Genomic DNA, 71,811 nt, shown 5'->3' on the forward strand with positions numbered 1-71,811 from the left:
CCGCCTGACTATTTATTTAATTGATGGCGGCTGTCTTCATTCAAATGATGTCCTCCCCATAAGCAATGAATGCCCCGAATCTGTCACCGTGACAAAGTGCACCTGTGTGTATCCTTCTGCCACCAAGCTGAGAGTTTAAGATTTTGTACATTAATATTTAACACCTTTTTTAAAATGGATCTTCAGCAAGGGAATCCAGGGGACATCACATAGGGTCTCCTCACTTCTTCCCTCTCCCAGGATTCAGCTGGAGGCGGTAGAGACACACTGAGGGGCCCTGCTGTTGGAACAAAGGTCATGTTCCCACCAAGCTGTGGGCAGTGGGCAGAGAGAGGCAGGAGACTTTCCAACAGTGAGAGGCCACCCTGGCTTGTGCCCAGATGCGTGTGCCGCCAGTATGAACATCCCACTGTCCTTGGAAAATGCCCAAACCTTGCTGAGGCCCCTGGGCTGCCTTCTCCCCTCACTCAGCCTGCACTGGCCACATGAGCACCATCCCTACTCCTGGTCTTAGCCCCTCAACAAATGTTCACCAGGCAAACTAATTTATTCTGTTTCTATGAGGCTCTGACACATTCTATTTTGTTCAGTCACTCAGTCATGTCTGACTCTTTGCGACCCCATGGACTGCAGCATACCAGACTTCCCTGTCCTTCACTATCTCCCAGAGTTTGCACAGACTCATGTCCATTGAGTCGGTGATGCCATCCAACCCTCTCATCTATAGGGAAGGACAGAGTGATCCTGCTGTGTAAGCTCATTAACTCATTCTCAGCCTGTATGAAGCTCCTGCTGTGGTCCAAGTACCACGTTGGGTCTGGGGACCTGGTGATGAACCATCACACAGGAAAGCCCATCCACAGGAAAGAGGCAGTCTTCCCAGGTCTGGTGGGTACTCAGTAATGGATGCCCCCTCCACTACTGCCCCCGTGGTGCTGGAAACCAAACGGTGCTCAGGACGTGTGAATGGGTAAGATTTGAAGGTGAGGGGAGACAGCCAAGGTGTCTTTCCGGGGTTTTTCTGGTTTCTAGGGGCTGGGGCTACACCGACCTCGGTGGTGTGTTTCTGTTGCTGTGTCCCGTGCACCTTGGCTCACACTGAGTGGAGTTCATCCTTAGACCCTTCCCCACCCACTGCCTGCACAGGCTCCCTTCAGCCCTTGAACTCCCTGCTGCCTCGCTACCTGATTCCCCCAGCGGGGATGGAACAGCTCCTGCATTCGAGCATGGCTGGCTGCCCCCGAGCCCTGTTTATGCTGTGTCCCTGCCAGTAAGCCCAGCAACCAATGCAGCCAGTTCCAGCTCTGCCTTCGTGACCCCGAGAAGGAAACCAAGACTCAAAGAGGCCGAGGAACAGCCAAGGCCACGTGGCCACTGAACAGCACAGCTGGGATTTGAACAGTCACGTCCAACCTGAGCGCCGATGGCCTTGACCACCCTGCCTCCCCCGTGGATGGGGGTGGGGATGTGCTGGGCTGCTGCATTTGGAGGCCAGGGCTTCATACAACCAGGCTCCCTTTCAGCTTCCTTCCTTCTGTCTGAGGTCCAGCCCTCATCCGGTCAGCATGAAATACACCACAGATGACCTCGTCCCCGTATCCGGCCAGGATGCGGCCTTGGGGCAGTGCCCAGAGGGGGTCCAAGGCTGGGCCACAGTGAAACCCCCAACAGCAAGTTTCCCAGGTTTTCCCAGAGCTGCAGCTCAAGCCCACTTGGGAGCCCACCAGGTGGAGGCAGGGGCCCCCTCCATGTCTGGAGAGAACTCCTGGTGTTTCATCTCAGTCTTTTGTTTCTCAGAGGGCGAGTGCTGTGAGCAGGTGGGGACAGGGAGACAGACATGGAGAAAGAGGGGGTAGCTGTCCTGGGGACAATGGTGAGCACAGCAGAGAAGCCTGGCCCCAATTTCCATGCAGCTGAGTGGGGCGGGGGAGATGTGCAGAGGTCAGGAAGGCCAGGCAGCACTTCCCTTCTGCTGTCCTGAACTCCAGGAGCCCCTTGGCACATGTCCCTGTGGTTCCCTTGGGGCTGTGCCCGAGCCCCTGCATCCCAGTGATAGATCCATGATAATGGGGGCTCCCCTGAGGCCCACTTTCTCCTTCCCCATGTGCACTGTTAATAATAACACTGAGGATATTCAAAATAGCCACTTCCTGAGCCCTGGCCATGATTCCAGCAGACACTCTGGGAGAGGCGCTGTAGTCACAACCATTTTTCAGGTGCATAAACTGAGGCTCCAGGAGTCCAGCAGCCCGCTGTCCAAGGTCATCCAGCTGGGACAGCAAGACTGAGCCTGTGACCCTGCCTATTGTTTGCTTCACCAGTCAACTCAGTGATTAGACCCCCTGTGGAAGAGTCTCTCCACTTAGAAAGGATCCCCAGATAGGCCTGCCTCCCCAGTGAGAGCAGACTCACCCAAAACAAAGACTCCAGGCCGGTGACGTGGGGCAGTTTGTTGTTGTTCAGTCGCTCAGTCATGTCTGACTCTTTGCGACCCCATGGACTGCAGCACGCCAGACTTCCCTGTCCTTCACCATTTCCTGGAGCTTGCTCAAACTCATGTCCATTGAGTCGGTGATGCCTTCCAACCATCTCATCCTCTGTCATTCCCTTCTCCCCCTGCCCTCAATCTTTCCCAGCATCAGGGTCTTTTCCAGTGAGTTGGCTATTCGCATCAGGTAGCCAAAGTATTGGAGCTTCAGCTTCAGCCTGGCAGTTACAGAAGCCCAAACTTGAACTGTTTATATCCAGTCTCAGCCTTATTAGGTAATACCATACATTTGTATAATTATACTTCATTGAAAAGGATCAGAACAAACTGTGGAAAATTCTTCTAGAGGTGGGAATACCAGACCACCCGACCTGCCTCCTGAGAAATCTGTATGCAGGTCAAGAAGCAACAGTTAGAACTGGACATGCAACAACAGACTGGTTCCAAATTGAGAAAGGAGTACGTCAAGGCTGTATATTGTCACCCTGCATATTTAACTTACATGCAGAGTACATTATGAGAAATGCTGGACTTGCTGAATCACAAGTTGGAATCAAGATGGCCAGGAGAAATATCAATAACTTCAGATATGCAGATGACACCACCCTTATGGTAGAAAGTGAAGAAGGACTAAAGAGCCTCTTGATGGAAGTGAAAGAGGACAGAGAAAAAGTTGGCTTAAAGCTCAACATTCAGAAAACGAAGATCATGGCATCTGGTCCCATTGCTTCATGGCAAATACATGGGGAAACAATACAAACAGTGACAGACTTTATTTTGGGGGAGCTCCAAAATCACTGCAGATGGCGACTGCAGCCATGAAATTAAAAGATGCTTGCTCCTTGGAAGAAAAGTTATGACCAACCTAGACAGCATATTAAAAAGCAGAGACATTACTTTGCCAACAAAGGTCTGTCTAGTCAAGGCTATGGTTTTTCCAGTAGTCATGTATGGATGTGAGTTGGACTATAAAGAAACCTGAGCGCCGAAGAATTGATGCTTTTAAACTGTGGTGTTGGAGAAGACTCTTGAGAGTCCCTTGGACTGCAAGGAGATCCAACCAGTCCATCCTAAAGGAAATCAATCTTGAATATTCATTGGAAGGACTGATGCTGAAGCTGAAACTCCAATACTTTGGCCACCTGATATGAAGAACTGACTCATTTGAAAAGACCCTGATTCTGGGAATGATTGAAGGCTGGAGAAGGAGACAACAGAGGATGAGATGGTTGGATGGCAACATTGACTCAATGGACATCAGTTTGAGTAAGCTCTGGGAGATGGTGACGGACGGGGAAGCCTGGCGTGCTGCATTCCATGGGGTCGCAAAGAGTTAGACATGACTGAGCAACTGAACTGAAGGGGAAGTGGCTTTTATCACAAAAGGCATACTCCTGACTTTGCTTTTTCATTTAAAAAGTTCCATTCATTTAAAAAACAAAATTAAAGGCCTAAGGGGATAGCGAAAGGGGTACTTTGGCTGAGGCAGGAAGAGCCAGCCAGGTGAGTGTGTTGGGAAGAGCACGTCAGCAGAGGGCACAGCTGTGACTCTCATGTGGGCCAGCAGGGCTCTGGCTAAGGAGACAGGGACCACCAGTCTCTGCTCTGTGCAGATAGAATGAAACAAATGGTCGTAGCAGTGGCCAACTGGGGGTCAGCGAAATCTATCATGGATGACTATTTTAAGAAATGACTGACTAACACTATCTGGGGAGGCCAAACGCTGTGAGGAGCAGAGAACAGGGTTACCCAAGGAGACCCCCAGAACCATCACTGAAAAAATAGAACCAGCCAGAATCCAGCAGGCCAGAGTGAAGGGCAGAGGGCAACGTGCTCCGCAAGAAGGAAAGGAGCCCCGCCATCCCCTGGGAACAAATTACTAATGACCCAGATCATTCCGGTGGCACCAGTCCTGGATTCCTTGAACAATTCAGTGCTGAGTCGGGTTGAGGCTCAGGTGGATGAACACCACCCGCCCGCCCTGGGAGGAGGCGCACAGCATCCGCCCATCCTCAGGTGAAGGGTTTCAAGACAAGAGTGGCACAGTTGCCACCACACTCCACCAGGGAAAGCAAGTTTCAACCACTCCAAGGCCTCCAAGGGATTATGAAACGCCACCGCGGTTCCAGAGGGAGAGAAAGCCATTTTTCTGTTTGTTTCTTTTTCGCTCCTCAAACTTCGCTTCACTTGCTAAGGCTTGCACAAGTCTCCTGCTGGCAGGTGGGGTACCAACTCAGCAAGCTGGCACACATGCCTCACCCACCCCTACATGCTTCTCCCACCTGCCTCGCTCTGCCCCTGCACTGCCCTGCCCGCAGGAGAATGGGCCCTCCCTCCCCTGCGTCCCCACGACCTGTTACCACCCTTCATACGACTGAGCTGAAAAAGAGGTATTGATTTGATTGTCCTTTCCCACCATGATTAGCGACGGACCTCTCGAAGGATCACCACTGTATTCCTAAGGGCTTCGTGCGAAGATCACATCATGGAGGTACTTGGTGGTACTGGATGGGTAGATCAAAGGAAGGAAGCAAGGAAGACTTGCTGATAATTAAAGCAATGTCATCAAATTTTAGTGTGCAGATGCCTCATCTCCAACATGGGAATAGTGGGATGTCCCTGGAGGTCCAAGGGCCACGACTCCACTCTTCCAATGCAGCAGATTCAGGTTCAATCCCTCTAAGATCTCACATGCCGTAGGGCAAGGCCAACAAATAAATAAAATGAAAATAGTAATCCTGCCTCTGCGTCAGGGGTATTGTTGCCTCCAGTTTACTGATGAGAGTGCTGAGGCTTCAAGAACCCAGGATCTATCAAGCGAGAGCGCACAGCCCCAGCCTACCTGGTGATGAGACACACTCAGTTCCTGTGCCCTGACACTCAAGTCTAGGTGGGGAGGGAGGTGGGCTTCTGGCTAATTTGTTCTCTGGCTGCCACTGGGTAAGGATGTGGGAGAAGCAGAGCAGAAGGCAAGGAAAGGGTTAAGGAGGCACTGCTACTGCTAAGTCACTTCAGGTGTGTCCGACTCTGTGCGACCCCATAGACGGCAGCCACCAGGCTTCCCCGTCCCTGGGATTGTCTAGGCAAGAACACTGGAGTGGGTTGCCATTTCCTTCTCCAATGCATGAAAGTGAAAAGGAGGCACTAGTAACTGGCAAAGTAAAGAACCCACCTGCCAATGCAGGAGACGTAACAGACTCAGATTGGCTCTCCGGGTCAGAAAGATCCCCTAAAGAAGGGAATGGCAACCACACCAGTATTCTTACCTGGAGAATCCCATAGACAGAGGAGACTGGTGGCTACAGTCCTTGGGGTTGCAAGAGTCAAACATGACTGAAGTGACTTAGCATCCATGCACAGGTTACTCAGAGAGCTGTAGAATGGTGACCTGGCCCAGTCAATCTGTCAACACCATCACCCCTTGGAAGGGCAAGTGGTGAGGAGGAATTCCTATAAAAGAGCTGAGGGCTACTCTGAACTTGCCCCAGGCCTTCTTGTCTTAACTGACATCTTTAAGAGCCAGATTGTCTTCTGGGTGGCCTGCTGAAGCACAGACTCATAGCTTTTCTGATACATTAAATGGTCCCCCCATAAAAGAGGTCTGTTTGGCTGTATATCTTCAGGGGAGAAAAGGAGAGGTGCATGATGCCATCTGTGCAGAGAGTGACAAGCAGCCCAGCGCCTTGGGCAGGCCACATTAAATGTTCATGTCATCATGCCTACTTTTTGTTCCTTATGTATTTGTTTAGATTACAACATAATCCCTGGAAAAGGTAAAAGGCCGTTACAGAATACATGTTTAAGATCCATTAGGAAAACCCTGCCGTATTCAAATGCAAAAACAGAACCTCAGTGAGTGACCTGCTTACCTGTGTTTATTTTATCTTGGTGTCCTAGGGTGTCAGTGTTGGTAGCAACCTGGATGGCCCTTTCCTTGTGTTTTACAGAGGAGGAAGCTGATGCTTTCTGGACAGTAGATTTGTCACTGTTAGATGGCATAAGCAAAGAGGGGAGGTGAAAGTGATCCATCAAGTAGTGGGTTATACTTGGAGATACAATAGGAAATTTCAGTAAACAGCTACCCTAGGTTTTCTAGCAGCTCAGCCACTGTCCATCAAGAGCCTGACACATAACAGGTATGTGCTAGGTGCTTGGAGGAGGGAGGTTTGGTGTTTGAAAGGCCTAATGTAGCCTCTGTCCATAATCTGTCCTTTGGTTTTCAAGGTCAAGTGTTACTATCTTCCCTTTTACCACAAGGAAAATGAGGCTCTGAAAACTTAAGTGACAACTGCCAAGAGGCAGGAGAAAGCCTGACCTGACCTGAAGGCCATGCTCGTGACCTTGATGCCACACTTTTTTACAGGCCTGTCCATCTTTCTGGACACCATTCTCTCACTTCTCTGCCTCGTGGGTAAGCAGAGTTATTATCCCACATTACAATGGCAAAGTCAGGACTCACGAAGTCCTGAGGGTGGCAGTGGGTCCAGGCCAGGATTCAGGACTCACCTGCCCACACTCCCCTGAACTCCCCTTTGCTTGGCAGAGCTTTGATTTCCAGGGGCCATGTGGACACAGAAGAGCATTCACGTCCATTGCCCTCAGTTGCACTTTCTAGAACTGTGAGCTCCTCCCAGCTGCGTGCTTCACCAAATGAGTTTTGCTGTTACTCCAATTAGTGCTGCTTTTGGAATCATTGTCTGTGTTGTGTTTCTCTCGCCTTAGTGCAGCCCAATATGTTCATTTCTATGAGCCAGAAGCCCCCACGCAGTGCTAAGAAACAGAGTCTGAGCTACAAACATGCCTGATGTTCTCTCACTGCTCAGCCTGGGAGACAAGGGCCACTGCAGAGACTCCGGGCCATGAGCAGTCAAGACGTGATGCTGCTTCTTTCTCTGGTAAGTTTTTTTTTTTAGGTTATTGAAACAAACCTCCTATTGACTCTGGTTCTGTTATTACAGGGATTGGCTCTACTGGAGCTGGAGTCTACACTCAGGACCCAGCATCCACCAGTTGTGTGATTCTGGGTTGTCACACAGTGACAGGTGTCTCCTCTGTCTCCTGTACATCAGATAGCATTTGCTGCATAACAAACCAGCCCCAGACTTGCTCCCTCTGTGTCTACTTCCTCTCATCTTCCAGGAACACCATGTCCCTAAATATGAATATGCATCTGGGCCTAAAGGTGGCCAGTGCCAGGAGGTCCCGGGGTTTGCCTTTACCTGATTGGTGGGCTACCAGCGGGCACTGAATTGCTCTCAACTTTCCATTGTTCACCGGGCCTGGGATGGACAACCTTGGGCTTATATGCCTGCACTACTGAGGGGTTTCTTCCTGGAGGTGAACCACCGAATCCAAGAATACACCAACTCCACGTCTTGGCCCCAGCCACTGATGACCCTCCAGAAAGGAGGCCATCACTCCGGCTTCTCCCAGCTGTGTATCAAGGTGTCTACCTCCTCACACTCTTTCCTACAGCATGCAGGCAACTTTCAAGACCCCTGGGATTTCGCCCCATGCCTGACCTTTTGAACAGCCTAACCTGAATGCAACCAGTGCCTTGATAATGTGGAACAGGAAGGGGCTGAAGGTGTATGGAAATCCCCCAAGACTAACTCAGGCTCTGAGGCAGTGCCAGTGAAACAAAATATGAATCAGAAAGGCACATGCAAGTCTCAACCCTTGGGAGACCTTTGCCCACAGCCTGACCATGTCAGGCATGTCACAGCCCAGCAGGTCAGACCCACAGGGAGGGTGGGTGCTGGGGATGGGTCGGAAGAAAGGGGGCAGTGGGAGGCACTCTGCGGTCACCTTAGCCTCCCTAAGGCATGAGTTCTCAGCCAGATTGATTTTGCCCCCAGGGCACATCTGGCAGATCTGCAGACATTTTGGTTGTCACAAGTGTTGGGGGGTGCTACTGGCATCTCGTGGGTAGAGGCCAGGGATGCTGCTAAACACCCTGCATACACAGACAGCCCTACGACAGGGAAGGACCCAAAACAAAACATCAGCTGCAGCGGAGCTGAGAAACCCTGGTCTACAGAAGTGGCTCAAGGTCCACAGTTCAATATTAGCCCCTACCCGTTCTCCTGAATCCCTCTCCTTTCCTGTTTCCTTGCCTATGAGACATAGATGGGCTTCCCAGGTGGCGCTAGTGGTAAAGAATCCACCTACCAATGCAGGAGACATAAGAGACGAGTTCGATCTGATGAAACAGGCAGCTGGGACCTTAGCCCAGAGCAAATGACGAGGACCCCCATCACCAAGACCCATGTCTCTGAGCAGATGCCCAAGTGGCTGTTCCTGGACAAGTGTGCAGCTCACGCGGCAAAGTGAGAACAAGGCAGACTCAAAGCAGATGCCACTGCCCTGTGACCTCCCCAGGACACCTCGTCCCCATCTTTGGGGACAAGCATCTTGAGGCCACACTAAAGGCTGCCTTCTCCAGGAAGCTCTCCGGATGCCTTCCCCCAATCCCAGGGCAGAACAATAACAGGGAGCTTGTGCAAGTTTTCCAAACGCTAAGATTATGATCTCATTTAACCTTCACAAAAATCCCAGATGAGGACACTAGCACAGAGAAGCTGAGTAACTTGCCCCAAGTCACGGAGCCAGTAAGTGGGGAGCCAGCCGCCCATCAGATGGCGGTCACCATGCTGCCAGGCGGCACTTTCTTTGACAAAGGAACTCGGGGCTCTGGAGTTTTCTGGGAAAGAATCTGTGTTCCACGTGCACCTGAGTTCAGCAGCAGCCAAGCTCCCTCCACATGGGACAGGCCAGGAGAGAGACACATCGCATTGTGACCCATGGACCTCTCTTGAGCAGACTTGGGAGCTTGCCAGCAGCCCCCAGCCTTTGTCACCTTGTACCCAGCTGGACTGTTGTCGCAGCGCCCTAGGGTCTCTGGGGCTCTGTCTAAACCCACCACCACTGGTGAGGAATCCCAAAACCGCCCCTTCTAGAGTGAACCTAACTTCTCTCCTCCCGCCTCCACTTTATGGCTGCCCAAGGAGGCTCATCCTTTGAGGCCTCACTACAGGCTGCCTTCCCACAATCCCAGGGCAAAAAAAAATAACAGGGAGCTTGTGCCAGGTTTCCAAACACTTAGATGTAGTACCTCATCTAACGCTCACAAAAACCACCAGCACAGAGATGCCGAGTAACTTGCCCTAAGTCAGAGAACCAGTAAGTGGGGAGCCCAAATTTACGCCCTGGCCATTAGGCTTTGGGCTTAGAGGCTTAACAACTGCCCTATACTGTAGTCTCCAGAATGCTTATCACCCTGCCCCCAAGTCCGTTGCTGTCTCTTAAACTTTGATCACGCTCCCAATGGCTCCTGGATACTGCTGTGGGATTCTAGTAGGCAAGGCCCAGCCCCAGAGCCCCAGGGCCAAGCCCAGAGCCTGGCGCCCAGTCAGTTCTGAACTGTTTCCACCAGGCGCTTTGGTTTATGTGTGATTCTGAGTTGTTTGAAGGACAAGCTGGAAGACTCCCCTTTCATCCGCATCCATCTCCCCAGCTGCTCCCAGGCAGGCACCCCAGCCTCACCACAAGGCTGAAGCAGCACACTGCCCTTTATGAGCGAACCCCAGCATCCCTCGAGTGAGCACCCTGCCTTCTGCTGGTCTTTCAACACATGACTCTTTGCAGAGATGACCAGTCAGGGATTCCTGGTCTGCCACGGTACACGTTGTTCCGATAATCCAGATCAGGCTGGGGCTTACCGCGGCCAGAGGGAACTTCTCAGGCCACACAAGGTGGGCCACCAGATGATGGAGGGCTGCATGGCAGACACATAGAATGCTACGGGCACAGACCCCGGCACAGACCCTGCAAAGTGCTTACAAGCACCAGCTCCCATAGCCCTCATAACCATCTTACAAGGAAGTATCCTTACTGACTCCACTTTACAGATGGGGAAACTGAGGTAGAGAGCGATCGAGGAGCTTGCAGTGGGCACCCAGAGATATGAGGAGACCAGGTTTCCAGTTCCGAGCCCTTGGACCTCCTGGGGTGCTGCTGATTAAGGTGATGCTTGGATGTTTGGGCTGCACCCCAGCCCAGCTTTTGACGGCAGGGCATCAATGCTGCCTCCTGGCTTCTGCCCCCACCTGCACAGGTAGAATTTCTTGGAGTCCCCACGGTCCTCTCAAGTTTTACAGACACAAGGCCATGCACAGCCTCTAGCAGGACACCGGCCCTGCCTTCCTTTTCCTGAACTTCCAGGAGAAAATCCATCCTCAGAGAAAGACCTTGCTGAGCAGATGTTGAAGGTGCCCAGAACCACGTGATGGTTTTAGTGGCTCCCAGGCACTTTCTCCTTACTGGTCCCCTTCTTCTATAAAAAAGTATGGAATAGTGTATTTTACAACTGCGTTGGTGTAAGGATGAATGTAACCCAGGCGGGATGTGTTATTAGATACTTATTTTCCTAATGTTCATTTTTCTTCTGACTTGAAATGTCAGCATTGTCAAAGGGACCTGGAAGCCTTACATGCCCCTGCGCTCTGCTCACTGTGTCTAGTGGGGGTGCTGGCCCTGAACTCTGGGCTTGCAGCACAAATGGGGTAGAAGCCCTATCCTGAACCCTGGCCCCCGGGGCTGATTCCACAGTCTTGTGAAACTGCAGCTCGAGTCCACAGGGCAAGAGAAAGAGAGATCAGGGAGACCCCACAGAACCCTCCTGCCTTGTCTCTGCCCTACAGGAAAGCCTCTGTTGCCCCAAACTCTTTCACACACATCAACGTTATAGGGAACCCACAGCCCATCAACTCCCCAAACGTGAGGCAATGCTTTAGATTCCAGCCTCAGCTTGGCCAGACCACCGTTTACCGACCCCCCTTCCCCCGTCCCCCAGCATTCCAGGATCTGGCAAGCCTGTGACTGCCTTGGCAACAGGGAGCCTCACCCCACGCTGGAATTGAAACCACAAGAGCACCCTCCCGGTGCACTGCTGCCAGCCTGACCTGAGCCTGTCTGGAGCCCTTATACCACCTCAGACGTTGTCATTAGGCAAAACTGTTGTTCCTGATGGGTTATTCGTGAAAGGAATTTTCAATGCATTTTATATGTTTCCTAAGACACCAATCCAATACTCTGATTTCATTTCTATGAGCGTAAGTCGCTGGGTCAAGGAATCAGCTGATGGTGTGTGAGTGAACTCTGAATGGTAAAGGGGCCAGTGCATCTGCAGGAGGAACCCCTCTGAACATGGACAGTCACCTCCAAATGTCCATCCCCAAGATGACAACAGCCCAACCAGAAGACTACATCATGGTTTTTTTTCTAACCCCACCGAAATCTTTGATAGCCATCATCAGATTCCTTGCTTCTTGCTAGAAAATTTTGGGGAATATTTCAAATTATGCAACAGGTTTTTTTCCCCCGGGTTTTTTGCTATTTTGAGTAACATAGTGATGAATACCTTTGTGATCAAAGTTCAGGGTATGAACATTTGCAAGTTTTCCTATCATTTCGACAGACTGTTTACAGATGGATCGTTCCAGTTTGCACTTCTGCCAGGATGCGATGCAAATGGTAATTCCTCTGTATTCCTGTCAGGTTTGGTAATTGCCCAAGTCAGTTCTATATTCAGAAAACTGCTGTTTTGTTTTGTTTTCCAATTAGGGAGTAAAGGGGCTGAACCAGGCCAGAGACAGACATCTGTTGGAAAGTGTAGAACGAAATCCCCTAGATCTTGGGTTACCAGAAGAAATACAGGACACACAGTTCAGTTTGAATTTCAGATAAACAACCAGTAATTTTTCAGCATAGTGTGTCCCAACGATTGTATGGAATAGACTTCTACTAAAAATGTATTGTTTATCTGAAATTCAAATTGCACTGGGTTTCCCACACTTTAGTTTGCTAAATCTAGCAACTCAATCCCCCATTTATCTGCTCTTTTCCTTCACACATCAGAGTGAAGCTCACTACCTCTAACATTTACACGCTCTTACACTATGCTAAGACCATCCTAAGCACTTCTCCAACATTGACTCATTTCATCCTCAGACTAACCCTATTGGTCAGTATTACTATTAGCAGTATTTTTTGGCTTACAGTAATTAAGCAGTTTATTATCTTAAAAGTTTCTGGTTAAGAATCCACATTCTAATGCAGGAAACACAGGTTCCATCCCTGGTCAAGCCCCACATGGCTTGGACCAACTAAGCCTGAGAAATGCAAGTAAGGCCCAATGCAGTCAAATGAATTAAAACTTTTTAGAAAAGCTTCTGGGAGTCAGGCATGTAGGAGGGCTTAGTTGAGTGGTTCCTGCTTGGGGGTCTTTCCTGAGGCTGCCATTAGGACTGGCCCTTGGCTGCAGGCTTCTGACTCGATGCTGGAGGATCCACCCCCAAAGTGGTCCTTCTGGCCAACCTGGCACATTGCTTATGACTGTTGGCAGGAGGCTCTATTACCCCCATTTTACAGGTGGAAAAGTTGAGGCTCAGAAAAGGTAAGGACTCAACCAGGGCAGCAGGTAGCAGAACTGAGGCTGGAACCCAGGCCACCTGACTCTGGACATGAGCCCTAAATTCCTTATCAGCTTCACTGTGGATTTACTATTCCCAGTGCATCAAAAAGGAAACAGTTGTAATGAGCTACATCAAGTGCTTCTGTGTGTGACTCAAGGCACAACCAAAACCAAGAGCATGTCGCCCACCAGAATCCTGATCAACTTGGAAAAGACTCATCAGTAATTACCCTATTAATTTACGACACAGTAACAGATGTGCAGAAAGGGCATGGACTTTCTTTCTATAGGCACGTCCCATGCCATCAGGATTATGCTCTTAATTTGCTTTTTCACAGATAATTGGAAAATCCAATCCGTTCCCTACTAGAACAATTATAAACTCGAAATTTATGGAGCCCACATTACCCAGTGCGGGCCACACAATTCTGCAGGTGCAGAAAATCTGACATCAGGGGATGATTTAATTCAAACCTGAGTGCGAAATAGTGCAAATTCTCCTGTTCCGGACCTTATTGCTAATTAACCCTGAGGCTCTGGGAGGCTTGCAGGCTGAACACCCATCTCCCTAATCCTTTCAACATACAGTTGCTTTCCAGCTTCCTCCGTATTCCCCCACAACTCCCCAGTGGGAGATGGCAGGCCACTCCTCCCCAATGAGGTTGGGGTAAATGTGAGAACCAGAGCAGGTGGGCACCACTTGTGGTTGGCTCCAATTCCAGGCACACAGCTGCTGCCCAGCTGCAGGGAGCCAAGTCCCAAAGTTTTCTGAGGATTTTCCCAGCATCTGCGTTCAGGAACTCCCAGGCCTAGAAGCTTTCTCGTGAGCCAAAAGGGTCCAAGTGTCCCATTTCGGATGTAACCAGTGCCTTTCCCAGCCCATTCCTGACCCCATGAACATTTTAATCCTCTCCCACTAAAGCCCCCGGCCCCCGCCACCTCCCGTAGCAATGAGGCCCCATCTGTCTTTCAGCAAGGACTGTCCATCAGAAGACAGGCTTCTGCCCAGACCTTCATCCGTGCCTGGTTCAGAAAGAGCTTGGAACCTCTCCAGCAGTATTAGGTTACCCTTTGCTGTCACTGTGGTTTTACGTTCTATCAGAGAAAAGAAGAGCTGACTCATTGGAAAAGACCCTCTTGCTGGGAAAGATTGAGGGCAGGAGGAGAACAGGGTGACAAAGGTTGGATGGCATCATTGATTCAATGGATGTGAATTTAAACAAACTCTGGGAGATGGTGAAGGACCGGGAAGCCTGGTGCGCTGAAGTCCATGGGGTCATCAAGAGTCAGACATGACTGAGCGACTGAACAACAACAAGAGAAAAGCATCATCTCAGATTTCTCAGAAAAAGCCCTTTTCCCATCCTTCAGAAGCCTCGGGTTATTCACCCATTAGCTTTGTAGCAGTCCAGACATTCGACACACAACAGGGTACCAGGGTTCTGTGTCGTTCCTCAAGAGACCCCTGGAGCCTGGCCAACCGTCCTTGCCTTCTTTTTCTGGCCTGCACTCTATTGCTCTGCTCTTGAGGAGCAGGTCTCAAATCATTTGCTCATTCATGCAACAGACCTCCCCAGCCACAGACATGGTGCTGGGCTCCAGAGGGGGCCAGCAAAACAGCAAGAACAGTTATATTTATTGAAGATGTTAATGAGCATGTCAAGCCCTCAGCATATATCACCCAAGTCCACATGGCAGCCCTCTGAGGGAGACAACACTGCCACTCCATCTTGAAAACAACCGGAATTCAGAAGATCGACTCATTGGCTCAAAGGCAGATGGCTAGTGAACAGCAGAGGTACAAACCTCAGAGCCCAAGTCCTCTGCTAAGACTTCGGAACCAACATGAACGCTTGACCACCACGCCACTCGGTGCTGGTGAATGCACAGGTTGCATCTTTGCCACTTGACATAAGGTCCAGGCAACATAAATTGCATCATATGGGACAGACAGAATTGGGATAGAGTGAGGTTCCATTTCTTGCCAGAGCTAAAGGTTTTGGTGAAATATGAAACATGAATGAGGGATTTGCTGTCCATCTCTGATAAATACACAACTGTAACTCCAATTTCCCACCTCTCTCCATATCCACGCCCTTTGCAATAGGATTTTAGGGCCCCTAATATCCAGAAAGAGAGTTCGTTTCTGGACTCCTCGAATACAAGCCATCTTGTGCTTTGCTTTCAGAAGCTGATGCACCCCCAGACACCCAGCATCACCCCTCTCTTTCACACTCCTGCCTCCAGCAGGAGGCCAGCCTGTGGAAAGACGAGTGACCACATGGAGAGGAGCCAGGTCAGCTCAGCCAAGGGCATGCTGGCTCAGACAGCCCTGAGCCAGGCCACCAGCTGATGGCACATTATAAGCCAACCTGCGGACAGCAGCCAAGCCTGGTCAATAGAACCACACAGATGGTTCACAGACTTGTGAGGAAAATAACAAATGACTATTTTTTTAATCCACTAAATTTTAGGATGATCTGCTACAAAGTAGGCTTTCCTGGTTGCTCAGACAGTAAAGAATATGCCTGCAAGGTGGAAGACCCGGGTTTGATCCCTAGGTTGGGAAGATCTCCTGGAAAAGGGAATGGCAACCCATTCCAGTATTCTTGCCTGGAAAATTCCATGGACAGAGAAGTCTGGTGGGCTACAGTCCATGGGGGTTGCAAAGTAATGGCTAACTGAACTGTTCACAGAAGCTAACCCCCAACTTGAAGCATGTTGCTTTATTTCCAAAGACTGATCATTTGAATGTAGGCAGTTCTTGGAGCCGTAATAATTAAGAACCCAAGTAGCAAAAAGATAAAGAAAAAAAGAACCCAAATGGCAATCTGGAGCCATTTTACCCTGAAGCACTTCCTTATAGGAACAAGGTTTTGGGTGAGAAAACTTCCAAGGGACCGCATTTCAAGGCTGGAAAAAAAAAAAATCTACTGGCTCAAAAATACAAACAAACCTTGCAAAACAGAATTGATAAATGCTTCATTACATGCCTTCAAAACATAGCATTGTGTCAACTAGTAAGTACAACTCTACCATATCCGCACGTAACTGTGTGAATTAATTCAAATTCAACACGCCCAACCCAAATGAATAATTGCTTCTTAATAAAACACCCAAATGTTGAAAATCATGAGAGTTTGCATTGTGATCTTTTCCACCTTCACTGAACCTAATTCCAGATACCTGTCCAAAGAAAAACAAAGCTTTTGGGGAATTTTGCAGCCCCCGTAAAGTCATCCTGTGCGGCTGCCGGTGCACTTCCTGTAGTCGGTACATAGTAACCCGAGTCTGCTGACCATGACCGTGACCGAGGCCTGTGGAAGCCTATGAACAGCTCTGGGAAAGCATCCTCACTTCTCAGATGAAAAAAGTGAGAACTTGAGAGGCTAACTGCTCCTAAGGGGACATTAGCACTGATCTGAATCAATAAACACGCCAGAATGTGGGGACTCTTGGTGAGAGAGTGGAAGAGCCCTGCGGTTGGCAGGTACCTGTTAGGTGCCCCGGAGAAGAGGTCTGCTTGGCCCTTGCTCCTGTAGCATCCTACAGGTCACCGAGCTCCCAGGCTGATCATGCTCAGTCTGTTGGCTTGCTTTCTGCTGGATGGTGCACCCTGCAGGCAGGAACCAGGCAGTGCTTCCTGTGAGCGCTAAGTGGTGGGCTGAGTGCTGTGATCACGCCGTGAACATGGCAGACTTCAGCTCTACCTGATGAAGGCGACAATAAGCAAAGTGACAAAGGAAGTGTGTGCAGGGCAAAGTCCTCATGAATGAACAAGGAGGCCTGCACCCTCAACTTTACCTCTCCCTCTGGCTCCTTGACCGACCTGCCCCAAAGGGTGAACCCTTCATAGGCCAGCTCTCTGGGCCCTCTGCGAGGTGACCCTGGGGAGGGGCTCTCAGCTCACTGGAGATATGGAGAAGGTGCGAGCAGGGGCAGGTGTGCGGGGAGATGCTCACAGGCATCCATCTGCTCAGTCTCCCTTCCCCACATCTGGGATATTCAAGTAAAGGACTCAAGTCTTTCTGGTCACTGAGTTGTGCCTCTTTGTGGCTCCCTCCTGAGACAGGACCATGTGGATGAGGACTTGGTGTGCATAGTGAAGGTCACTAGGAGGAGAGGAATTCAGGAAGCTGCAAGGAGTCTTGGGTGGCTGGAGCATCAGGAGTAACTGGGCAAGATGAGGTTGTTATATTAATAGATAAATACCAGGTATTTGACTATAGGTCCCCAGGTATTGCACGGGGACCTATAGTCAATATCTTGTAATACCTATAATGGAAAACGATCTGAGATTGTAACACCTGAAACTAAGACCATGTATGTTGTCCATCAACGATAGTTAACTTTTAAAAATAATTAAAAAGATGAGATTGTGGATGAAGAAGGACCAGATCAAATATGGGCTCACAGCCACATGAAGGATCTGCACTCACTTTACCTTAAGAGTATCTGGTAAATAGTGCATTCTTAGGAACTGACTTTTTCCCCCCCAAATACTGACTTAATGTTTATAGAAACCAAGTCAAAAGTGAAACTGTTAGCTGTTCAGTCGTGTCCAACTCTTTGCAGCTTCATGAACTGTAGCCTGCCAGACTCCTCTAGTCCATAGAATTCTCCAGGCAAGGATACTGGAATGGATTGCCATTCCCTTCTCCAGGGGATCTTCCCGACCCCAGGATCGAACCCAGGTCTCCTCCATTGCAGGCAGATTCTTTACCATCTGAGCCACCAGGGAAGACCAAGAGAAAAGGTAAAAACCTCTAGAACTCATCCTATCCCAGTTCTAAGCTGGGATCACAATTAAACTTCCTGAGCCAGTTGGAAGTCCCTCTGTTACCAAATAACTTTGAAGAAGATTCAAGAGTAATTCTGATTCATACTGCTGCTTTCTTATCTCTAACCTCTACCTGCATTTAGGACTCCTTGATCCCAAGTAAATCTATTAGTTACTAGGAAAATGTTTCCCCTGATTTTTGATTCAAGCAACTGAGTACACAAGTACTTAAAATATGAAAGGTTTGACTTTGAAACTTGACACTCTGACCCTGGGTATGACTTGGGTATGGCTGTAGGTGATAGTTTTTTGGGCGACCCTGTAAAGTTTCACACACACACACACACACACACTCATTGATCTCATTGCTGTTTGAGAGGCAGTCTCCTCTAATATACTTTTCTTAAAAAGAAGGCATATTTTCCCTTTGAGTTTTCTCTTTCCCCCAATTAAAGTCTAAGGGTCTTTCTTGGGTCACAGGGCATGGAGAGAAATAAAGATGGCACCAAGTCTCTTCTGATGAGAATTGCTAGAAGATGTGCCTAGAAAGAAGTCCCTGAATAGGATGGGGAACACATGTACACCCATGGCTGATGGATGTCAATGTATGGCAAAAACCACGACAATATTGTAAAGTAACTAGCCTCCAATTAAAATAAATAAATTTTAAAAAATAATAAAAAAAAAAGTTCCTGAATATGTCCGTCAAGATGCATTTCACATGGGCAGGCTGGAAATTGATGAAAACCATAGTTTCTCTTGCAAGCACTTAGTTCCCTTAATTCAAGGCAGACATGATGTCTTAATCAACACCCTTGAGTTACAGCCCCCTGGAATAGAGCCCTATGCATTTAGCTGCCCATATCTCATTTCCCTCACTTTCTGAGAAGAGCATCTACACTTCCTTTGGTCCATGAGCAGAGAGAGTATCAGAGCCCAGGCCAATTCTTATACTGTATCCTCTTGACCCAGTAACTGGTTCAGCTATAGACCAATGACCCAATTTGGTCCAGTCCCAATGAATGCAAGACTTTATAGGAGCAATGGACTCAAACCTCTCTCTTTTCCCTTGGACTTGAAGCCATAAGAACTGGTAATTACTGGATCCTCTTTGGTAAGTTAGAGGAGGATGCCCACATTTGAACTTGTATCCCATTACATGAGCTTCAGGAACTGGAGGGATTTTTCTAAGAGAAGAACATGCTATTTTATGAAATCCAAGTGTAAAATACAGCCAACCAGCAATCACAACAAGTAGAGCCAGAGACAAAGCATCACCAAGAACCAGGCTTCATGCTCTCATGTCTCCTGGTAAGGACTTCATCTGAGGGAAAAAAAGGGGAGCACCTCTCGAGAATATCATAATTCAAGAAAATAAATGCACCAAAGAACTGATGCTTTTGAACTTTGGTGCTGGAAAAGACTCTTGAGAGTCCCTTGAACTGCAAGGAGATCAAACCAGTCAATCCTAAAGGAAATCAACCCTGAATATTCATTGGTAGGACTGGTGCTGAAGCTCCAATACTTTCACCACCTGATTTGAAGAGCTGACTCATTGGAAAACGCCCTGATGCTGGGAAAGATTGAGGGCAGGAGGACCAAAGAGGATGAGATGGTTAGATAGCATCACAGACTCAGTGGACATGAGTTTGAGCAAACTCCAGAGATAGTGAAGGCAAGAGAAGCTTGGCATGCTGCCATCCGTGGGGTCACAAAGTATCAGATTCAACTTAGCAATTGAACAAAAGCAACAACAATGGTCATAGCAGCACTATTTACAACAGCCAAGACATGCTGCTGCTGCTAAGTCGCTTCAGTCGTGTCCGACTCTGTGCGGCCCCATAGACGGCAGCCCACCAGGCTCCCCCGTCCATGGGATTTTCCAGGCAGGAGTATCGGAGTGGGGTGCCATTGCCCTTCTCCGAGCCAAGACATGAAAGCAACCTAAATGTCCATCGACAGAGGAATGGATAAAGGAGATGTGGTACGTATATACAATGGAATATTACTCAGCCATAAAAAAAGAATGAAATAGTGCCATTTGCAGCAACATGGATGGATCTGGAAATTATCACACTAAGTCAGACAAAAACAAATATAGTATATATTTGTCTTACAGTATCATTTACATGTGGAATCTAAAAATCATGATACAAATGAACTAATATCCAAAACAGAAACAGACTCCCAGACTCTCTGAAAAAAAAACTTGTGGTTACCAAAGGAGAAAGGGAGGGAAAGGGTAAATTAGGAGTTCTGGATTAATGTATACACACTACTATATATAAAATAGATAGCCAACAAGGATCTGCTGTATAGTACAAGGAACTATACTCAGTGTTTTGTAATAACCTATAAGGGAAAGGAATCTGAAAAAGAAAATATCTATATCTATATATATAGATATGTGTATATAATGGACAACTCAATCATTTTACTATATACCTGAAACTGTACAACGCTGTAAATCAAACTATACTTTAATAAGAAATATACCTTAAAAGTGAAATTCAATTCATAGGCACTCCTGAGAAACAGAATGGCAAAGCAGCAGTATTGGGGGCAGAGCAAAAAGCCTTCCAGAAACTTTTAAAATAGGAGATGGGTGGGAGAGATCCTCAGATTGAAAATAGATACCAAGTACTAATTGATACACACTGGAGGGAAAAAAAAAAATCCCCAGCTAGACCCTTGCTACTGAAACTGCAAACCATCAAGGATAAGGAGAAAATTCCTAAATCAACAGAGAGAAGAGACAAATTATGCACATAAGAAAGGCACTGTTAGAAATTTTCCACCATTAATAACTGACACCAGGAGAGAATGAAATAACATTTTCAAGCAACTGAGGGAATACAGCTGTCAACCTAAAATTCTATCCCCAGCCAAACTATAATCTATAAATTCCAAAGTAAAGACATTTCAGATGGACAAGAACATAGAAAACTCACTCCTCATGGAGTACTCCAGTGCAAGCGTTGGCAAACTGCAGCTCACTGACTGTTTTGGCAAATGAAGCTTTATGGAACACAGCCAAACCATCTCATCCACTCACATACGTATTATCGAGGGTTGTTTTTCCAGTTAAAACAGCAGAGTAGCTGCAACAGATGTATATGGCCCAGATGGCCAAAGGTATTTACTATCTGGTCCTTTTCAGGAAAGTTTTGCTAATCCCTGCTCTGTAGGACTCATTATTTGCATGTGTATTTATTCATCCAACACGTTAGATAAGCACCCGCCACGTGTGCCAGACCCAAACACGGTGAGATGAAGGATGGCAGGTTCGTGGTCCAGACAGACAAGCTTAGCAAGGGCTGTGCTCAACAGCCACCCCTCTTTTCTGGGCGATGGTGCCAGGGAGCACCTGGGGAGGTGGAGCCCACAGAGGTGTCTGAAAACAGCAAAATAGAAACCTGTCTTGACCTAGACAACTCAGTCCCCTTTGAAGCTCATGTTTCAGACAGGGAGCTGGCACTCTGAGATAGCTCATGGGTCATGGAGGTGGTCATGAATTCCTCATCTCTCTCTCTTTCCAGCAACGTCTGCTCTCTCCCACCTCTCCCCAGTGCACAACTGGTGCTGGAACAGCCCAAGTTCCCTGGCCTTTTCCCAGCACAGTGCCCCACATGGACCTTCCCCAAACCTCTGCTGAGGCTCTACCCATCACTTGGGGCGCCCGTACTCCATCGCCTGGCCTGGCTTATTCTTACTTATGTCCTCCCCAAGGAAGTTTTCCTCACCTGCAGACTGTCAATACCCACTTCTTCATCCCATTATATATTACATTATAAGCATCTCTGGTGGAGAAGGCAACGGCACCCCACTCCAGTACTCTTGCCTGGAAAATCCCATGGACGGAGGAGCCTGGAAGGTTGGACATGACTGAGCAACTTCACTTTCACTTTTCACTTTGATGCATTGGAGAAGGAAATGGCAACCCACTCCAGCGTTCTTGCCTGGAGAATCCCAGGGACGGGGGAGCCTGGTGGGCTGCCGTCTATGGGGTCGCACAGAGTCGGACACGACTGAAGTGACGTAGTAGTACTAGTAGTAAGCATCTCTGGAGTGCCTCTATTGCTTATCTCTGTGTCCAGGTGGGCTTTCTCTCCACCCACTTTCTGAGACTGATACATATCTAACACCACGATAGCCAAAGGGGACATTCACACTATGCAATCTACCATGGAGGAAGACGCGGAAAGCCTTTGCTGTGAGTACCTTACATGAGATGAACAGAAGTGTGCTAGAGAAAGTTCTAATGCTTCTGCAGATGGTACGAAATACACCCCCCACCACCATGCCAGCTCCCTCAGGTGGTGTTGAAGGGGAGCTGATACTGGGCACCAGACTTGACCTTGGTGGTTCTTGCCAATTGTATAGATATATAGGAATTGACATACTCCATAATGGAGGTCTGTTCAAAGATGAGAGAGGAGAAGGGAGGAAGGAAGAGAGGGGAGGTGATGAGCTCGTGTTCGATACACGACCTCCCCGATCCCATGGGGCTCTTTCCCCCTGTCACGAATTCTTGATCCCTCTGCCTCTTCCGTTTCTCGCCCACCTCTTGTCACTTAGAGCATCATTCTGGAATGCTGCAAGGATTAATGACACACGCCTGGCAGAAAGTTGCTTGCATTCATTCATTCCAGCCCCCCGCAGTTATTAATTCTTACAATTTCCCCGCACTCAATACCACTCAGATCTCAACAATTCTGAGCATTCCTGCCAGCGAAGAGAAAAGAAATCACATCTTCAGTGACAGAAGGACCCAAGTGGATTCATAATGGTGTGAATAACAGGTAACTTGATTTGCTTCAGCTTTGAGATACTTAAGAATTCATATAAAAGGATTTGGGGCTTTAGAGAATACATGTCTTCCGGGGGTGGGGTGGGATGATTGACTATCCTGACAATTTCTATAAGTCCAATTCCATTACTTTGAAGAACATTCAAAGATACGCTTCCGTAAGAAACTTTTAAGTAAAAATAGGAGTGACTAAAGTTCAGGGCAAACTTTGAAGACTGTATCTTTTCCTTGTGTGAGATTAGGATTAAAAAAATAATTGTCTATGTACATCATTTCTTTCCATTCGGCCTCCTAATAAGGCTGATAGATAAGTGGTAGCCAGTAATCACATCCATTTATAAATGAGGAAACTGAGACTCAGTGTAAAGTTTGTTCCCTGCGGGGATTTAGCAGGCAGCAAAGGCAGGTCTCCAGCTCGAAAAGCCCCTTATGCTGGATTTCCCAGGCCTGCAACCTGGCCAGGTGATGGACCCCATGCTCAGAAGGGCTCCTAGCTTGGTTCCACCATCGCCATCTTGAAATTCTCAGTAATTTTCAACTGTGTTTGTTCAGTGTTGCTGAACCAGTGTCCAACCCACAAGCCAAAATGCTAAGATGCAAAGATGTGCAGCAAAGAAAGGGTTTACTCACATGGCAGCCAGGTGAGGAGATGAGAGACCGACTCCCAGGCGACCCTTCCTGGAGGCAAGGGGTTTGGGCGTTTTCATGGGATAAAAAAAAAGGGCAGTCTTAGGCGAGGGGAAAGCTGGTTGGAAAAAGGTGCAGTAACTGTCACCTACACAGTGTAACCAAGCCCCAGGCCGCTGCATGTTAACAAGCGGAGGTGGGCTTTTCAGCTTCCTGACATCACAAGGTCACCGGGCAGACACTCACACATGGCCAGTTGGAGGGGTGGTTGTCCCATCCAGTCTTAACCGACTTAGCTTGAACTAGACACAGCTGACTCCAAGTTCTTGGGACATATGCAAATATCTTGTTGTTTAGGTGCCCCTTGGAGGACAAGCAATGATTTAAATGACCTTGATGTGTGAAGGCAGGTTACAGGTGTAATGGATTTAACTAATGCGTACCCATGGTTTCACAAGGAGTCCTGCATGGGTGTTCTGCACTGGATCCTGCAAGCCTTGTAGCCCATCTCACACACAACTCCATGGACTCTCCTTCTAGACCTCCACACAGATCCCAGGAGCACTGGGACTCTCTGTCTCCCAGCTCCTGGCACTCCTTGACCCTTCTCCTCCTCTCTGGGTCTGCAGCAGCTATGAGGGCTCGAGCCCAGGAGGAGTGCTTCCCATGAACACTGGCAGCTCCTCCCGTGCTGCCGAACAGCCTGAAGGGTAAATCAGTACCCAATTCTATCAGTTCATCAAAGTCGAAACTCTCTAAAGTTTGTTTAATTAAAACAAGAAGTTCTTGGGCTTTCTCAGGTTAGATGTGCTCAAAACCCCAGAATACTAGATTTCTCCTGGCTCTCTGGCTGAGTCTCTTAGTCCCATTCCCTGATGGTCTCCAATGCTTGACTCAAAAGAAAGAAGGAAGGGAGAAGAGCCTGGCACTCCCACCCCCCCAGATGTCTTGTAAGTCTCAGAGGCTTAAAAACATTGTAATTGATAGAGAAGATCAAGCAAACATGGTCACTTCTGGCTTTTAATTCTCAAGAATCGTGAGTAGCAGGGCAAAATAAAATGCTACTCAAGGATCATGAGTAGCAAGGCAAAATAAAATGCGAAGGTCCACTGTTGGCTACGACTGTCTTCTCCCTGGGATCCTGCTCAATACCTCTGTGCCTGTGGGGCCAGAAGACAAAGGTGTGCATCGCTACGAAGCCGACAAGGGTGGCACCAGGGGAAGGAGCCATCGTTCCCCCAAATATATCTCTTCCCAACCACCTTGAATGTTTTATCTTCCTCAGACAGTCCCCCAGATCTGCTCCTTCCTTACAATTCAAGCAGCCCCCTTGCTCATCTTGCTCCATAACTGACTTTAGATGAATCTGCTTCTGGAACTGGAACTGTTTTCCGTCCTCTCCCAGGGCCCACAGAAAGCTGATGTGAAACAATGTGTATCACACCAGCCAGAAAAACCCACAAATCAGAGCAAACTTTGAGATTTTTTTATTTTGCATTTGACAGTATTTTCTGAGTGTTAGCACAATGAATGCGTTTCCGAGATACCATCCTGCCACAGAGCCAAACGGTGCTTAGGCGTTTAACAAAAATATAATTCAAGCCCTAAGGAACACAAGCTGGGATTCAGAACAGAATTTAACATCTCTATGTACAGAGATTCTGCTGCGAACACATCCACCGAAAGGAGTTGATGTAGAGACCAGTTTCACAATAAATAATCGCTTCTCGAAACTGTATACCATCTCGCTGGCACATCAGTCCTTTCCATTTCCGTATGATGAATATTCACATTCGTACCTTATACTACTCATTGAGAATTTAGCATTTGGCCAAGGCTAACACCCCAGCATCCACCATTGCATTAGCACCTTGGCAGGGGAAGGGAGAGGGGATGGGCGGCCTCTCCCCCTCCCTGCGGTTGAAAAACACCGTCTTCTTCAGCTGCTCAGTAATCTCAGCGTAGCCACTAGAGCGCAGCTGAAAGAGATTGCGAACTGTCAGGCGTTACAATTCCCAGTTATTGCCAATTATATAGATAAATAGAAATTTACATAATTTACAAAGCGCTTGTGTCTGTAGCTTATTTTGAAGCCATTCCCCAAAGATCCACATTTCTTCCTGAAAACAAATATCACTCTAAATAGCCTTGTGCTGGGGCTGCCTTCACAGCGGCTTCCAGGGAACCAGGTCTATGGTTCATCAGTGTGCCTGTTGGCAAAGGGCACAGAAGTCCCTCTGCTGCACGGCCTGGGGTTCAACACCTGAGGGTGTTCATTTCCTCCTTTTCTTATCACAAACATCAAGAATCCTTTCTTTCTTCCTTTCCTTTTCTTTTTTAGATGTATTCTTTTAGTGGGTACCAAACACAGCTGAAAATGTCTGTCTAAATCCCATAAGCTTCAAACTCATCAACTCCTGTAGAGCTGTGATCTGCTAGCTCACCCCTGGTGCCTGCCCCCTGTGATGGGTCGGACGTCGACATGCTCCGACGGAGCCTGCATCTGTTCCCAGATGGACATGGGTTTACATTTGCAAAGAGTTAGCTTGGGGTCCACTCACTCCCAGAGAGAAGTGGCTTTGCGACATGCCATACCTCTCCAAAAACAATTTCCTGAGTGAAACCGGAGCCTTGGGCTGCGGGCCCTGAGGCACAGCTGGGATCGTTTTACCCATTAGGGAAGCTGGGGTCTTTGGATGGGGCATTCTTGGGAAAGGGCTGTATTGTTAAGTGAGGACCCTTTGAGTGGGTTTTCTCCCCCAGGCAAAACTCATTTCTTTTCCTCAAAGAAGTGGAAATGTGAACCAAGGAGGAGCCATAACTGAGGTCTTCCTGCTGCAGGCCCTTCTCCCCAGGGAGCTCCCGAAAGGGCCAGTGGAGGGGCAGGCAGACCACGGGGCGGGGACGTCCACTTTGATGGAGGTCTAAAGCCTACTTGCTTTGTCTGGCCTTGACTTCAGCCTACCTCAGAAAAGGCGGAAGGGATATGCAAAAGAGAAGAAAGAAGCCTATAACAAAAGCCAAGCTCTCCACTACCTGAAAGGGAGCCACCCCATCCTTCTTCAGCCTATTCCTTGTTTTGAACAAGCTCCTTGGCAGAGCTTCTTGGCAATTTCAGAGCCTGCCATTCGCCTGAAGGTGTACACCCAGTCATCGCTGCCAACAGAGCCTTGGGAGCTCTCTCTCTATTGCAGCCTGGTCCCATCTTTGAGGATCACAAACTCAGGACCGTGGCAAGTCCCACTCTGAAAATGTCAAACTAGGGATGACTAACTCCAGTCTTGCAAGAAAGTCAGGACCATGCTTATAAGGAAAGACTTTTTCTTTCCAAGTAAAGCTTCTTACAGGAGCTTGACAAGCAACGTTGTAAAGCCTAGAAGCAGATCCTTTCCGGGCCCGGGTGGGACATCTGTGCCAATGTCCTCACCTCCTGAACATCAAGCCAGGACAATGACAACAGCACTGGCCTCCCCTGCCTTCCCAGAACGTGCCCAGCACAGTACGTTCCTACTGCACTGCCTATGCGCTTACCCTCCTGTCTGAAAGCCTCCCTTCCTCATCACTCTGGCTCACCCTGCCCCATTTCCTCTAGGTCTTTATGCCACTGTCACCTGGCCAGTGAGACCACCCCACCTGCAACCACCCCCAGTCCTCCCTACCCGCAGCCTGCTCCTGCTCTCCTTCACATGCCCTGCTCTGTTTTATGTACTGGTTTGCTATCTGCTCCTCCCACTATTTAAGTGCCAGGAAGGCTGAACTTTTGCCGTATTCTCAGTAGTGTCCCCAGCATTTAGGATGGTGCCCTGTACCTCACAGGTGCTCAATGAATCCTTGCTGAATTGAGTAAATGACATAATAGGTGGATGGTTTAATCACACTACTCCCTCACTGAGACTGGTTTGGGTTTGGGGTGAGGAAAAAGAGGCAAAGTGGGGACTGGTGGGGGCCTAACTCATCCTCTCCAGGGTCTGCCTCTGCCACTTCTCTGCGTTTTTATTGTGGATGCTGACAGAGTCCTCTCCAGATGACTCGAAGCAATCTGCTACCAATTTGGAATGTCTTGTATATATCCAGAAGGGTTTAACCCTCCCTTGATCAAACCATGTAGGAACCCAAACCCCCTCCAGGCCACTGCTATGAACATAAATTACCATCCCATTGCAGATATGTAGACAACTCATTAATAATAATTTCTGATTGATAGAATGACAAATAAACCCAGTTGGGCTGCTAGAAGCCCTTGGGATCATACAAAAACCACAAACAGGTTAAAAAATTTTATAAAATGAACTGGAGGACTTGGAGGACCTGGTGCCCAGCTGCTGTAATTCATCTCTGTCCAGAATCAGCTGCTGAAAAGAAGAAATGATTCTTTTTCTAAAGATCACATTTTGCTATGGGAGCAGAAGCATAATGTGGGCCCCAGCAGATGAGCCTGCAGGGACTCCAAGAAGCAGTGGTTGGTGAGCTTGATCCAGACCTGGTGAAATCCAGGGCTGGACATCACTGCTCAAAAGCTACAGAGAATGCAGAGGTCAGCTCCTAAGACAGAGAGCAGGCTGTCCACAGCTTTTGGCTGCTCTGATCCCAGGGGACAAAGCAACACCCCCACATGCAGTGGGGTTCCCGCTAGCCGCCTGCACAGACCAAATGTACCCCACATGTCCTCCATGCCACCCAAGGGGCAGCAACTCAGAAAGCAACTTCACCTCCTCGGACGCACGCCCGCCAGGGCACCACCAGTCTGCTTTCCCACTTCTTTGTCAGATGTTTCTGCCGACCTTGAATTCCTGTGGGGAGAGAGCCAGTTCAAATGAGTCAACCTACTTTCCATGTGGCTGGTTTTCCAGCATCCAGTAAGGCTTGTCTTTCCACCAGTATAAGCATGGTCCCGCAGGACTGCCTCTCGGGTAGTTTCCGAAGGCTGAGCACACGGGGGTGGAGTCCCACTAAAATCCAGCCTCCACCCACACTCCTCAGTTATCCACTGGACATTAAGGAGCCAAGAAGAAAACTGTGGTTGTGCTGGGGGTTCCAGACAGCAGGCCCTGGGTGCCTGGTTGGGGTGGCACCTGCTGCATAAAGAGCCCCCCTGCTGGTGCTTACTTGCCCAGGAAGCACCTGGAGGTGCCATCCCACCAGCGACGGCTCTCAGAAGAGGCTCAGCAGGGTAGCTCTGCCTGGCGGGGTCTTGGCCCAAATTAATGAAAAACAGGAGCGAGGAGCATTAATAGGAATGGCTATTAGGTAAAACCCAACTTAAATGGCCACGACAGGGCAGACCTAGGGCCTGCTGATTTATCTGAGTCCACACTGACCCACAAGCTCCTCCAGTTGCTTGTAGGAGACTACAGGGTCTCCAACTCAGGGACGGGGGAGGCAGCCACAAAGTAAGACGATGAGGAACACAGGTGAATGGACGTTGCACATCTCACCTGTGGCCTTCACTCGGTACCAGCCTATCTGGCCGCGAGGGCATGTGGGCTGGTGAGACCAGATGCTCCCATTTGTTACTTTTGAAGAAGCTAAAAATGTGCATTTGTAGGGGTGGTAGTGGTATTCTTTAATTTTTAAGAGTTAGCAACTTATTCAGATTTTGGCAAATTGCTATGCAATCCAGAAGAAATACCTCTGGAGACCAGACAAGGCCGCGGCTCTGCTCTGAAAGGCAGCAAGGGGATGGGATACCATGCCCACGGCCCTCCAGGAGCCGGGGCTCCACATCCCCTCTGCACGGTCCCCACCCTCACCGCACGTCAAATGGTATCCCCCAGGACAAGCCAAGCCCTCCTGTACCCACACTGCCTAGGGCAAGGATCTCTGGAAGTGCGGAAAGCAGGGGAAGGGGTCATACCCGCGGGCAGCCAGGGACCAGGTGCAGAACTGCAAGCAGGCGTCGTCATCGCTCTCCGTGCAGGCGCAGCGCAGCGTCCCCTTCACCGGCTGTGGGCTCTGTGGGAACTGCCCAGCCGACCTCCTGCCCCTGCTTCCGCTGCCTCTGTAGCTGGACAGTCCATAGGGCGCAGTCCGTCTGCAAAGGAAAGAGCAACGTCAGGGCCACTCCTGGGCCTCCTCGCTCTTGGGCGCTGGCAGGTGTGGAGCTGGCGAAGGGATGGGAGATGGTGGGCACAGGATGGGTGAGGCATGCGCTGCAGCCACGTCCCAGGATCTGGGATCCACACCCTCCCCAGGCTTTGAGCCTTGGAAAGCTTCTGGAGTGAACCCTTCACCCCTACTACCCCGACTCCCTGTCTCCTGCTCTCCCCTAAGCCCCAGGCAGTGCGCTGGAGCCTCAGGGTTGGAAAGATGGGAAGTCCCGGTGGAGGATGGAGGATGGCCTGTCTGCACCCTCCCAGCAGCCAGCCCTCTCTGGGCAGGAGCCAGCAATGCCAGGTGTGTGCGTGTGTGCATTTTCAGTCTTTTCAAGACCTAACCTCAGCAAGCACGCCTCCCATCCCGGATCCTTGCAGGGCAGTTCTGGTTTCCCCTTCCTGCATCCAAACCCCTGACATGGATATTCCTGCTGGCCCAAATGCTGATCCCAGTCTTCATCCTTCAGCCAGCAGCACCTGAGCCTGGTCATCCATACCAGTACGATGCCTTCCTACCCCGCAGCCCAAAGCCTGGTTTGTCCCTGCCCCGCCAGGCACTGAATTTCTTCTGTGCATACACCAAATGTGTAGTCTGTGCTAACTGGAATACAAATTCAATTCTGGCCGCTGAAACACACTGTGGCCTTGGAACAAGGCTTCCTTAGAGACGCAGACATGGACGCCTCTGTGCCCTGAGAGATACATAGCCAAAGACAGAAGTGGCTTTGGGAAAAGTCTTCTTATGAAGAAATAAATGCCTGAAACTATTTACCCATTTCATTTATGGTTGGAGCTGGCATGAGGGTGGCGGTGTCACTTGAAACAATAAATGTTTAATCTGTTTCTTATGCTCATGTCCATCCAAACCAGTGCTCTCCGGGGATGGGAGGACACTACCAAGCAATTCAGTGGGAAAAAGTTAAAAGCGGCTGCTTAATTCATTAGCACTACTGAATAGGATTTGGGGCAGATTAATAATAGCTAGAGGAAACACACGTGGCCAAAAGTTACTTTTCCAATAAATTCTGGCTTTCCTTCCAGTCCCCAGGATTAACCACCTTGGTTTCTGTGAGCCCCATGAAGTATCACCAATCAGCCACCTCAAAGGGGGTTCTGACATCCTCTGCATGCTTTCAAAATAACATCAAATTGAATTTCCTTTAATTTAAAACACATGCCATGGTGCCTTTTGGGGGTGGTGAGGACAAAGTGGGGGGTGCCTCATCCTGACCTGATGCTTGGGAGAAACCTGCTCCCTGCTGGACTGGAGACTGGAGCTGAGAACATAACCACCCCCACCCTCTTTCTCTTCCCCTCTCCCCACTCGCTCCTACCCGAGTTAGTTATGAAATGGTTCCTGGATCCAGGCAGGCCCAGTACGGAGCAGTCTGTGCTCACAGGATGGAGAAAGCAAGCAGGGGCCCTTCCCGTCCTGAGCTGTGCACGTGTTTTCAATCACTCAGTCGTGTATGACTCTTTGCGACCCCATGGACTAGCCCACCAGGCTCCTCTGTCCATGGGATTCTCCAGGCAAGAATACGGTAGTGGGTTGCCATTTCCTTCTCCAGAGGATCTTCCCAACCCAGGGATTGAACCCTAGTTTCCTGTGTCTCCTGGATTGGCAGGCAGATTCTTTACCACTGAGCTGCCTGGGAAGGCCCTATTCTGAGTGGAACCTTTGCTAAAACCTCATCTTTTCTCAGGAATGGGAAATGGTAGGGGTAGGGTAGCAAGACAATACCGACATTGTGAGGAGGCAGGATTTGGCTAAAGGTATAGATTTCTAGTAATAGGGCCACATTAAATCTCTAGGTGTTGACATTAAACCCAGGCCCCCATTTCTTGGTGAAAATTACACACAAGGATTAACAACCACGGCTCCCATTTTTCCATCAACAGCAAGACCTGCAATTTTGAAGTTGCTGTCAGCTGATTAGGCATGTGTGTGCTCAGAGCCAGTCAACTTCACAAACGAAGTGTTTTAAGTGAGGAAACAGGGCGACCCGGTATTCATTAACAGAACTGCTAAGCACGTTCCCAGCAGCCTAGTGGGAGGAGCTAGTATGCAAATGAGCCCTTGAAACTTTCCAGGAATGTTCATGGAGGGAGAAAACCCTGCTCCAAGCCTGGGTGTTCTAGGTGTGCACTCTGCTGGCTGACCTAGGAGCCGGTAGCAGGTGATGCAAGCTGAGAACCAAAGGACTTGGGAGATGGTCCTGCCCACCTTAGGCCCACCCTCCGCTCCGCACCGCACAATAGCAATTCCAGCTCCAATGAAGGCGCACTTCGAATAGGTTGAAAATTTAAAGGTTTTTAAAATCTGATAAGCGCTTAAATAAGAGTTTGGCTTCAGAATACCTTGGAAATCAGAACTTGATTTTAGGATTCTGGGGCTCCCTGGAGTCCTGTGTTGCCACATGGCAGCACTGGGAGATTCGGCACTTCAGCTTCCCATCCTGCTCGATCCCAAGTGCACCCCAAGCTCCACCCACCCCCACCCCCATCCTGCAAGCAGCTGCGCCTTGGCTGCCCTGTAGGCCTTGGGAGATGTGCCCTAAGCCCTGTTCTGTCCATGGACGTCAGACCCTGAAGTGGGCTCGGAGACACCTGAGGAGGGGGGATTCCAGGGTTATAAATACTCCGTACATGGTCTAGAAGAAGGGGCATATGGCTTTCAGTCCCATAGACTCCTTGCAGTGGGTAGGAGATAGGGCCAGAGGAGGGTCAGAGACGCCCTCTACCCCACAGAACCAAGGCAGGGGTCTTTCTTGTCCAGCTCTGAGAGTGGACACCAGCTCCAAGAGAGTAGGAGACAGGGCTCCGTCTTTTGCACCTGCTGTGGACCCAGCACAAAGCTGAGAAAATGAAGACTATTAATTAAGTAACTGGTTGTTGAGCGTGAGATAAACTAGACCAGTAAGACTGGATTCTCTCCAACCTACAATGTTCAACAACCACAAAATTCCTTACAAGGAATTTCTAACATTTGCCAAGCATCCACTATATCTGGGAATACCTTATTTTACTGCACTTCACAGATAATATGAATTTTACAAATTGAGGTTTTGTGGCCACATGCATTAGATGATGATTGGAATTTTTAGCAATAAAGTAGTTTTAAGGGATGTACATTTTTTAGATATGCTATTGCATACCTAATAGATGGCAGTATGGAATAAACAAAAGTTTCATAAGTGTTAAGAAACCAAAAAATTCGTGTGACTTGCTTTTTCACTTTGTTGAGGTAGCCTGGAACCACATGTGCAGTATTTCCAAGGTCTGCCTGTATCTCCCTGGGATTATGCCAAGTGTGATGAGGACGCAGAAAGGCCTTAGGGCATTCACATACTACTGGTGTATTAAAACAGTACAGGATAAAGAAACCTCACCAGCCAATATGCACAGGTATGTACAAGGTACACAGAGCACAGAGAAAGGTTACCTGGATCCCGCTGTGTAGCACTTACATGATGATCACTCCACCCGCTCCAGTTTCCTGATTTACAAAAGTTGTTGGACTGAATGATACACTGCACTGCATGAAGAGTACTTAGCAAAGAGCTCCTAGCAGTGAATGAATGTGGCTACTGCTGTTGCTTTTTTAGTCTGGGAATTCAAGTGAGTTTTGTACCGGGCATAAAAAACCCTATCTACCAGCCCTGCATTTAAGATGTGTGACTAAGTAAGAAAGACAAGTAAGAAGGAACCAGAATGCCACCTGGCACAGCAGTGCCATTCTTTGTCAGGCTTCCTTTGGCTGGGCCATCTTTCTACATTGTCTGCCCAATAAGCACTCATGTTTTAGCTGTTGTCTTGGTACCTTTGTCATTTCTTGAATGATAAAGAAACGAATGTCTCTTGAACGGTGAATTGGAAGGAACTAATGAAAGAACTCTGAAAATGAAGTTAAATTGGCTGAGAACTTTGACCAGCACACCGTCTGACCTGTGGTTTAGCCTCCTGTTCTACAGTGGGGCTTAAAGAACACAGTTCTTTATAAAAGTAGGCAGCATTTCAACCTGCTCATGTTCCAGTTATAATACAGAACTCCAAACAAAAGAGAAGCAGGTAAGATCAGTCCAAATGCTCTTAGACAAAAGAAAACACCCCAAAACAATCACATTGGCAATGTCTAGTGTTGTGTGTCTTTGATATTAAATTGTCCTCAGCGTATGCTCAGAACATTCATTATTTGATCAGTGATGGTGATGCCAAGATCATACTTATCACAGTGTTCCTTATTTCCCATTTATAAACGTTAGTAAATACTAAACTTTCAAATCTCCTGTATTCATTCTCCATCTGCATCATCACCCAGCCAGACTCTAAATTCTCAGCAAAGTCGATCGAATTGTCCTAGAAAGCCCAGTTTTCATAACCCCACCTACCCACCCCAAACTGAATAGTACTCAACAAATATTTGCAGAGTGGTTTCCAATGTACGGGCCTGGACTAGACTTCTGATGATTCATGACGGGCCCATGGCCCTGTACACACACAGTTTAATCTAGTGCAGAGGTTAGAAAATTGGCATTCCTGTAGGCTTCATCCAATCACAAGAGGGTGGTGTTTTTGTTGTTTTTTTTTAACTTGAAAATTTCACACAAATATCCCAATTTCCATCTTCTCTCAGTTATACTCACTCCAGTCCCACACTCCAACATAGCAGCAGCTGTCTGCCGCTGAGTGGTACCATCAGAGCCTGGCTCAAACACTCTTGTTTGGTCCCAGTCCCTACTCCTGTGCTTTTCTTACCTGTCTGGCCTTCATGGGCATCTCAGGGTACAATCCCTGCTCTAGTGGCTTGTTCCATAAAGCAAAGCCAGACAGATCATGTGACATGGTGATAAAATTAGCACCAGCTACTATTTTTACAAACTGTTGTCATTTTCAACTCTAAAAAGCCCAGGTTCTGGTGTCTCCTCAACAATCAACATTTTCACTTCACACTCAGATGCCAAGATGATGCTGTCTCCTCCACTTCACGTTTTCCTTCTGAAACGGAAGAGCAAGGTCAGGACCGTCTTTGGGACACATCGTACAGGAGGCACGACGCTGCTGACCGGTCCTGCAGCCGAAAGGAAGAGGAACAACTGTTTGCCAATGGCAGGCAGACGGTGGGGGCCCCCCAGCTGCCAGGCACCAGCGGTCATCAGATACTGCCCCTCACAGCTCCCCGGAGAATCAACTTCCAGACTCCAACAGGCTTTCTAACTAAGGCTCAATTTCAGATTTTATTAAATTTCTTCCTTAGAAGGTACCACTCAGTTGCTCTCTCAAGTTTTGAAACACCTTCTTGGGCAAGGAAGAAAACATGGATCAGCTTCATTGACTGTCTTTGTAAAACTTAATCAGGAAAAAGTGTGAACTAGGAACTCTGTTAGAAGAATAAGACAGAATGAAGTAACTACAGAAAGTGACTGAATATTCAAAGACCTGTAAAAGCATCCATTAACTGCAAGAAACATCTAGTGGACTGCCCCTCCCCACTTCCACTTTGCACATAGTCATAGAGACAAGGAGGAAACAATAGCTCAGAGACAGAATCACCCGCCTTGAAAAACTTAAAAGCCCAGGATTCTCTAGAGCCTGAATTCAATGCTGGCTGTTTTCGTCTCCTGGAATCCAATCTCTTGTCTTTCCCCTGGGGAATGGTCCCTCTCTCCCTGTGTGAGGTCTTGATGAGACTGTCAATCACTGTATCTCGCCTTCCCACACCTCAAGACTCATCAGGTGACCCAAGCTGCTCATGGCACCCTCTCCTTCCCAAGACACCTGAGCAAACCAATTCGAGGTCAGAAAATAGTTTGGATGGGAATTCCCTGGTGGTCCAGCAGTTGGGACTCTGAGCTTCCCCTGTAGTGGACACAGGTTCGATCCCTGGTCGGGGAACTAAGATCCCTCGTGCCACATAGTGCAACCAAGAATTAAAAAAAAAGAAAATAGTCTGGAGCTGCTACTAAGCATCCTGCATTGTCTGTCTGTGCCCTGGGACCCCCAGTCTTGTCCTGGTTTCTCTCTCTTTCTAAGCCTGGTCCTGCTTCTCCCTCCCTTCCAGGTGGTAGATCACACCATGTCCTTCCAATAAACTCCTGTGCTGTGTGAGCTACATTTAAGTTTCTGTTGCTTGCAACCAGTGACCTCAAGCTGACCCTGGAACTCACTCTCTCAAGATGGATGCAACCATGATCTCTTGGGTTTCATAGAAAGACCAGGAGTCTCTGCAGCTGCCAAGGACAAGTAGAGATTTTCTTCATTGCAACAAAATACAAAAGAATGTGTTCCAATTCAGGACAAAACACAGCCAACAAAGCTAGCTGGAGTCCTTTCTTCCCAGGTGTGCCCACTGTGAAATGTTTGGTTTGGATCACACTGTCCTTTGGACAGGTGGGAGCAAGCATACGACCTCATGATGCTCAGAGATACTTGGCTAACCACCTCAGGAGGCTTGTCCTCCAGTGAATTTACTCCTTGTCCACTCATCAAATGCCTGTGAAAGTTGGCTTGGGACAGGCCTCATGCCAGACAACCACTGGGTGCCCTTCCAACCTCTAGGAAAGAAAATAACCAGGAAATACATCTCCTCAGTGACCTCATTGTACAAGCAGAAACACATGCTTTCTGGTTCTAAAGAACACGACATGATCTTCCTGCTCACAAACAACATAAAGGGAACTGGCAATCTGCAGCTTTGCTTCTGCAGAAAATTGCCGCATCTCTAAGTGGGAGGCCCCCAAGGCAGACTGTTCCTCCACCACCCACGAAAGGAGGAAGTCCTCCTGCAGCCTCAGGAATAGCCAATGACCAGAATATTTAGAAATATCAAAACAGTGAGCAACATGCTGTGGGTTGGTAGTTAACTTTTTTTTAAAGATATCCCCCCCATCCCCCACTCAAAGAAAGCAACCCACAACTCATGAGTTTATCCAGGACTTGGTTGTTGGGGAATTTTACCAGAATTACATGTATTTTCAAAGAGATCATTGACCCCCATCAGTCGGACCCAAGAAGAAGGGGTGTTTCCTCACCTGGGCTGCAGGTGTGGCTTCCTTCCTGTCCCCTGGGGTACGTAACAGCTGACCTCTGCCTGTCCACCTCAGCATCCAGGGCAGCCCAGGCAGTGCCTGGCTCAGAGCAGGTGCATAATAATACTGCTGCTGCTGCTAAGTCGCTTCAGTTGTATCTGACTCTGTGTGACCCCATAGACGGCAGCCCACCAGGCTCCCCCGTCCCTGGGACTCTCCAGGCAAGAACACTGGAGTGCGTTGCCATTTCCTTCTCCAATGCATGAAAGTAAAAAGTGAAAGTGGAGTCACTCAGTCATGTCCGACTCTTAACGACCCCATGGACTGCAGCGCACCAGGCTCCTCCGTCCATGGGATTTTCTAGGCAAGAGTACTGGAGTGGGTTGCATTGCCTTCTCCGATAATAATACTACAGCATCTCAATAGCAAGGGTCTGTTACGTGAAGAAAGGAGGGGAGGAAAGTGAAGTGAAAATTGCTCAGTTGTGTCCGACTCTTTGCGACTCCACGGACTAAACAGTCCATGGAATTCTCCAGGCCAGGATACTGGAGAGGGTAGCCTTTCTCTTCTCTAAGAGATCTTCCCAAACCAGAGACTGAACCCAGATCTCCCGCATTGCAGGCAGATTTTTTACCAGCTGAGCCACAAGGGAAGCCCAAGAATACTGGAGTGGATAGCCTATCCCTTCTCCAGGGGGTCTTCCCGACCCAGGAATTGAACAGGACTTCCCTGGTGGCTCAGAGGGTAAAGCGTCTGCCTGCAATGTGGGAGACCCAGGTTTGACCCCTGGGTTGGGAAGATCCCCTGGAGAAGGAAATGGCAACCCACTCCAGTACTCTTGCCTGGAAAATCCCATGGGTGGAGGGAATCTGGTAGGCTACAGTCCATGGGGTCGCAAAGAGTCAGAGACGATTGAGCATCTTCACTTTCACTTTCTCCTGCATTGCAGGTGGAAGGTATCAGGGAAGCTATCAGGGAAGGAGAGAGGGAAGGAGGTCTTAATTGGCCATTACTTCTCATTCCAAACCCAATCTCCCAAATGTTTAGAATTCTTAGCTGATGTATTGGATTTCTACTATCATTGTCCTGGAGGGAATATGGTCTCTAGATCACTTAAAATGGAAATACCACATCTTGATAGTAACTTCTGCAGACACATGAGGAAAAACCAGGCTGCCTGGAAGGATGAAGTCTCAGAGACAAAACCAGAGGCCTCCCTAGGCTGACAGACCTAGGATATTGGTCCAAATTGAAGACTAGCTCCCAGAGAGGCCCTGGCTGAGTGGTTTCTTTCTGGGGCTGAGAAATGAAAGGGCTGGATTTCTGAAGGCTCCGTCCAACTCCAAATTCCATGGAGAGATTCCCATATGCCCTCACTGTTACACCTGAGCATCTCCGAATAGCACAGATGCTAGAGTAGGGCTTCTCTCCAGCAATGAAACCACAATGAAATGTGGGGTCCCTACCTACCCCTAAGTGGAGAGAGTCCCAGGATCTTACCCACTGTTTTCAGAAAGCTTCATCCAAAGAGTAGGACTCTTCCACATCCTACCGCCATATAACTGAGCTTAGAAATAATCCCAAAGCCAAAGATTGAATCGTGCCATCAGGTCCCTCAACACAGTAGCCTCCTCCCCTCACACAGGCACACGGGCTCTGAATGAAGTCTATTTAGAGGAAGCACAAGTGGTCAAAGCCACAGAGAGTAACAGAAACATCCTTCTGTGTGTGCTGTGTGTGGGGTGGGATTTCCAAGAGTGACAGCTCAAAAAATAATCAAGAAGTTAGGGCAACAAATGCCTGCAATATTCGCAACTGAAGCCATTTAGGGAATCCAACAGGTTAGCTGGTTTCCCCCCTGTCTGCTATAACCCAAATGCATCCATGTGAGTGAGGTTAGTTTCCCTCCCCAACCCCCAGTGACCCTAACACATTCCAGGTCAAATGTGGGCATGAGCAATCCACGTCTGTCTGGCACAGGCTCATTATAACTTTATGCAAAGCTGCAGACAGATGTGGCTCAAAATAGTTACCAGCAGTGGAAACAGAAGGAGTAAAATAAGGAGCAGGTATTTTTTTAAGGATGGGGGTATGTGTAGGGGGATTAAAAAAAAAAGTCCAGACGCCATCACACATCCCTTTAAACAACCCTCAGAAAGAAGAGCCTGGAGAAGGCAATGGCAACCCACTCCAGTACTCTTGCCTGGAAAATCCCATGGACAGAGGAGCCTGGTAGGCTGCAGTCCATGGGGTCGCTAAGAGTCAGGCACAACTGAGCGACTTCACTTTCACTTTTCACTTTCATGCATTGGAGAAGGAAATGGCAACCCACTCCAGTGTTCTTGCCTTTAGAATCCCAGGGACGGGGGAGCCTGGTAGGCTGCCGTCTCTGGGGTCGCACAGAGTCGGACACGACTGAAGCGACTTAGCAGCAGCAGCAGCAGAAAGAAGACACCCTCGCTAAGTTTCATAAGATTTCATCTTTAGAATGGAAAAACCTTACTGAATGAAGACATACTTGCCATGGCAACAAAAATAAAGACACCCATTTTCTTCCTAATCTAATTTTTTGCATTGTTGTGGTCACTCTGATCACTTGATTGCTTACCTCGAGCTAAGAAAACTTAAGTCCCTCTAGAGACACAGGCTCTATCCCAAAACAAGAACCAAGCAGAGTCAGATCCTGTCTTTATTAGAAATGTTGGTATTTGGTTGATTATGAAACTTCTGCACTCATTATCATTTTTAAAAAACATCGCATTCCCTTTCATTTAACTTATGGCATCCCCTTCAAGTTTGCTCCTGAAAGAGTATGTCACGAGCCTCACCCTATCTTGCCACCCTACAAGAAATCTGTGGAAATCAGATGTAGAAAAACCCAGAAAAGCTACAGACACCTCTGCTCTCTCACCGACCTGCTTCTGGCTTTTGGCAAAGCTGTTCACTGCTCCCCAAGTTGTGGGTCATTCATGCCATCACCAAGCAGCACAGGACCGCAACACCTTGGCCACATCTGAGAGCCTCTGAGCCTTTCTCATGGGTGCATGAATCTGTTTCTGTTTTTTAAATTACTGAGCCAGGCACAGGGCTCGCTGGCTGCCGCATTCTAGAGTTACTGTTTATTAAGGCCTCCTGCTCAGTTGGCCCTAAGAGGTCATAAAATAAGGGAAGACCTGTGCCTCCAGGACTCTGAACATCGCTAGGTTCTCCAAATGCTCTTGGCTCTCCCGAGACTCCAAACTGGGGCAGACGAGAAAGGGTGGGGATGCCCTGTTCTGCTGTCCGTTCCTGGGGGCTTGGTGGGGCAGCAGGACTCTAGAAGCCCCTGGAACCTTGTCTGGACCAGTAGCTTATCTACATTGTGGCCGTTGCCTAGATTTATTTTCCTTCTAAATAAAATTGGTTCCTGTCCTAAATAGAGGGAAATTGTGTGTGCGCACGTGTGTGTCCCGTTTTAAGGAATTCTGTTTCCACCGAAACATGGCTTAGACTGAGAGGGTTATTTCCTTCTGTTAAACAGTAAATCTACTTCTAATGTACTCCAAAGCTGAGCGATGCTTACAGGGGACTACCTGGAGGGAGGAAGTGGAGCACAGGCAGCCCCCATCAAACTTGCTGAGATGCTGTGGATCCAAGACGGGATTGCGATCTGGCGCTACAAAGCCTGTGAGTTCCAACCGGCTGTGGGGCCCCCCTAAGGAAAGCACTGTTTGCTTCCCAGCTTCCTTTGTTTTAAATTCTTGCAGGAACAAACCACACCAGAGATGTCACAGCCTTTCATCTGCCTTCAAATTTAAGGCCAAGTTCCTAGTTGCAACATCCTCTTCGTCTAGCAAAAATCCAAGTTCTCCCTTCAGGGGCACACAGGGTCATGATCTCCTCGATGCAAATCAACCTGCTTTCCAGCCTCAAGTCTCTTTCTTATCCAGTCGGGATCAGCAGCATTTCAATGAACCCATCTTTGCCCCCAGACATCTCACCTCCTCACATCTATTCTGGGGTAGAAAAGAAGACGTTAGGTCCAACTGAACCCAACCAGGAGGTCACCTTGCGTGAGCTGACCTTGCCAATAAACTCTGAAATTTAGCCTCACGGCTATCAAACTTTAAAAATGCATCTTGCCGTGAAATGTTCTGAGCTGCTGCTACCCAAACTCAAAACTGGAATGTAAACATGTATAGATTTCTAAGCAGGAGAGGGTTACGTGGGAGGGAAATGACTCAGAGAGTAAAAACATGATCAGTCAGAAAACTGAGTTCAAGATCATTTCTAGTCTGGCTGATACTGTCTTCTCTTTTTATTATTTTGGCTGCACCCCACGATGTATAGGATCTTAGTTCCCTGACCAGGGATCAAATCTGCAACGCCTGAATTGAAAGCGGGAGTCTTAACCACTGGACCACCAGGCAAGTCCCAATACCATCTTTTTTTATGTGTTCTTATGTATTTACCATTTTTGGTAAACAGATTCTGTAGTTATTCCCTGGGATCCCTTCCTGGTGGCCCACACTCAGGTCTTGGGTCCTGAGACCCAGGTGCTGTGTACAATGAGAAATGACTGCAAGGCATTGTGTTTGCTCTGTTGGGACTCAGCCTTACTAAGATTTCATCATTTAACAAAGGGGTTCCAAGCAGATCATTCAAATTATCCTGACATGCCCGGTGGCTCAGACTGTAAAGAATCCACCTGCAATGCAGGAGACCTGGGTTCAATCCCTGGGTTGGGAAGATCCCCTGAAGGAGGGCATGGCAACCTATTCGAATATTCTGGCCTGGAGAAAAGGAAGAGGAACCAGCGATCAAATTGCCAACATCTGCTGGATCATCGAAAAAGCAAGAGCGGTCCAGAAAAACATCTATTTCTGCTTTATTGACTATGCCAAAGCCTTTGACTGTGTGGATCACAATAAACTGTGGAAAATTCTGAAAGTGATGGGAATACCAGACCACCTGACCTGCCTCTTGAGAAACCTGTATGCAGGTCAGCAAGCAACAGTTAGAACTGGATGTGGAACAACAGACTGGTTCCAAATAGGAAAAGGAGTTCGTCAAGGCTGTATATTGTCACCCTGTTTATTTAACTTATATGCAGAGTACATCATGAGAAATGCTAGGCTGGAAGAAGCACAAGCTGGAATCAAGATTGCCAGGAGAAATATCAATAACCTCAGATATGCAGATGACACCACCCTTATGGCAAAAAGTGAAAAAGAACTTAAGAGTCTCTTGATGAAAGTGTAAGAGGAGAGTGAAAAAGTTGGCTTAAAGCTCAACATTCAGAAAACTAAGATCATGGCATCCAGTCCCATCACTTCATGGCAAATAGATGGGGAAACAGTGGAAACAGTGGCTGACTTTATTTGGGGGGGCTCCAAAATCACTGCAGATGGTGATTGGTGATTGCAGCCATGAAATTAAAAGACGCTTACTCCTTGGAAGGAAAGTTATGACCAACCTGCTGCTAAGCTGCTAAGTCGCTTCAATCATGTCTGACTCTGTGCAACCCAATGGACAGCAGCCCACCAGGCTCACCCGTCCCTGGGATTCTCCAGGCAAGAACACTGGAGTGGGTTGCCATTTCCTTCTCCAATGCATGAAAGTGAAAAGTCACAGTGAAGTCGCTCAGTCGTATCCAACTCTTAGCGACCCCATGGACTGCAGCCTACCAGGCTCCTCTGTCCTTGGGATTTTCCAGGCAAGAGTACTGGAGTGGGGTGCCATTGCCTTCTCCGATGACCAACCTAGACAGCATATTAAAAAGCAGAGACATTACTTTGTCAACAAAGGTCCATCTAGTCAAGGCTATTATTTTTCCAGTAGTCATGTATGGATGTGAGAGTTGGACTGTGAAGAAAGCTGAGCGCCGAAGAATTGATGCTTTTGAACTGTGGTGTTGGAGAAGACTCTTGAGAGTCCCTTGGACTGCAAGGAGATCCAACCAGTCCATCCTGAAGGAGATCAGTCCTGGTTGTTCATTGGAAGGACTGATGTTGAAGCTGAAACTCCAGTACTTTGGCCACCTCATGCGAAGAGCTGACTCATTTGAAAAGACCCTGATGCTGGGAAAGATTGAGGGCAGGAGGAGAAGGGGACAACAGAGGATGAGATGGCTGGATGACATCACCGACTCAATGGATGTGAGTTTGGGTAAACTCCAGGATTTGGTGATGGACAGGGAGGCCTGGCATGCTGCAGTTCATGGGGTCGCAAAGAGTTGGACATGACTGAGACTGAACTGAACTGGAGAATCCCCATGGCAGAGGAGCCTGAAAGGCTACAACCTCAGACACGACTGAACGACTGAGCACAGCACAGCCAGACCCTACCACGCTGCCACATCACCCCAGCCCTCCCCCGCCCCACCCCCATTGTTACTGTACCCACCTGCTTATTTAGCAATGCCTTCAGAGAACACCATGCCCCTTTCCCCAAACATTCCAATTATTCACCAGGGAAGCAAACAACAAAGGAGGGGCAGAAAAGGGCAGGACCAAATCTCATCAAGCTTGGACAACCTTTGGCCACCAGGGTGCTTATCAAGCTGCTTATCAGCAGGGCAGTCAGCCAGACACACCTTTTCCCAGGGTCTGTAAACCTGATGCAGAACAAATGCTAAGCGATCACCCACCAAGAGGCATGGTGTAGGGAGGAACTGGGGTACCCAGGTGCAAGCTCCTCAGTGTTACTGCAGGAAGCTGGGTAAGACCATGGTTTAAGGGTCCAAGGAAGCTGACTTCGGCAGGACTTGAGCTTCTTCGTCCCAGGCTCCTCCAATCACAGACTGTGTGGAGTGGCAGGGAAGGTTATGCAGCCCCCAGGGTTGTACACTTATCCACATGGTCCTGCGATCTTGAGATACGGAGCCCACTAGAGTTCAGAGACTGTGCTGAGCACACTCCGCACACTCTCTCGTGTCATCCTCACATGTCGTTACTCACAGGAGTCATGGCCAACATCAGTGTGGACCATTGCCTGCAAGATCATGATCATGCTCAAAAGACTATCCCTCTGCCTCAAAAGCTGTATCTCCAGCAACAGTACTCCCAGTCCTGACTTGCGGGTCACATGATTGTTACTGGGATCCCTGTGATCACACAGTGGGTGGACAGCCATTCCCACATCAGCGGGAGGCTGGAGAACCAGATCCATCCATTCCACTGGGATGTTCTCAAACTTAAAATGTCCCCTCCCTAGAAACATGTGGCATACCTCTCTTGAACAACAGGAGGGGCAAAGATGACTCTGTCGAATTGTTGCCTTTCTGTGGGAGAATATATTGAATAATTATGATTATTTTTACACCTCTTCTTTGGGGAAAAATATCGTTCCTGCTGGCTGAGTCAGTGTGGCCAGGCTGGTCACCTTGTTAGGTCACCATCCTAGAGTCACACTGATGTCTGCACCTTACCTGGGGGCATGGGGAGAGGGTGTACCATCCCCAGGCCATGCAGCAAATCACAAACAGGACACCGGGCAGAGCTCCTGGGGCTGGAGTCTTCTCACGAGTCTACAGAGCCCAGATTTCCACCACAGCCGTGATTCCAAGCATCCTGCACTGCTCTTTCCAGAAATACATTCCTGCTTGTCAGACCATGTGGCTCAGATTTTTGTTTGGAAACACTGTCACGGTCACAGCATCACAGTGCCTCTGTCATTGCATCCTTGGAGGGATTAACAGATGGCAGGTCCACTCAATTCTCAGGAACAAAGTGGGAGAGACTGAGCGGGGCTCCTTGCTGGGGGCCCTGCGGCTTCATCGGCTGTCAGAGCTAGTGGTCTCACTCTGCAGGCAGGTGGATCGATGGTAGCAGGTGCAGAGGGGCTGCCCTGCTGTGGAGTATGGTTAGCACTGAGAACTCTGTGATGGTTAATTGTATGTGTCAACTTGACTGGACCACAGTACCCAGATCTGTGACCAAAAACCAGTCTAGATGTTGCCAGGAAGGTATATTTCAGATGCAATTAACATTTAAATCAGTAGATGTTGAGTAAAGCAGATTACCCTTCATAATGTGGGTGGGCCTCATCTAATCAGGCGAAGGCTCTGACAGAGAGAAGTGAGATGCCCTGAGTAGGAAGGGAATTCAGCCTTCAGGATGCCTCAGACTGCAGACTGAAACATCAGTTCCTCTGTGTGTGTGTGTAGTGTGTTTATATACACATAGAGATCTATATATACACATCCTATTAGTTCCGTCTTTCTGGAAACCCCAACAGAGACAATCCCTCACCATGTCACAGGACACTCCTGTTTTTGAAGTATTCTTGTGGAACAGCCCCGAGTGCATAGGGATGTAAGTATGTGGCCTGCTGCTGATGCTAAGTCACTTCAGTCGTGTCTGACTCTGTGCGACCCCATAGACGGCAGCCCACCAGGCTCCCCCATCCCTAGATTCTCCAGGCAAGAACACTGGAGTGGGTTGCCATTTCCTCCTCCAATGCATGAAAGCGAAAACTGAAAGTGAAGTCACTCAGTTGTCTCTGACTCTTAGCGACCCATGGACTACAGCATACCAGGCTCCTCCATCCATGGGATTTTCTAGGCAAGAGTACTGGAGTGGGGTGCCATTGCCTTCTCCAGTATGTGGCCTTCTTGTCCCTATTTCTCTCCTTATGATCTTATTCTTAGCATATTTTCCATGACCATGAGATGAGATGAGTATTTCCTCTGAGGTGGGGTTTTGTTTTCGTTGGCAATGGTGGGTTTGCTGGGGGTAGGGGCAGGCGCGGTGGCTTCCTAACAGGGCCAAGGAGAGCCATGAACATCCCTCGCCTCGTGGGCGGACAGCCGTCTCCGCACCTCCCCAGGTCTAAGAAGGCAGCTGCCCGGGATGCAGTTGGCTCATTTCTCTTCGGGGCCTGAGATCTTCTGGAGGAAACAATGGAAGCTATGAGCAACAGCCCCAGAAAAATCCACATTCCTGCACATGTCTCTAGGGATGTGAGACCTCTGGGACAGGACACCTCATTTGTGGGAGAAAGTCCTGCAGATAGAACCTCAGTGACAGCAAAGACCAGCATTACTAAGCATCTACTATGTGCTGGGTGCAGATCAAGCTCAGATCTGGAAAAGCTAAGTGCTTAGAAGGATGTGGGGAAACCAGAGAACGTGGATCTCATGCCTGGAAAACACCTCTGGGAGCAGCTGCTCTCTAGAACCTTAACTTTCCACATGAGATGCAAGAACAACATCCCCCCTTAAGCAGCTTGCAGGTCCTTAAATGCAGCTGAAATGACCTTCTCCAAGAAGGCCTTGCAACTTCCCAAGCATCATTCTGAGATAAAGCAGGATTTACCTCTACCTCCGTGCAACTGGAAGGCAGTAGAAGGAAAGACACTAGAAGCTGAAAATCACCCAAAGTTCCAGACTCTCAATTTAGGCATGAAGACCCAGACTCCTGTGGTCTCCCAGCACAGCCAGTGGTGGGGACAGGATGCAAATCACACCTGGAGAAGTCCCAGGAGATGAAGAAGGTCTGCTGAAGAAGAGGGGTGACAGCTAAGAGAGAGGAGCCCTCGACATAGGGTTCTGATGGTAGGTTGGGGAGGGAGTGGGAAGCAGACTCAGTCCTCAGTGTGCGTCACCCTGCCCTTTAGTTCACTCCAGTCATTTTCAGATGCTTCCATTTCTCTGAAAGCCCAAGTTCCCTAAAGCCCACTCTCTCACTTTGCAATCTTGTCCAAGATGTTTTAAAGTTTGCCAGTGAAGTTGCCCATACAGCAACAGACAATTTTCAGAAGGAAGGAAAGAGCAAAGGAGGGAGGACAGGAAAGAAAGGAAGGCAGAGAAAGACCATCTGGGAACATCTTCCGTGTAAAGGTTATGTTGCTTGTCTGACTTTACAATGCTCAAGTCTGGCTATTGTCACTTCTTGTTTCCCAGGGTAGCTCATGAAACTCCCAAACACCATATTTAATCCTTCCCTCTAGTGTTTAAAATGAATCAGGGTCTGGGAAGAAGGGAAGAGGTAAATCAAGTTGTGAGGGGAACATTAGCAAGTTGGATATCCTGGGAAAAGCCAAAGACCCATGGCTTCATCTCAGGTCACACATGACAGCTCAGAAGGGGAAGACAGGATTCCTACCAGGTCATGGGGATGGGGTGAGTGCTTCCATGCAGCGAGTGCTCAGAGCTTGGCAACAGGCAGAGAACTAAGGTGGTCTCCCAATATCCTCTCCTTTCTCCCCTCCTATCCTCTGCAAAGTCCCTTCCCCTAACTGGCTTTGCTTTCTTCTTTCTCCTTCTAGAACCACAGCCGGGGATTCCTGCCAAGGTTGCCCTGGGTTCTGCGAAGCTAATTTAGTCAGAGGACGATGCCAAGAGGATAAGAATCAGAGAGGATAAATGTCAGGGTGATGGAGACCGCAGGAGAAGGTGACGCTGACAGCTGTCTGGGAATAGAAGGCTGTCAGTGGCAGCCTGTCCAGGAGTCCCTCCCCAGCACACCTCTCTTTAAGATCTGGCCTGGTCATCCCTCCCTCTGTGTGCCGACCAGACATAACCCAGCAAGCAAGTTCTGGCATTGGGGTCAGCTCTCTATTGGATGGCCTGGGATAAAATGAAAATGTAGAGCCCTTGCTTCAAAGAATATTAAGCATTTCATTGTGTTGTACACCTGAAACTAACACAATACTGTACATCAACTATACTTGAATGTAAAAAGTATTAAGCATTTCAAGACATCAACAATACACTTTAGACTGTGAGGGTCCTTCTGAGCCCGGACCTTGTACACGTGTCCAGGCTCCTGAGTGGAGCCAGTCCTGCCTGCCATGCAGGACAGCAAGGTGACTTTCTAGACCAGATGTACTCAGAGGACTCACGACCTGGTTTTGAAAGATATCCGACCCCCTAGGTTCAGTCTCCTTTGCACTTCATCCTTGGGGTATCGGTAAAACAAGGTAGGTATGTGCGGCCCATCAAGCTGTCACCCAGGGTGCTCAGAGGTCACATGGCTCGGGGACAAAGGAACCCCTGGATCAAGGGGACCCAAACACTGAAGCAAAGTTGCCTGTCCAGGCCCAGGGCTCTGGAAAGGCTAAGCAGGATGCCCAAGGTATCCCAAGAATACCCAGAGACACCTAGAGACGTCTGGTCCAAGTCCTGGATTTTAGAGACCAGGAAAGCAAATTCCAAAGCCTGGTGACCAGACTGAGGTCAAGCCCTCTTCACAGTTTGCAGGAGGATATTTCTTTAGAAGGGGCTCCTGAGCTGAGTCATTACCCACAGCCTCGGGAGAGGGGCGACTTTACATTAAGGAGACTCCAGGAGGGACTCAGGTGGCACTGTCTCAGTTTTGCAGTAAGAGAGTTCTTACGGACTGGAGGAGAGAAGGGGAGCTGTCGGGTGCAGGGGTGACATGGGAAAGAGGAGGAACTGTGGGCTCACCACCCAGGAGGTAAGGAGCCTGAATTCCATGGAATGTCACCCTGTGGGGGAGGTTTCACTAGGCCCTGCCTAGCCCACCCCTGCACTCCCTAGAGAACAGGCTGCCTTCAAGGAATTTGAAACTCCTTGGAGCCTGGCAGGGTCAGCAGAGGGGCAGGACCCACATGGCCCGGGGGCAGGAGTAACTTTCGGGGCTTCCTCCCCCCAGAGGGATTTCTCAGGTGTCTAATCCCTCTGGCTGGCTCATTTCATTCACCCCTCGACCAGATCAGACACTCTGGGCTTGGGTTTCTCCCAGGCCAGGCCCTCAGAGGAGATGAGAGTCACACCCTTGACCTGCAGAGCTGACCTGGGTTGGCAGGAGGGCTGAAGGCTGTGCCAAGTGGGCTGTGGGCTGCCTGGGCTCAGAAGGAACTAGGTCCTCCTTCAGTGTGAAGAGAGGGTCCTAGCCAGGAGCACCCCTCCCCTCCCCCGGGCCAACTCCCCCCAGGGCTGACTCACTCAGGGGTGTTGATCCAGATGATGTCCAGATGGCAGTAGTAGACGCACTCTCTGTCCTTGTAGGTAAAACATGTGCAGCGCCGGGCTCGGTGGTGCACAGGGACCCCCTCGGCCCCCTGCTTCCCGAACTGACTTGGTCCCTGCTCCCGCCAAGGGCTTCTGGGGCTTGGACCCCGGGCTGCCATGGTGGCCACAGTCTCCTTGGTGTCCTCCTCCGATGTGGCTGCAGAGGGGGCCCGGGGCATGCTGCTCCTGCCAGCATCCCCAGACTGGGGGTGAGGCACCCATCCTGCAGGAGGCAGATGGAGGGGCTCCTGAGTTCCTAGGAATGCAGACCCTTACACCCACCATCCCGTAGAACCTGGGGAAGGGGACTATCAAACTTTCTGCCAAGTCTGCAAGCTAAGGGTACTTTTTTGTTAAGTCTCCTAGCTACTCCCAATGTTCGGAAAATTTTGCAAAGCTATGTGCAGCAGTTTCTGAAAAGCTTGCAAGTTGTGTGCACACTTTGTGACAATCTGGGGAGCTCTTCTCACTTACTGCACAGCGTGCAAGCCATCTGCACCCACTGAAAACGTGCAAGCATTGTGCAGGCTTTCTGAACACTTTGCAGTCATTTTGCACAGTTTCTGAATCGTTTGCAAACTTTTGGAAAAGTTCCCGACTTCATGAAAAATTGACCAACTCGGGCCCGGGCCCCAGGTCTCCTGCCTGCGTGTGGGCTGCAACCTCCCGGGCCCGCGGGGTGGTCCGTGCCCTCAGCTTCTGCCCTCTAGCCGGCCTCCAGGCCGCTCCCCCGGCGAGGCACCCTCCCCGCGCCCCCGATCCGGGGTCCTTTTGTGTGTGCGCTCGCGCCAGGAGACGCGCGCCTCCCGGCCCGCTTACCTGCGGCGGAGGTCACAGCGAGCCCGAAAAGGAAGCACAGCCCCAGCTCCATGAACCCCGATCGGGCGCGGGCGCACCGCGCCGGAGGACGGGCGCCTGTGGCCGCCAAAGGGCGCTCGGACCGGGCACAGTGGGCCTCACCCTCCAACTGCAGATGCTTCGAGGCCGGCCGCTGGCTCGCCGCGTCCCGGGCTGCGGCCAGGAGTCGGCTGCGACCGTCACAAACTTCAGAGCGCGCTGCCCATCCCGGCTCAGGGCTGCCGGCTGTGGGTTAGGGCTTTTCTGGCTCCCGCACCACCCCTTTCGCCTCCCCGCCCCCCGGAGGGGCTGGAGCTGCAGCGCGGGGGCCTTTGAACCCCGGGCGCACGGGGGTCGCCTCCCAGGCGCTGGGGAACCGGCTAGTCGCACAGCGGCCCGCGGCGCACCCAGCACGGCGAGGGGTGGGGGCGGCGCGCAGGGCCGGGTTTGATGGGTGGGGTGGGGTGGGGTGGGGGCCGGGACAGCTGCCGGAAGGCCACGCGCGCGCACACACGCACATGCACACACGCACACGCGCGCACTCCCGCTCGCACCCCCACCTCGCTGCCTGGCTGCCCCGCTGCCCGGGGACCTGCAGCTCCCACCCCAGCACAGTGGGAGAGATAAAAGACTGCACAGGAAGCCTATCTTTTATCTCCAGGGTTCGAGAAAGCAGCATTTGTCAGCGTTCACCTAATGACACCTTACCCTTGCACAGACCTGCCTGCCAAGGCCCTGGGCGTACTTTACACTCGTGACTCACGGGCACCGGTAGAGTCTCCCAGCCTCTCCCAGGAGCTCAAAGCCGGTGGGTGTGGGCAGCAATCAAGAGCAAAGTCAACCGAGAAGTAGGGTTAGCGGTCCTGGGGTGTCCCAGCTCGCTCACAGCCCCTTCCTTGTGCAGGGGAAGTGGCTCCAGTGATAGGCAGGTTCCTCTCCTCATCGCCCAAGGTGGTCTTCTGAGCTTCACGTGTAGGGTATTCTCCCAGCTTCCCTGAGACTGGTCCCCTGGGCTGAGCAGCACAGGCGAGAGGGTCGGTTAATCTGTTTAACACCCTTTTTGCTGAGAAGGGCGCTTGAAAACTATGCTCAAGAAAGATTTGTGGATGAATGAATGAATGAACCAATGAATGCTTCCTGTGGACTCCGCCCTGGACTACTGACCTCTGAGCACATCAGGAAGCCCTTAGAGCCCCTCCCTGGCCAGAGTTCCCCCAGCAGAGGGAAGAGAGGCAGCACTCCAGGCGGCATCAGGCACTTCCCTTTTAGCTGCTGGCTGTTCCATCTGCTTGACTGATTTGGAGTTTGCTTTCCCTGGGAACCTGGGGCATGGCAGGGAGTCGCAGGCCACACAGGGGAAGAAAAACAGGTCTGAAGTCATGAAATCACTTCTCATATCTCAGGACACTTGTGGTGACTTGACAATGTCCACCAATCCTTTAACACTCCTCCCCCAGAAGATAAAGTTGAATATCACCCCACTCCCCTTTAGCCTGAATGACCCACTTGGGAAAAAGTAGAAAGTAGCAGAAGTGACTTGAGTGCCTTTGGAAGCAGAGTTGTGCAAGTTGATACAGCATCCACGTGCTCTCTCTCTCGGGATCCCCGTTCTCTGATACAGCCTCCATATTGGGAGGAAGCCCATGCAAGCCTACAGAAAGAGAGTCCATGAGAGAAACTGAGGCCTTGCAGCCAACAGCCAATACCAACCTCTATGTGAGTGAATGAGCCTTGAGGTGACTGGCGCCTCCAACCTTGAAGATGTCCAACTGGGGACTAGCTGTTCTCCCCATGCCCTGTCTGAATTCTGACCCACAGAACCCATGGGCATAACGCATGGTTATTCTACACCACTCTTCAGTTCAGTTCAGTTGCTCAATCGTGTCCAACTCTTTGTGACACCATGGACTGCAGCACGCCAGGCTTCCCTATCACCAACTCACCTACACCACTATATTTGGGGTAATTTGTTACAGAGCTGCAGTAACTAGAAAAGTACCCAACCACCCAGAACTGAGCTGATGCTTAAATTTCTCCATCACCCTATCTTCCTTTCATTCTACCTAGTCCCTGAGTTCAAGTCAGGGTGTGGAGAGGGAAAGACATCATCATTTAGGATCGTGTGTGCGTGCTAACTCACTTCAGTAGTATCCAACTCTTTGTAACCCTATGGACTGTAGCCCACCAGGCTCCTCTGTTCATGGGATTCTCCAGGCAAGAATACTGGTGTGGGTTGCCAGGCCCTCCTCCAGGGGATCTTCCCGACCTAGGGACTGAACCCATGTCTCTATGTCTCCTGCACTGGCATGAGGGTTCCTTACCTCTAGCACCTACCTGGAAAGCCCCTCTTTTAGGGTCATTTGTCACCAAACAAGGCAAATACTCTGTAGGGGCCTCTGCTTCATTTTCTGTGTTCCACACTTTGAAAATTAGAAAAGCCCAAGACTAGGATTATCTTCTGCTCCTACCAGGCTAGGATCTGGATCACCTCATTATATCTCTCTCCTTGGACTTAGAATATCCATCACCTACAAAATAAAAAAATCTTGGATTGTAGGATGGCTGGAGAAATAGAAAATATATTAATCGGCCAAAAAAGAGAAAAGAGGTAGAAGGTGGTTTCCTGGTATGTTCAGACACAGGAGCTCTTGGACCACTCACTAGGTCTGCTGCCTTCCACAACTTGGACTAAAACTAACACACCCTGGGTGCCTGCCAGGCACGTGCAAGCTACAGAACACTAGCATGGTGCCGGCCCTGCCCTCAGAGTCCTGTAATCTAGTTGAGAGAGGAAGTCCAGGGATAAGAGGGCCAAGGACACAGGGCTAAGACTAGGAGTCATCACCCAAGTTGAGAGAAGTATGATCAGATGGAGGGTCAGAAGAGGCAGGTCCTTCAGCAGCAGAGGACTGTGATGCAGTGTGCCCACCGTGACGCTCCACAGCATCCCCTCCAGGTGAGGAAGGTCTTCCTTCCTCTACTCCTTCAGTCCTACTGACTATACCGAGGACACTCCACAGTTGGGTGTGTCTTTAACATTCTATCTCTCATTTTCATGCTTAGAGTCTTGGGCAGGCCACAGAATCTAGATAGGAATTTTTCCCCAGATTTTTTCTTAATTGGGGTAAAATATGCATAACATAAAATCTACCATCTTACCCACTTTTCAGTACACAGTTTAGTGGCATGAAATATATTCATAAGTTTGGGCAACCATCACTAGCACCCATTTCCATAACTCTTTTCATCTTAGACTAAAACTTGATCCCCATTAGACATTAACTCCTCATCCTCCCCTCCACAAGCCCTGGAAACCATCATTCTCTAATGAAGCTGTCTCTATGATTTTGACTACTCTAAGTTCCTCATATAAGTGGAATCATACAATGTTGGTCCTTTTGTGATTGGCCTATTGCACATAGCATAATGTCTTTAAGTTTCAGCCATGTGATAGCAGGTATCAGAATTTCCTTCCCTATTAAGGCTGCATGATATTCTATTATATGGTTAGACTGCTTATCCATTCATCCTTTAGTAGACACTTGGATTCCATGTTTCAGGCAATGTGAATAAAGCTGCTATGAACATGGTGTACAGACGTCTCTTTGAGACCCGGCTTTCACTTCTTTTGGGTGCATACACAAAAATAGAACTGCTGGATTATTATGTAATTCAATTTAAAATTTTCTGGTGGTGGTGGTGGTGGTTTAGTGCTAAGTCATGTCCAACTCTTGCGACCCCATGGATTGTAGCCCGCCAGGCTCCTCTGACCATGGGATTTCCCAGGCAAGAATATTGGAGTGGCTTGCCATTTCCTTCTTGGGGGGCTCTTCCTGACCCAGGGATCAAACCCACATTTCTTTCCTTGTAGGCAGTCTCCTGCATTGCAGGCAGATTCTTTACCACTGAGCCACTGAGTAACTACCATATAATTTTCCACAATGGCTATACCATCTTAGACTCCCACTAACAGTGCACAAGAGTTCCAATTCCTTCATATTCTCCCCAACATTTGCTAGTTTTTGTTTGTTTTTTTGAACAGTAGCCATCTGAATGGTTATGAAATGGTCCCATAAGATAATATGGAAAAACCCAAATCAATTTTTGGCCAGCCCAAGAGTTTTGACTTGCATTTCTTTAATGATTATTGATGCTTAGCATCTTTTCATGTGCTTATTATTTGTAAGTATATATCTTCTTTGGAGAAATGTCTGTTGAAGTCCTATGCCCATTTTTTAATTGGGTTGTTTGAGGGCTTTTTTGTTGTTGTACTTAGGACTTTGTGACATTGCTTTCATTGCATTTAATTTAATTATTTATCTTTTGTTTTTGGCACATGTGGTAGCAATATAAATTTCTCTCTAAATTGTTTTAAATTAAAAATTGGAGTCAAGAGCTGGAGAAGTTGGGTGGTGATCTGATTTGAGCCCCTGGATCCAACTGGGCCTAAGATCCACACCATCCCTGTACTTTTCATTTGTAAATAGCTCGCAGTTTCTTGTTTTTTTTTTAAAGTTTATTTGGGATTCTGTTGCTTTCAACTGAAAAAACTCCGGGCTGGACACCACCAGTCTTCCTGGGCTCCAGGCTACACTGTTTGCAAAGGAAACATAATTCACAAACTGGTGGTGAGGGCTTTAATTATTGTTTTGCCTAATGCTGACTTGTAAACGCTAATGCTAATTTGTACCATCGTTAATCCTCCTTTTGCAGATTAAAAATGAAGGCTCAGAAAGGTTAAAGTGAATGTTTCACAGTCACACAGCTGTTAATTGAAAGAATCAGGATTCACATGCAGTTCTATCCAGTTCTGGGGACAGAGTTCATAACCAGGCAGCACTGCCTCTAGAGCTCATACCATGCATACCCCAGGCTTATAATCATACTCATTTCCTTCTGTGTGTCATCAGCAAGTCACTGCCTCTCCAGTCAACTTGTTGCTTTATTCCCATCATCTCTGATGAAAGGTCATGGAAGGAGTGGTGATCATGTGCTTCCCCTGCAGAGGACATTGAGGAAGGGTCCTTCTCCCTTTCTCAAGTTCCCAACCCTCCTTGGCCATCCTTTGCTGTCTCTGCCATCAGATGCGCTTCTAAGAGAAGTGATCTGTCCAGACACTTCTGAGCCACGGCCAACTACATAGCTAAGGTCCTTTAGTTTATTTTTCGGCTTTTTCCAAGCTGGTAGATGTGCAGCTAGATCTTTGAGACTACCTCTCAGTTAAATTTTGACTCGAAATCCAGCTGCTAAGAATATTGTGATTTATCTAGATAAGCCTCCCCTCAAGATGCCTCTTCATGTGCTTTATGACTCTTTTGAAGATTGTTTTCCCTTAAAATTATGGGATTTAACTGAGAGTAACATAATATGTTATGTAGTTTTCCACTATCCTGGACTTTCTTCCTTTTGCCTGACCTCACCAGTGGAAACCTTGAACTTGCCCAGAAGTCAGACAATTAAGTGCTTTTTCATGCTGTCCAAGTCTTAGCTGTGTACTGCCTCAGCTTCACATGGTCACTGAGACCTGCTGGTGAAGATACCAAGCTCTAAATTTCTTGCTTTAAAAGTGACATAAAGTTCTCAGTGAAATAAATTGATCACAATGAATTCCAAACTTCAGCACTGCCAACTTTATGGGCTAAAAGGAATCTGATGGCAAGTCTTACAAAAACTTGTTCAAAAGAGCACCAGAGTCTTTCCTTTGTTTCCTATTATGGACGCTTGCTGTTGCAGCCCCTTGGGCATCCCGTCCCTCAGCTCTGGTTCAGACTACATCTTCCCCTGGAAAACAGCCCCTCCAACATTATATGGTTTGGGTGGGGCTTCAAGGCCAGGCTTGTGTCTCTAGATCAACCAATGAGGGCATCACATCATGTTTGAGACAGGCAGATCTCCAGAATTATAAGATCATAAACTTGCTTTTTAAAAAGCCACTCCATTTGAGGTAATTTGCTATAGCAGCAAGAGGAAATTAACTCTTAAAATACAGAGATTGGTTCAGATACAGGCCCATGAGGTAAACCCAGTCCTATCAGAGTCAGTGAGATTCAGTTCTGGGACTTTGGGTGGGAAACTCTTCTCTTTTTCCATGGACTTGCTTAAGAGGACCAGATGGAAGCTGGGAGGTGCTGGCAGCCATCTTGTCACCATGAAGGGGGAAAAAAAAAATCTGTCCAAGAACAGAGCCAATACAAAGAGAGAAGAAGTACAAAGCAGAAGTAGGGAGATAAGACTAAGTCTTAAAAAAAAAAAAAAAGACTAAGTCTTGAGCCCCTGGATCCAACATGACACCCTGGACTTTCACCTACATCAGCCACTACATTCCCATCTTTGTAAAGCCAGTTCAAATTAGATTTCTGCCACTCGCAGTCATAAGCACCCTGATATGGTTTTTCTCAAGTCATTGTGACATTGGAGTAAGTTGTCAAGACAATTGGTACAGGGGTGGGGGTCAGGGAGTAGCAGCTGGTGATAGATATGGCTACTGGTGGATGTCTCAAGAAAGAGTAGCATATATATATAATGAATAATCATCAAGGACCTACTATATAGCACAGGGAACTCTGCTCAGTGTTATGTGGCAGTCTGAATGAGAGGGGAGTTTAGGGGAGAGTGAGTACATGTATATGTATGGCTGAGTCCCTTTGCTGTCCATCTGAAACTATCACAGCATTGTTAATTGGCTATACCCCAATACAAAATAAAAAAAATTTTAAACTTAAAAAAAAGAACGTAGAAGAACATCATGTTAGTTGACTGGTTGGGGACAAGAAGAACTATCAAAATAAATATTTAAAGCTTTTCTAGAACTCCTGAGGTTCCATACTTCCCACAGGCAAAAGACATGAGTGCCTACTCAAAATCCAGACACTACACAGGATGGGGCGGGGGAACTATATGAACCATGAAGCAGCATGATATATAACCGTAAAATGCAAAGCCAACCCAGAGCTTCGTGGTTGCCTGGCACAAGCGTCAAGTTGTAGAGGGACTATTGCCTGATGGAAGGGTACAGAGACTCCACCTTCTCCAGCATCTTCTCGGCAGAAGTAGATTTAGTCTGGGAGTGTCTGCTCAACATTTCGGTTCCTATTTTCCTTCAGCAATGCCTTCAACTCATGCCTTTCCCACCCTCTCCTAGAGCCCCTACTCAGACCACTCACATACACACACCCACTCTCATCTTATCTCCAGTACCTTACCTAAATGTGGGAATTTCAGGCATCCCAGCAGATTAATGGGAGAAAGACTTTTGAGCAAGTTAAGTCAACATGCCACAAACACACCTGCTCCTTTTACTTACCTTGAAGTAGCCTTGACTTTTATCAGAGGAATTTCTCACAAACTGTATCCTTCTAAAGCTCAGATAGGGGCAAGTTCCCATGTCCAGCAAAGGCAACCAACCACTGCATTTGGGAAACTTGATTCCAGCAGCTGTCAGAATGCCTCGATCTGTTTGCAGAATAAAAACACTCACAAAACAGTCACGAATCCTGCCCAAAGCCACTTCAAAGCCCAAATGTTGCCCCTTCTAGAAAGTTCTGATTTGCTTGTTTAAAGGGAGTACCTTCCAACTCTTTTAGAGCTGCTGAAATACTTAGACCTGCAGTTAAGAAAACTTGCAGCACTGTGGGCTTGGGGTTGAACGAAACTGAATTGAAATCCTGACTCCTCCTAACCTTACCTAGCTGTGTGACCTCGGCCAGTTCACTCCATCTCTCTGAGTCTCAGCTTCCATATCTTTGAAATGGGAATAGGAGTAGTAGCTACTTAGTGGATTCAGTGAGACTATAGGTGAAGTATTGAATAATAGGCTTGAGCAAAATAAATAAGCATTTAATACATGCTATCCAGCCATGGAGTAGTTATAATGGTTACAGTTGTGTGCAGAATTTTCTTTCCTGAGCCATTATAAGTCCTTTGAGGGTGGATTTTTCATTATCTAGTTATACAATAGTATGCATAACAAACATCCCCCATACTGTAACACTCATTGGCCAAGCAGCTCTGCAGTCTTATTGGGCTCACTCATCTATCTGGGGGTCATCTGATTGCTGGGGAGCCAGCTTGACTTTGACTGAGACAACAAAAATGACTCAGCTCTGTTCTCATAATCCTTAACACCAGCAGACCAGCCCCAGCAGGTCCTTCCCACAGCGGTAGACAGGATTCCAGAGAGAGAAAACCCAACACACTGAGCCTTCTCAAGCCTCTGTTGATGCCATGTCTGTGAGCATCTCATTGGCCAAAGCAACTCCCTTGGCCAAACCCCAGGACTGGGGAGGAGGACACAGCAAGATCACAGGGTCAAGGGCGTGAAATTGGGCCCATCTGCAACCAACAGCAGACAAGAACTTAAACCCTCTAACATGCTTAAAATGGTAGGTAAAACTGACCCTGAGAAATCAGCAAATGTTGGCTGAGTTGATCACAAACTTGGGCTCCAAACCCAAGTTACCAATATTGCCAAGCATCAGAATTGGCGATTAAAAGTACAGGAATTTAGAATACAGGCTTCCTAGTGGCTCAGAGGGTAAAGAGTCTGCCTGCAGTGCAGAAACCTGGGTTCAATCCCTGGGTCGGGAAGATCTCCTGGAGAAGGAAATGGCAACCCACTCCAGTACTCTTGCCTGGAAAATCCCATGGACAGAGAAGCCTGGTAGGCTACAGTCCATGGGGTCGCAAAGAGTCGGACACGACTGTGCGATTTCACTTTCTTTCTTTTTTTATAGAGTATAGGTGAGTCACTGTTACTGAGGTTTGGATTTTTTTTCCTCCCACAAACAGCTGACTTTATTTCCTTCCATGGGAATCTTTAAACTTTTGTTCCCAGGGTGAGAGGGAAAAAAAGACGCATTCCAGTTGCCTAAATTCCCTGATTTGTCACACACTTTTCTTCTCATCTAGGTCTCCCGCACACCTGGGGAATGGTCCAGACTCTCAAGAGAAGTAAGGAGATCAAGTGTGAGAGGGATGTGAAAACAAATGGGGGGAAGAAGAAATTTTGGTGGGGGAGAGGGGGTCGCCTGATTCTGGAACTTTCCAAAGTTAGAATAAAGAAGGGACTCTACAGAACCCCTCAGGTTATGGCATGGATGCATTTTCTTCTGAAAGACATTTCACAATCATATTTTTAATGAGCTCCATATTTTCTCCTATAAAAATGATTTCCTTCTAAAAGACTAGAGAAAGCCGCCTCAGCAGGACACCAGTTTAACAAAAGAGTTATGAATTGAGTCTCGAAGTCGTAAGCCAAGTTCAGAAATCCAGAGAGGCCAGGATTTGAGCTGATACTTTCTCAGAGCCAGGGAGCCCTGAGTGGCAGCAAACTCTCCCACAGGAAAGGGGTGATGGATTAGGGGAGGAAAAAGAAATAGTTTGCCTTTAAAAAAAAAAAAAAAAACCTTTAGGATTAAACTCTTAGTCTCCAGAGAGGTCCACAGGCACTACAATGCAACTGCATTTTGTTTCTTTATTCATTCAACAACCATTCATGAAGAACCTGTCAGGAGTCAGACACTATTCTATTAGGTACTAATATTAGGACTTGAATGAGATGGATGCTTCCATGGTGCCTGCAGGCTATTGGTGAGAAAGACAATAACCAAGACATAAGAGACAATTAATCCATATGATGTGGGGTTGGGATAAGTGCCATGAAGAAAAAGGCATAGCCGAAAGAGTAAGAGTGACAAAGAGCATAGGGAGTGGGCCCTGATTCTTTTATTCTTTTTTATTAAAAAAAATTTTAAGTATAGCTGATTTACAATATTGTGTTAATTTCTGCTGTACAGCAAAGTGACTCAGTGATACATACATATATTCTTTTCCATTATGGTTTATCAGAGGGGCCCCTGTTTCGAGCAGAGTAGAAAGGGAGGTTGTTCTGAGGATGGGACTTTTGAGCAGAGACCCAGAGCTAAAGGAGAAAGCCAGGCCATGCAGAGACACGGGAGAACATTACAGACACATGGAACGGCAGGGCAGGAAGGAACATGGCTCTTTCTGGGAAAAGCAGCAAGACCAGTCTGTTAGTTGCTTCCCATAGCATCATCTGATCCACCTTCTGATCCCAGATTGGGGGTGGTCAACCTCCCTGCCTTCTCAGGCTGGGTGGGGGTCTCCCTTTCCTGCTGCTCCTGGGGAGACCTCAGGTTTGTCCCTCTTAGTGTTTTTCAGAGCTGTGACCACATGCCTGTTTCTGTGACGATCTGGTGAGTGATTGTTGCCCCCGCGACATTACTAGAAGACATGGACCACATGTCCTTATTTGCTGCTGGGGCTTCAAAGCCTACTCCAGGGCCTTCTGACAGTTAGTGGCATCTTCGCAAATGCATTCAGCTCCTTCTGTGCGAGAATTCTCTCCTTTAATCCTAACAACAACTCTTCCAAGTGGATACTGCTGTTCCCCATTTCAAAGATGAGGAAACTGAAGACAGAATGGGGAAGTGACTTGCCAAGGCTCTCATGGTAGCAGGGGAGAGGGAGCATCAGGATTTTAATCCAGGTCTGTTTGACTTTAAAACCCAAACATTGCAGTCCCACCCTCTGGTTGGGTGCTAAGCTCAGGGATGGGCACGGGACCCCAAGCAGAGACAGTGAGAAGCTGGGCAACACTGCTGGGGCTTCTGGAGAAGAGAAGCCACCTCCATGGAAGACAGGATGGGGCCATGAAGAGAAGCAGGTCCACAGTGACTTCTGAGGCCCTGGGTTAGCCTGACCTGAATCAGACCTGCCCCTGGACGGCCAAGACTTCCTGTTCTGAGGCAGCGTGTCTGCGTCTTCACTCGCAATATCAATGTTTACTAATTGGTGAAACATTGCAGCAACAGTCATCACCATCCCTACTGGAGTTATTATTCTATAGAAGAAATAAGATACAAATACATACTTATTTTACCAGAGCTGGTCACACATCGAGTTTTCTAGCAAGGCTGCTTCCCTCCCATGCAGTCTAACCTCAGCAGCTCAAATTTCCCCATGGCAGACCAGCTGTCCCCACTCCCTGCTGTGGCCACCACAGACTTAGAAGGAATGAGATCTCTGGAGAGTCTGATGGTAAGAAAATCCTGAGCCCTGTCTGCCTTTTCCTCAATACCATGAATAAATGATTAATTTGTGTCAAACGCTGAAGTCAGGTACAGTCATGTGATCGCCGTTAAGCCCACAAGAGATGAATCCATCAATCACCTGGCAACTCAGGACCATTGTGCTCGGGCCCAGGGGCAGGCAGGAGTGTGACACAGTCTCTGCACTTTAAAAGCCAGTGATTTGCCAGGGAGATGAAGGAAAAGACGGGGAATTGTTTGAGCACAATGCAAGACAGATGCAATCAGGGCTGAGTGGTGTCCTATGGTCTGCACGGGGGATGGGCATTCAGAGGAGGCAAAACCAGTTCTCGGGGCTGTCACACAAACTCTTCCACCACGGTTCTCCCCTATCATACCTACCCTACCGTTATTCACTTCCGCTCTTCCTTTTTCCCTGTAACTTTTTTTCCTCATAATTTTTATTCTAGAAAGAGATGGCATTAGCTACATGGACACCAGTCTCATGAGCCATCAAGAGAAAAAGAACTATAAAATTAAACCTAACGAAAGCACAAAACAGCATCATCCAACATCTAACCAGACCTCCTGGTCTTGTGCCAAAGACCCTCAGCTCTTTGGCTGGCCCTCTCTTTCAGAAAACAAACAAACAAACAACAGCAACAGGAAGTGAGAGAGTGCTAGGGAGGTGCTCAAGCTATGCTGTTGGTAGCGAGAGACTGACTGTCCTGGAGGCAATCAGGATTGACATAGAACTCGGGCGTGTCCTTATCGTGAGGTGATCGGTGTTTCTGTTGTGTTCCTCGCACCGTCTGCACTGCCTGGGACACCTGCAGGGAAAGGGTGTCAGCACCCCAGCTCTAGTGAAGATGCCACTCCAAGTGCTGGTGCTGAGCCCCTGACCTGTGTCATCCTTGAAAAAACTGAGATAAGGATGACCCCTAAGTGGTTCACATAATGATCAGGAGGACTTTATGTGAGGTGACTTATGTGCAACGATAACACAGCACAACTCGACAACTCTAAGCTGCTTTATTTTTGCTGAGATGATGATGGTGGTGGTAACACTGGGACCCACAGTCTGCCTGCCAGGACAAGTGGCTCAAAGTTGATTTATCCACCATTCATTCTCTGCAGACACTGTCCCTTTCCTCCTAGAGTTTAGACTTCAGTGGGGCAGGCAGTACCGGTCCCACAAAAGCAAAATGACAACTTTGATGACAGCAGCCCGAGGTGCTGGAACAGAGTAAGCCAACCTGGTCTGGGGAGTCAGAGCTGATCTCCTGGGAAAGCACCAGTGCTGGTGAGGGGAAAACAGGTGAGAGGGAACACCCCTGCCATGCAAATGAGCAGGTCCAGGCAGCCAATGGGAGAGCAGCTCCAAGCACCTGGCTGAGACAGATGGCTCTGGGAATTTCCACCCAGAGTCTCTCTGGGCAAAGGCCATGCTGGCTTCACCAGGAGCCGATTGATCCTGGATGAGGGTGTAGCTGGGAGGCCTGCAATGTGTCCATTCCAAAGGGCTGCCTGGGTGTTGTCTGGCTGCTGCCGGGGTGAAGTCCTGCCACCAGCCTCCATTCCCATCACCCAGCGAACCTTGCCTCCTCACAAGAGCTCCTCGCCGACCACCTAGCAATGGAACCTGAGCCAAGCACACCCAGATATCAGTGCAAAGTAACGCAGGAATCACTCCTTTTGCAAAGTACAGGAATTATTTATAAAGTTGGAAATTTTGATGTATCTTGTCTGCTTACAGGAGACCTAGGAACACCTCCAGGAGAACTAGGGACATCCCCAGGAGATCTAAGGGTACTTCCAGAGACCTACGGGCACCTCCAGAGACCTAGGGGCACCTCCAGAAACTTAGGGGCACCTCCAGAGACCTAAGGGCACTTCCAGAAACCTAGGGGCACCTCCAGAGACATAGGGCACTTCCAGAGACCTATGGGCACCTTTAGAAGACCTAGGGACACCTCCAAGAGACCTAGGGGCACTTCCAAAAACCTAAGGGCACCTCCAAAGACTTAGGGACACCCCTAAGAGACCTAGGGGCACCTCAAGAGACCTAGGGGCACCTCCAGAGACCTAAGGGCACCTCCAGAGACATACAGGCACCTCCAGAGACCTAAAGTCACCTCCAGAGCCTAGGGGCACCTCCAAAGACCTAAGGACACCTCCAAGAGACATAGGGACACCTCAAGGAGACCTAGGGGCACCTCTAGGAGACCTAGGGACACCTCCAGAGACATACGGCATCTCCAGAGACAGGGGCACTTCTAGAGATCTAGGAGCACCCCTAGACCTAGGGACACCTCCAGGAGATCTAGGGGCACTTCCAAAGACCTAGGGGCACCTCCAAGAGACCTAGGGGCACCTCCAAGAGACCTAAGGACACCTCCAGAGACCTAGAGGCACCTCCAGAAACATAGGGGTATCTCCAGAGATATAGGGGTACCTCAGAGACAGTCTGGAGAAGGCAATGGCAACCCACTCCAGTACTCTTGCCTGGAAAATCCCATGGACAGAGGAACCTGGTAGGCTGCAGTCCATGGAGTCACTAAGAGTCAGACACAACTGAGCGACTTCACTTTTACTTTTCACTTTCGTGCACTGGAGAAGGAAATGGCAACCCACTCCAGTGTTCTTGCCTGGAGAATCCCAGGGACGGGGGAGCCTGGTGGGCTGCCGTCTATGGGGTCGCACAGAGTCAGAAACGACTGAAGCAACTTAGCAGCAGCAGCAGCAGCAGCAGCAGAGACAGTCTGGAGACAACTCCAGAAGACAGGCAATTTCAAAACCAAGAATTCTACTTTGCTCCCAAAATGCAACTCCAGAGCAACCTTCAACCACAGTGATGCTGAGTTTTATGCAAGCAGGAGAGGGGATACAGTTTACCCTCTGCATGGCCAGACACAAAACCCGGGAGGTGGGTTTCTATGCCCTGGAGAAGGAAATGGCAACCCACTCCAGTACTCTTGCCTGAAAATCCCATGCATGAAGGAGCCAGGTAGGCTACAGTCCATGGGTTTCTATGAAGTTGAGTATGAACCATAACTTATTAGGATTAAAAGCTATTGCTTAGAGTCTCTGCTATGTGCCAGTCACTACACTAAGCTCTTCCCATATCTCATCTCACTTAATCTTGACATCAGTCATGGGATAGGTATCCTTATGATGCTCTTCTCACCATCCAGAAAACTGGAGTACAGAAAGATCAAGTAACTGGCATTAGGTCAGAAAGCTAAAAAAGAAAAAAAAAATAGAGGCACCGGGGCCAGAGTTCAAGTCTGCTGCTGCTGCTAAGTCGCTTCAGTCATGTCCGACTCTGTATGACCCCATAGACGGCAGCCCACCAGGCTCCCCCATCCCTGGGATTCTCCAGGCAAGAACACTGGAGTGGGTTGCCATTTCTTTCTCCAATGCATGAAAGTGAAGTCATTCAGTCGTGTCCAACTCTTTACGACCCCATGGACTGCAGCCTACCAGGCTCCTCCGTCCATGGGATTTTCCAGACAAGAGTACTGGAGTAGGTTGCCATTGCCTTCTCCGAGAGTTCAAGTCTATCTGACACCAAATCCAGACTTTTCGTGACATCCTCATGCTCCCTTCTCGGTAGTATCGCTCTTGCCAGCATGTCACCCCTGATGGAATGGAAGCTCCTTGGGATGAAGACCATGCCATCATCACCTTCATGGTTGCAGCATCTCACAATACCTGGTAGGTGTTGGCATCCAGCAAAGCTCATCAGGTGTGTTTGTAGAACTGAGCTGACATCAGTTCAGTTCAGTTGCTCAGTCGTGTCCAACTCTTTGCGACCCCATGAATCGCAGCACGCCAGGCCTCCCTGTCCATCACCAACTCCCAGAGTTCACTCAGACTCATGTCCATCAAGTCAGTGATGCCATCCAACCATCTCATCCTCTGTCGTCGTCCCCTTCTCCTTCTGCCCTCAATCCCTCCCAGCATCACAGTCTTTTCCAATGAGTCAACTCTTCGCATGAGGTGGCCCAAGTACTGGAGTTTCAGCTTCAGCATCATTCCCTCCAAAGAAATCCCAGGGCTGATCTCCTTCAGAAAGGACTGGTTGGATCTCCTTGCAGTCCAAGGGACTCTCAAGAGTCTTCTCCAACACCACAGTTCAAAAGCATCAATTCTTCGGCGCTCAGCCTTCTTCACAGTCCAACTCTCACATCCATACATGACCACAGGAAAAACCATAGCCTTGACTAGACGGACCTTTGTTGGCAAAGTAATGTCTCTGCTTTTGAATATGCTATCTAGGTTGGTCATAATTTTCCTTCCAAGGAGTAAGAGTCTTTTAATCTCATGGCTTCAGTCACCATCTGCAGTGATTTTGGAGCCCAGAAAAATAAAGTCTGACACTGTTTCCACTGTTTCCCCATTTATTTGCCGTGAAGTGATGGGACCAGATGCCATAATCCTCGTTTTCTGAATGTTGAGCTTTAAGCCAACTTTTTCACTCTCCACTTTCACTTTCATCAAGAGGCTTTTTAGTTCCTCTTCACTTTCTGCCATAAGGGTGGTGTCATCTGCATATCTGAGGTTATTGATATTTCTCCCAGCAATCTTGATTCCAGCTTGTGCTTCTTCCAGTCCAGCATTTCTCATGATGTACTCTGCATAGAAGTTAAATAAGCAGGGTGACAATATACAGCCTTGACGTACTCCTTTTCCTATTTGGAACCAGTCTGTTGTTCCATGTCCAGTTCTAACTGTTACTTCCTGACCTGCATACAGATTTCTCAAGAGGCAGGTCAGGTGGTCTGGTATTCCCATCTCCTTCAGAATTTTCCACAGTTTATTGTGATCCACACAGTCAAAGGCTTTGGCATAGTCAATAAGGCAGAAATGGATGTTTTTCTGGAACTCTCTTGCTTTTTCCTTGATCCAGCAGATGTTGGCAATTTGATCTCTGGTTCTTCTGCCTTTTCTAAAACCAGCTTGAACATCTGGAAGTTCACAGTTCACGTATTGCTGAAGCCTAACTTGGAGAATTTTGAGCATTACTTTACTAGCGTGTGAGATGAGTGCAATTGTGAGGTAGTTTGAGCATTCTTTGGCATTGCCTTTCTTTGGGATTGGAATGAAAACTGACCTTTTCCAGTCCTGTGGCCACTGCTGAGTTTTCCAAATTTTCTGGCATATTGAGTGCAGCACTTTCACAGCATCATCTTTCAGGATTTGAAAGAGCTCAACTGGAATTCCATCACCTCCACTAGCTTTGTTCATAGTGATGCTTTCTAAGGCCCACTTGACTTCACATTCCAGGATGTCTGGCTCTAGGTGAGTGATCACACCATCGTGATTATCTGGGTCGTGAAGATCTTTTTTGTACAGTTCTTCTGTGTGTTCTTGCCACCTCTTCTTAATATCTTCTGCTTCTGTTAGGTCCATACCATTTCTGTCCTTTATCGAGCCCATCTTTGCATGAAATGTCCCCTTGGTATCTCTAATTTTCTTGAAGAGATCTCTAGTCTTTCCCATTCTGTTGTTTTCCTCTATTTCTTTGCATTGATCGCTGAAGAAGGCTTTCTTATCTCTCCTTGCTATTCTTTGGAACTCTGCATTCAGATGCTTATATCTTTCCTTTTCTCCTTTGCTTTTTACTTCTCTTCTTTTCACAGCTATTTGTAAGGCCTCCCCAGACAGCCATTTTGCTTTTTTGCATTTCTTTTCCATGGGGATGGTCTTGATCCCTGTCTCCTGTACAATGTCATGAACCTCATTCCATAGTTCATCAGGCACTCTATCTATCAGATCTAGTCCCTTAAATCTATTTCTCACTTCCACTGTTTAATCATAAGGGATTTGATTTAGGTCATACCTGAATGGTCTAGTGGTTTTCCCTACTTTCTTCAATTTAAGTCTGAATCTGGTAATCAGGAGTTCATGATCTGAGACACAGTTAGCTCCTGGTCTTGTTTTTGTTGACTGTATAGAGCTTCTCCATCTTTGGCTGCAAAGAATATAATCAATCTGATTTCGGTGTTGACCATCTGGTGATGTCCATGTGTAGAGTCTTCTCTTGTGTTGTTGGAAGAGGGTGTTTGCTATGACCAGTGCATTTTCTTGGCAAAACTCTATTAGCCTTTGCCCTGCTTCATTTCGTTTTCCAAGGCCAAATTGCCTGTTACTCCAGGTGTTTCTTGACTTCCTATTTTTGCATTCCAGTCCCCTCTAATGAAAAGGACATCTTTTTTGGGTGTTAGTTCTAAAAGGTCTTGTAGGTCTTCATAGAACCATTCAACTTCAGCTTCTTCAGTGTTACTGGTTGGGGCATAGACTTGGATTACTGTGATATTGAATGGTTTGCCTTGGAAATGAACAGAGATCATTCTGTCATTTTTGAGATTGCATCCAAGTACTGCATTTCGGACTCTTTTGTTGACCATGATGGCCACTCCATTTCTTCTGAGTGATTCCTGCCCACAGTAGTAGATATAATGGTCATCTGAGTTAAATTCACCCATTCCAGTCCGTTTTAGTTCGCTGATTCCTAGGATGTCGACATTCACTCTTGCCATCTCTTGTTTGACCACTTCCAATGTGCCTTGATTCATGGACCTGACATTCCAGGTTCCTTTGAAATATTGCTCTTTACAGCATCAGACCTTGCTTCTATCACCAGTCACATCCACAGCTGGGTATTGTTTTTGCTTTGGCTCCATCCCTTCATTCTTTCTGGAGTTATTTCTCCACTGATCTCCAGTAGCATATTGGGCACCTACTGACCTGGGGAGTTCCTCTTTCAGTATCCTATCATTTTGCCTTTTCATACTGTTCATGGGGTTCTCAAGGCAAGAATACTGAAGTGGTTTGCCATTCCCTTCTCCAGAAACCCAAGTAAGATGGTTGGTGTTGCAAGAGGACATCAAAGGGCAGACACACTGAAACCATACTCACAGAAAACTAGTCAATCTGATAACACTAGGACCACAGCCTTGTCTAACTCTAAGAAACTAAGCCATGCCCATGGGGCAACCGAAGACGGGCGGGTCATGGTGGAGAGATCTGACAGACTGTGGTCCACTGGAGCTGACATCACAAACTTGCAAATGAGGAGTGGTTGGTGTCAACCAAGTGGTTGGTGCTCTAATGTTTGGGGTTTATGTTAGAGATAAACTGACCCAGCTCTTCTCTGGAGGAGAAGGCGGGAGTTCCCTGGCCTTGGGCACCTGTGTGCCTGTTTCAACCCACAGCTGACTCAAGTGGACACTGTCTTGGGAGCAGAGGCTGGGAACATGCAAAATGGGATCAGTAGGACCCCATGACAATGCCAGAAGACATTAAGAGGTTTGTTTCAGCCACCACCCACTTCTCAATTTCCCAGGTCCAGTTGCTCAGAAGCAAAGCAGACCTGCAAAGACCAGCAAGGGTGGAATCAAGCCTCTGCAAAGGACACTTGACATTGGACTTAGGGCCACCCTAATCCAGAATGATCTCGTCTCTTAATTATAAATGTGAAGATTCGTTTTCCAAAGGAGGTCACTCTCACAGGTTCCGTGAGGACATGTCTTTTGTGGAGGATCACCATTGAACTCCCTACATTTTGGCCTCTGCCTCCCAAAAGTCACATCCATCCGATGTGGAAAGTGCATTCTCCACAATCCCAATTCCCCCCAAATCTCAAATCATTACATTATCAACTCAAAAGTCTCAAATCTTGTCATCTAAATAAGCAACAGATGAGACATTGCTTATGATCCATCCCTCGGTAAAATTATTTTCCACCTGTTTATCTGTGCACTAGGAAACAAGTTATCTGCTCCCAGAATGCAATAGTGGGACAAGTATGTGCTTTGCTGTGCTAAGTCGCTTCAGTTGTGTCTAACTCTTTGTGATTCCCATGGACTATAGCCCACCAGGTGCCTCTGTCCAGGGATTCTCCAGGCAAGAATAATGGAGTGGGTTGCCATTTCCTCCTCCGTCCAGAATACAATAGTGGGACAGGTATGTGATAGTCACTACAATTCTGAAAGGGAGGAACAAGTGGGAAGTAAAGGGATCACTGGCCCCAAGCAAGTTAGACATCCAGCAGGGCATATTCCATTAGGTTTCCAGTGAGTGTGCTCAAGCGCTCAGTCCTGTCCAACTCTTTTCTACCCCAGGGACAATAGCCCACAGGGTCCTTTGTCCTTGGAATCTTCCAGGTAAGGTTTCCAGGCCTGAGAATAATCCTCTGTGGTTCTTGGCCCCACCCACTGTACCTGTGGGCTCTGCCCCTAGGCCCTCTGCTGCTGCTAAGTCGCTTCAGTCGTGTCTGACCCTGTGAGACCCCATAGATGGCAGCCCACCAGGCTCCCCCATCCCTGGGATTCTCTAAGCAAGAATACTGGAGTGGGTTGCCATTTCCTTCTCTAATGCATGAAAGTGAAAAATCAGAGTGAAGTCGCTCAGTCGTGTCCAACTCTTAGCTACCCCATGGACTGCAGACTACCAGGCTCCTCCGTCCATGGGATTTTCCATGCAAGAACACTGGAGTGGGGTGCCATGCTGCTGCTGCTGCTGCTAAGTCTCTTCTGTCGTGTCCGACTCTGTGTGACCCCATAGATAGCAGCCCACCAGGCTCCCCCATCCCTGGGATTCTCCAGGCAAGAATACTGGAGTGGATTCCCATTTCCTTCTCCAATGTATGTAAGTGAAAAGCCAGTAAAGACTGCATTGTGGATTTCAAGGACAGAAGCATGAAGCCCAGTCAGGAGGCTTGCACAGACCAAACAGGAGATGCTGGTGCTTTAATCTTGGATCATGATGGTAGGAGTAGGGAATCATGGTCAGATCAGATTCAGAAAATATTCTGGGTGCAGAGCCAACTGGATTTTGTGATATTGAACTTGGGAAGCAAGAAAAGAGTGATAGAAAGAACTCAAAACGCCCTCGAGGATTTTGGCCTGAAACTTAGAAAGGCAGACGGATGCAGGCGTGTTTTGGAATGTGTGGAATTCTGTCTGAGTAAAGAGGATTTTTCACACCCTTTCAGAAACTGAAACTAGGAGGTGGCCAGCCCCTACACCCCAAGGTTAGAAGGTCACCCCCCAAAGGCCTTTCCCTTAGCGCTCAATTAGTTTTATTCCAACCCTCATCCCCACTTCAGATTCAAAGCAGCTTTCCCACAGAAGAGTTTAGGGGTGTGAGAAAGAGAAAAGCGTTATCTTGGAGGCCAGCCCCATAACCCAGAGTGCTGGAACACCTCTCTCCAATTCTGGGGCCTCCTACCCATCCCCCTCACACCCACTGCTGGGGACACTGTGCTTGGCTGTACCACCCCAGCCCACATCTGTCAGCCCAGCAAACAGACCCCAGGAACAGGTTAAGTGAAGGGTCTTGTGACCCACTCATTCTCACCAAGCCACGCCCCCTCTCAACACCACAGTCATTTGCATCTCATAATAATCTTGGTATCTTACCATCCCTGCTCTCAACTGCTTGAAGACAAAAGGAAGTGACAAATGAAAACCCTTTGGGAAAACAGATTGACAAGGAAAAGAACAAACAGCATGAAGCAGCACACACTGAAGCCATCAAGGCTGGCTTTAGCTGTCTGCCCTGCACGCAGACTTTAAGAACAGCCAAGAGATGCTAGGATCTACAGTGTTTTAATTATTGCTTTCAATTTTCCCCCCAAATATTTATTAATTAACGAATGTCTGATCATAGAAGTGATCTTGGGGCCTTCCTACAGCTGAAACTTAATAGTGTGAAAGTCGCTCAGTCATGTCCAGCTCTTTGTGACCATGGACTGTAGCCAGACAGGCTCCTCTGTCCATGGAATTCTCTGGGCCAGAATACTAGAGTGGGTAGCTGTTCCCTTCTCCAGGGGATCTTCCTGATCCAGGGATCGAACCCAGCTCTCCCGCATTGCAGGTGGTTTCTTTACCATTTGAGCCACCAGGGAAGCCCTAACCTTAATAAGATAAGCTTAAAATAATGCTTACTACCTGCTGGGTGCCCCATATTAACTTACAATATGTATAATACACAGCAGCAAGGAAGGTCATTTTATTTCTGTTTAACAGATGAAGAAACTGAGGCTCAGAAAGGCTCAGAGACTCAACCACAGTCTGGAGGTTGAATTTGGGAGTTGTCCCCAGCAGGATTTCCCACAAAGATTTTGGGATAAGCTCACTGTGGAAATAAATGTGGATCAAGAAGACTTCTGGAGGGCTTCCTTGGTGACTCAGTGGTAAAGAATCTGCCTGCCAGTGCAGGAGACAATCCCTGATCCAGGAAGATCCCACATGTCACATGGCAACTAGGCTCGTGTGCCACCGCTGTTGAGCCTGTGCTCTAGAGCCCAGGAGCCACAACTACTGAGCCCACACGCTGCAAATACTGAAGCCCACGCACCCTAGAGCCTGTGCTCCGCAACAAGAAAAGCCACTACAATGAGAAGACCGTGCACCACAACTGGAGAGTAACCCCTACTTGCTGCAACTAGAGAAAAGCCCAAATAGCAATGACGACCCAGCACAGCCAAAAATAAAAATAAATAAAATATTTTTTAATGTGATCTATTTTTTAAAAAGGAGATATCTAGAGATTGAGAACTGGGGAGAGCCAAAGTTTAGAGCTAGAAAGGTTCAGGAAAGGGGACAGAAAAGAGAATCCAGCTGTGATTCAACCCAACTGGCACACTGCCCTGCACTGGTAATGGAGGGAGGGTACCAACCCACACATCTGTGGTCTCCCCTGTATTTCCAACGCCGTTTATGCACTGGCTCATCTGCTTACTCAAAAGTACTTCTTGAGACATGAACAATGGAGAGGGTATTGTCAAGATGCTCACTGGTTGGAAGACAGGACTGATGGTACAAAATCGTTAGAATTCTGCATAAGTTATCTATGAAATGCCCAGGGTGGGGATGAGTAGGGATCCATGGGGACCCACCCACCAGCTCACTTAGGTCAATATGTGCATCTGACTACACTGATCCAATCCATCTCTTTAAATGAAAAAGAGGGCAGTAGGCAATACCAAGATACAAAATAATGAGAAAATCTAGGCGCCACTGTTAAACAGGTTATAAGATCCAGTGGAACAACTAGATAGGAACCAAGATCATGCAATTGCTGTGAAAACATGGCAGATTCAAATAACGCATAAATACAGTAAAAGTTATGAGTGAAAGAACAGAAGAAAACCCTTGCACACATATGCGGATGATTTTCTTCCCAGCCATGCCACAAGGCACGCTGCTTGCAGAATCTTAGTTCCCCTACCAGGGACTGAACCCACATCCCCTGCAGTGGAAGCACGGAGTCCTAACCTCTGGACCACCAGAGAAATTCCCCAAAATAATTTTCAACAAGGGTGCCAAGGCCATTCAATGGGGGAAGAATCAGCCTTTTCAACAAATGGTACCAGGAAAACTGGAAATCCACATACAAAAAAATAGTTATGTAACACCATATACAAAAAGTCATATACAGAAATGGTATGAACCTAACAGAAGCAGAAGATATTAAGAAGAGGTGGCAAGAATACCCAGAAGAACTGTACAAAAAAGAGCTTCACGACCCAGATAATCATGATGGTGTGGTCATTCACCTAGAGCCAGACATCCTGAAATGTGAAGTCAAGTGGGCCTTAGAAAGCATCACTATGAACAAAGTTAGTGAAGGTGATGGAATTCCAGTGGAGCTATTTCAAATC

General features: G+C 48.3%; 1 protein-coding gene across 1 annotated transcript; it reads right to left on the bottom strand.

The window, feature by feature from the left end:
- Positions 1-24,650: 24,650 nt before the first annotated feature.
- EDN3 (endothelin 3) lies at positions 24,651-49,539 on the bottom strand. Its single transcript, XM_019972106.2, has 5 exons — positions 49,072-49,539; positions 48,187-48,475; positions 29,034-29,210; positions 27,889-27,969; positions 24,651-25,158 (listed from the first exon to the last, which is right to left on the bottom strand). The coding sequence occupies exons 1-5, from the start codon at positions 49,121-49,123 to the stop codon at positions 25,119-25,121; spliced, it is 639 nt and encodes a 212-aa protein (XP_019827665.2). The 5' UTR covers positions 49,124-49,539; the 3' UTR covers positions 24,651-25,118.
- Between the last annotated feature and the right edge of the window lie 22,272 nt (positions 49,540-71,811).

The sequence above is a fragment of the Bos indicus genome, chromosome 13, assembly GCF_029378745.1.
Source record: "Bos indicus isolate NIAB-ARS_2022 breed Sahiwal x Tharparkar chromosome 13, NIAB-ARS_B.indTharparkar_mat_pri_1.0, whole genome shotgun sequence".
Classification (NCBI taxonomy): domain Eukaryota; kingdom Metazoa; phylum Chordata; class Mammalia; order Artiodactyla; family Bovidae; genus Bos; species Bos indicus.

Excerpts from the sequence above, each read along its gene's own strand:
- EDN3 (XM_019972106.2), bottom strand. The coding sequence starts at position 49,123 with ATGGAGCTGGGGCTGTGCTTCCTTTTCGGGCTCGCTGTGACCTCCGCC. Across the intron at positions 48,476-49,071 it reads CGCTGTGACCTCCGCCGCAG|GATGGGTGCCTCACCCCCAG; the intron begins GTAAGCGGGCCG and ends TGCCTCCTGCAG. Across the intron at positions 29,211-48,186 it reads ATCTGGATCAACACCCCTGA|ACGGACTGCGCCCTATGGAC; the intron begins GTGAGTCAGCCC and ends TTTCCTTTGCAG.